Source organism: Sarcophilus harrisii, chromosome 6 (assembly GCF_902635505.1).
Source record: "Sarcophilus harrisii chromosome 6, mSarHar1.11, whole genome shotgun sequence".
Taxonomy (NCBI): Eukaryota; Metazoa; Chordata; class Mammalia; order Dasyuromorphia; family Dasyuridae; genus Sarcophilus; species Sarcophilus harrisii.
Window position 1 is genome coordinate 12749537 of NC_045431.1, and position 72089 is coordinate 12821625.

At 37.7% G+C, this 72089-nt stretch overlaps 1 protein-coding gene across 1 annotated transcript; it reads left to right on the forward strand.

The window, feature by feature from the left end:
• The first annotated feature begins 3266 nt into the window (after nt 1-3266).
• On the forward strand, nt 3267-34297 carry LOC100932649 (cytosolic beta-glucosidase). The gene is made up of 4 exons (XM_031942596.1): nt 3267-3357; nt 26227-26454; nt 32163-32968; nt 34129-34297. Exons 1-4 carry the CDS (start codon nt 3267-3269, stop codon nt 34261-34263), a joined length of 1260 nt encoding a protein of 419 aa, XP_031798456.1. The 3' UTR covers nt 34264-34297.
• The last annotated feature ends 37792 nt before the right edge of the window (nt 34298-72089 follow it).

Below are 72089 nucleotides of genomic sequence, written 5' to 3' on the forward strand. Positions count from 1 at the left end.
ATCACCTAATTATAGGATCCTACTTGCGACAAAGAGAAATAGTTAAGCAAAATCAAACAGTGGACCAACCTCATCTGATAGTACATTTGCCACATCTATGGTGGGGGCATGTCTGTAGGTGACTCAATGGGTGTATAGCGTTAGTCCTCCAGTCAGGAAATCCTGAGTTCAAATGTTAGACACCTACTAGATCCGTAAATTTGGGCAAGTCATTTAAATTCAGTTTCCTCATCTATAAAATAGATATAATAATAGCACCTACATCAGTGTGATCAAATGAGACTAGCACATAATAGATGTTCCATTTTCTTTCCTTTCCTTACTTCCTCCCTTCTTCTTTTCCTCCCTCTCTCTTTTCCTCCCTCCCTCCCTCTTTTTCTCCCTCCCTCCCTCTTTTCCTCCCTTCCTTCCTTCCTTCCTTCCTTCCTTCCTTCCTTCCTTCCTTCCTTCCTTCCTTCCTTCCTTCCTTCCTTTCTTCCTTCCTCCCTCCCTCCCTTCCCATCTAATGTTATATGATTAGCATGGAGATTATAATGTGATTATTATCACTCTTGATTTGGTCCCTCTGTTTCCATTTCTGTAGTTGGTATTTCTGTTTGTTTTGTTGTTGCTATTGTTAATAGCTGTTTCACCCTTGTACTTGAATTAAGTTTGGGAATAGAGTGACAATTGAATTATCAAATTTATCAAATCATTTAGATTTTTTCTTTTAGGAATTATGCAGCCAGCTTTCAGCTAGTCTCTCCATAGGTGCTATTTTTGGAGAAAAAATCTAAATTAAGACTTTATATTTAGCCAGTTAAATTTTATTTTGTCTGATCATTGTTATAACTATTTAGATCATTTTGATCATTTTAAAACCTGATTATGTCATTTAATGGATTAGTCATCTGTATCTCTCCTAGCTTTGAGATAGCTGAAAATTTGATAAACATGCCTCTTAGACCTTCATTTAGGTTATAGACTGAAAATATTGAAAAAAAATAGGATCAAGGTCAAACTCCTGAGGCAATAACCTTAAGGCAGAATGGGTTATACTGGAAAATATACTCAATTACCAATATGGCACCAGTATTCCAAGTGTAAGATACTTGGACTGAAGTCAGAGTATTCAAGCTGTGACTCTTGACATTTTTGACTTCTGTGAATTTGGACAAGTCAATCTGCTGGAGCCTCAATTTTCTTTTCTAAAAAACAGGGACCCAGACACTTTTACTAGCTGCTCCCACGGTGGTTGTCAGGAAAGCATTTTTAGCACACCATAAAAATGTGAATTTGAGACTACCGTACAAGTTGACAATGATTGATTAACCAGCATTCTTTGAAAATTGTTAGTATTCAACCAGCTATTTATTCACCTAACTGTGCTAACATCCAATCTTCATTTCTCAAGAATATTATGAAAAAAATTGTCAAATAATTTGTTGAAGTTCAAGTCTGCTATGCTTATGGCTGGACCAATCAGTCTAGGAACACTATCAAAAATATAAAAAAAAAATAAGAAAGGCAATGAGATTAACTTGTTAGTGAATGTATTCTGGCTCCTACTCATCACCCTTTTCTAGCATTTAGAACTGGAAGGAATCTGATGATTGTCTAGTACAGGTGTTCTCACTGTAAGGCGATAGAATGAAAGGGGCCTATAAAATAACATCTCTTTCAATAGTATTGGTTTGCTTTGTGATCCCTTTATTTTCTGCATATAAAAAGTTATTTTAAGTTGTGGTATATGAATGTGATGAATTATTGTTGTTCTATAAGAAACGACCAGTAGGATAACTTCAGGAAGGCTTGCAGGGACATTTATGAACTGATGCTGAGTGATGTGAACAGAACCAAGAGATCATTGTACATGGCAAAAGATTATATGATGATCAATTCTGAAGGATGTGACTCTTACCAACAATGAGGTGATTCAGGCCAATTCCAATAGATTTGTGATGGAGAGGGTCATCAGCACCCAGAGAGAGGACTGTGGGACTGAATGTGGATCACAACATAATGTTTTTACTTTCTTTCTGTTGTTTGCTTGCTTTTTTCCTTACTGTTTTCCTTTTTTTCCCCTTTTTGATCTGATTTTTCTTGTGCCGCATGATAAATTTGGAAATTCGTATAGAAGAATTGTACATATTTAACATATTGGATTTTTGCTGTCTAGGGGAGGAATATGGGGAGAAAGGAAGGAGAAAACCCTGGAACAAAGAGTTTTTTAAGGGTGAATGTTGAAAACTATCTTTGCATGTATTTTGAAAATTCAAAGCCATTATTAAAAATAAAAGAAATTATTCTGAGAATTAGTCCAGAGGCACAAAAATTAAAGAACAATTGATCTAGTCCAATTCCCTTCCTTTATAGATAAGAAAATTGAAAGGCAGATGGGTTAAATTTCTGGGTCGGAGATCACGGAGAATTGAAGGCAGAACCAAGTTGGAAGCCAACTTTCTTGGTTTACACACGCAGATTTAGTATTTGCGAAGTGTAATCCTCCTTTGCTTAATCCTTTCCTTCCCTGGATTCTATTCCCAAACCCCTAATGCTACAGCAAATGCATGTGAACATTCAAACTTTGGGGTAAAACAATTCTTCAGGTTTATTTTATGACTTGCAAAGTTGTATCTTAACTCAAGTCACTTTACTCATTGTAGAGGAAGCTGACAGAGCTCTTGGCACAGAGTCAGGGATAGCTACACTTAAATTTGGCCTCAGACACTTATCCAGCCTAATGACTCTGGGCAAGTCATTTAACTTTTATTTGGTGGAGTCTCTTTAAGTGTAAGGTGAGGATAATGATAGCAATTACTTTAGAATTATACGCTTCCTACCAAGTATCAGGCACTGTAGGAACGCTTATTCCCTTCCCTCTCTGTTACTATACTCTAGACAACTTTAAGGTAAAAAGTAAAAACCTTTCAAAATATTTTTAAGTTATTTAAAGGGGAAAAGGGATGTTTATGAACTTAAAAGCTGTTTCGTGCTCTGCCCCAAGGATTAACAAATTTGGATTCAACTGCTCTCCACTTGGCTGATGTGAGGACTAAGATATTACCCAAGCTGATCATATTTCTGGTGAAAAAAAAGACAAGCAATTACATAACTTCTTTCCCTGCTGACTGTGCATGGAACTCTTATTATCAGGGCTCTAGCCAAGTCTACTTTGACCTTTTAATCTCGCTTCATTTCTATTCCCTGTTTGCTTGTCTACCCTGTGGTACTCTAGTGATCCCTGCTTGGCTACCCCTTTACTTGCAGTTCTCTGGACAGCAACAATGGCTTTCTCCAGCAATTCATGCCCAGAAGAACTGACCTTCCCAAAAGGATTTGGCTGGGGAGCAGCCACAGCAGCATATCAAGTGGAAGGTAAGGGGACCTTCTGTGAGAAATCTGAATACAAAAGAGTGGGAGGAATCATGAAAGAGACAGTATTGGGATTTGTGTGACTTCCTTTTTTTTTTTTTTTTTTTTTTGGTCATAGTCTTAATTTTTTTATCTTTTGTTTTTATCACTTTTATGTCCAAATAAATCCCTTCTTCCATTCACTGAGCCATACCTCTTACAGAATGAAAAAGAAAGACCGTAAAAAAGATATATTGGCAAAACTAGCCAATATAACAACTGAGTCTAAGGCAATGTTTCATATTTATCTCCAAATGAGAGAAAACACTCCTTTTTCTCTCTCGTATCCAGGCACAGAATCCATTATTATAATAAAGTTATGCCAAATGGAGAATTTTTTTTCTATTTTTATTTTTTATCTTCTTCTCCAAGAGTCATTTTATATGGTGTTTTCTTGGTTCTCATTTCTTCACTCTGTATCAGTTCATATGAAAAATTCCCATGCTTCTCTAAAATCTTCATCTTCCTCTTTTCTTATGGTGCAATAATATTCTAAGACCTTCATTTACCTCATCTTGCTTTGTGATTCTCTAGCAGATGAGCACCTACTTTGGTTAAGATTCTCTGCTACTCCAATTAACTGGACTCTGAATATTTTGGTGCAGAGGAGGCTGAGTTCTCTCTTTGTTGGTCTTGGGGTATGTTACATGCCCAGTTGTAAGATTTCTGGTTCATGGGTCTTTTTCTTAGCAGAAGCATATTAATGTTGGATAGGAAAGCAACTTAGCTATCAAGAAGTGGGTGGGTTCAAAGTTCTACCTCTGGCACATACTGTTATTTCTTTAATACTCTTTCTTTAATATTACAATGTTCTTGTTATTTCTTTAATACTGCATTGTTCTTGTTACTTTAATACTACAATGTTCTTGTAATTTCTTTAATACTCTTTCTTTAATACTAGGTTTTTGTTACTTTAATACTACAATGTTCTTGTAATTTCTTTAATACTCTTTCTTTAATACTACAATGTTCTTGTTATTTCTTTAATACTGCATTGTTCTTGTTACTTTAATACTACAATGTTCTTATAATTTCTTTAATACTCTTTCTTTAATACTAGGTTTTTGTTACTTTAATACTACAATGTTCTTGTAATTTCTTTAATACTCTTTCTTTAATACTACAATGTTCTTGTTACTTTAATACTATAATGTTCTTGTTATTTCTTTAATACTACAATGTTCTTGTTATTTCTTTGATGCTTTTTCTTTAATAATACAATGCTCTTGTTACTTTAATGCTACAATGTTTTTGTTATTTCTTTAGTACTTTAATACTACAATGTTCTTATGTCTTCAATAATCGTAATATTACAATGTTCTTGTTACTTTAATACTACAATGTTTTTTGTTATTTATTACTCTTTCTTTAATGCTACAATGTTCTTGTTACTTTAATACTACAATTTTTTGTTATTTCTTTATTACGCTTTCTTTAATGCTACAATGTTCTTGTTACTTTAATACTACAATGTTTTTGTTATTTCTTTAATTCTAAGTTGGTACAGAAAGTCGCAGAGAAGGTGCTGAGCTGCAGTAGGAGAAGGAGCTTCTGTACCTAGGAGCTTCTTTACCAAGGAAAGCAACAGATCTGGTTCCCATCATCTTTCATTTTTAGCATAATTCCAAATTCTTTCTTGGAAAGTTTAGATCAGTTTACAACTCCAACAGCAATGGGTCTGTCATTCCATAGCCTCTCAAACATCGACTATTATTGGGTTTTGTCATCTTTGCCTCAAGTTAAAAAAAAAAAAAATCATTTTCACTTCTCAGGTGAAGGCAGTTGCCCTTAATTTCATCCTGACTTCTTCTAATAAAAAATAATAGAGAATGATAGCTGACTCCCTCCTCGCTCTACCAGGGAGAAGTATCGCCACATGATGGCAAAACCGACCGAGATTTAGAACTGGAGGGGATCTTAGAGATCACTTAGTTAAATAGGACTGTTTCTTGTCCTTGGAACACCTGACTCTAGCAAGCCATTGCTTTATAATGATGGGTCATATAACTTTTTGGAGACCCAGTCTTCTTAGTAATACTAATCACACTTCCTTCCTTACTAGATTGTTTTGGAGAAAGTGCTTTTTAAACTTTAAATTGCTATGTGGTGTGTGCTTCGGCACACTGGAGAGGTCAGAGTATCAGGAGAGATTAAAGGAAGAAAGAATCTGTTTGGGGCCGGTGAGGTGGGGAGATAAGCAAAGGCTTCCTGGAGTAGCAGGCACTTGAGCTGGGGAAGAGGAAGGGAAGGGAGGGAAGGTCCAAGAAGGGCAGAAACCTGTCAAGAGAAGCCCAGTCAACTTTCGAATTGCTTGAATTATTAGGATATGAAGAAAGGATTTCTAGCACTAATTCTGAGTTTATCTCTGAAACAGCTAATTCCAGCCACCCCCCTCAGTTTTGAGCTCTGAGATCACACAGATCCACACCAAATCCTTTCTATATAATGGCTTTCTGAATACTCGAAAACAGCTGTCATGTTCCCCTCTCCACCCATGCTAAAAGTTAATAGTAAGGGACAGCTAGGTGGTGCAGTGGATAGAGCACCAGCCCTGGAATCAGGAGGACTTCAGTTCAAATCTGACCTCAGACATTTAACACTTCTTGGCTGTGTGACCCTGGGCAAGTCACCGAAGCCCAATTGCCTCAGGAGAAAAAAAAAAAGTTAATAATAAGCCAGGAAGCTGGAAAACCTAGGTTTAAATTCAGACTGAGACTCTAGTTATATGACCTTGGCCAAGGTACTTTATCTATATTTACCTCGATTTTCTTCACTGTAAAATGGGGTTATAATAGTACCTACTTCCCAGGGCTGTGAAGATCAAATGAGATGATTTTTTTTTTTTTACAAAGTGTTTATTTGCCTCTAGATACTTATTCCTTTCTTCTTATGTATAGGAGATATGATCTGCAAAATCACGGAATCAGGTAAATTAGCATTTATTAAGTGCTTACTACTATTTGAGGAAACAATAAACAAAATAATAGACAATCCCTGCCTAAGAGGAGCTTATATTCTATTGGCAGAACACAACAAATAAAAGGATAAAAGAAAGCTGAAAGGGAAAAGAGGGCAGAATAGAATGAGATCACTGGACAATGAATAATCCCAGTTTTATTGGACCAAAGAGTGGGTACAGGAGAATAGTGTGAATAAAACTGGAAAGATGACTGAAAAATCTCTTTATTCATAGCCCCTTTGCTTCTCTTTCTAACTGCTTTACTATTTATCAATTTTAAGAAGTTTTTAATGTTCTTTATGTAAGAGTTGGCTATATAGTGGCTTGATCTTTTTGGAGGAAAACCTTGATATAAATCTGATAAGTAAATAATAAATAAAAAGTGAAGCAGGAGGAAAATTATGTGTTTTAGATGAGTCGTAAAGAGCATTGTAAAAACTGTAAAATAATATTTGTTGAGCTAAAAGGCAGGAAGGAAAATATAGATGATACCTGTATATGATGTGAGTGACTTAAATGCAATATTTATAAGAAAGTAGCAGTTCTCATTATTTTAACCCTTCTAATTTTGACTGTTCTCCATTTATGGCCAAATGGAAGGTTAGATATATAAGAATATGGCATTTAGTTGATCTCTTTGTTAGGTTATTCTGCATAGCATAATATACATAGGGCAACATACATGATGCTAAAGACTCAACACTGTAATTCTTGTATGTGAATAATTTTCCCAGTGAATTTGGTGAAAACTGGATATAATACCAAAAATTCCCAGTTGCCTAAAATTATCTTTTTTTTTAATATACTTTTGGGGGCCAATGTGTCCCTAAGTAGGCAAAATTCCATATTTTCTATAAAAATAGCAAAACAAAAGCTTTACTAAAATCTTGATAAGCCATATCTACCACAGGCCTCTAATCTACTGGTTTAATAACCCTGTCAAAAAAGAAAATAAGGGTAATCTTCCATGAATTGCTCTTGTTTCTATCAAATGATCTTGTGATTTTTTTCTTTTCCTAGATGCCCACGAATGATGTGACTTATTAGAATCTTAGCTCATTTTGTTGTATTCTTTGTACTTTTGAAGGACTCCTATCAAATTCTTTCTGTCACACAAAGACAGGCTTGATATCTAAGTCACAGAGAGTGAAAACAAAAGGGGAAAAAAGCTTTAGACTAGATTTATATATATGTATATATATAGTATCATCCTACTGCACACCATTATAGAGATGATGAGTAATAGAGAAAATGATCTCTAAGTTCTTCTTGCAGAACCCTCACGGGTTCTAGAAAAGCAAGTCATTTAGGAAAATGGTGTCGCAGGGGGCCATTGTTTCCATGGGAACGATGTTTAACCACATAGCTGAAACATGGCAGTGGCAAACAAGGGAGTCAATGCTCCTGGAAATCAAATACATTCAGAGTTATGACTGTCAATCCATCAATATTTCAATGGGACTTTTTTGGGGGTGGATTGGGTAGGAAGGAACACTTGCTATTTTCATCACTGTAGGGCACTCCAAGTAAGAGACTGCCTTTCCCAAAGCAGATCACCATCACTTTTTTGTTGTTGTTGCAACTTTTAGAACACTGAGAAATTAAGGGAATTGCTTACAATAATATAGCCAGTGCTAAGGCAGGGGAAGAACTGGATGCCGAGTCTTCTGAATCCCAATACCAGCTCTTTCTCCACCATTCATTGCTATCTCTCCAATGGGCTTTCCTCCATCACAGTGTCATTGGGTAATGAAAGAAATGGAGGGACCGCAAAGTAGAAAGCAACTTCAAAAATCCATCATCTTTTTAAAACATGAATCTTATCTACAACTTCTCTACTCAGTGATCACCCACCTTCCACCTGAAAGTCTACCAGATCACGGGCTCCCTATTCCATCAACTGCACGAACCAGCTGTCATTCATTTAGAAAGGCCAAGGTCATCCACTACCTCTCGGTCCATTGCTGATGGACTTGACCTTTGTCTGAGAGAGGCTGATGATTCTGCACAGCTCTGCCTTACTCAAAACCAATTCACTGGCAAATCAAGACATCATCCTTGTGAAGATTGGTCCTCTTAGAAAATGAAGGGCAAAAAACAGCAATGAGGTCTATGTGTTTCTTGTAGACCACACTATTTGCCTTCACTCTAGCTTGGGTCACTGGCTTGCTTCTATGGTTCTGATTCATTTTAGAGAGGATAGGAGGCAACAGAGCTATGATTTCTTCAGGTTCATCTCCTTCAGTACTTCTTTCCTAAATCACTCCTCCTTGTCCCAAGAAAGATGCTTGTGCCTGTAATCAACCTTTACTTCCTTTTGCATTCTGCTTAGGCAGCAGAAGTTATCTACTAAAGACTTTTCCTCTTTACCTGCTTCTAAGAGAGAGGTTCTTAACCTTTTTTTTTTTCTATGCGCCATGGACCATTTTAGCAGATGGATGAAGGCTATGGACCCTTTCTCCCAATCACGTGGTTTTTTCCCTCCCATCTAATTCATAATTGGGGAATACTAAATTTCAGTTAGACATTAATAAAAATAAAGGTGAAATTTTTCATATTAAAGTTCAGAGAGCTCCTCAGAATAATGTTTCTAAGTGCATAAAATCAACCATATAAGATCATATTAAAATCTAGTTTCAAAATATTTTTAAAAAAACACCTAATTTCATAGATCCCAGGTTGAAAAACCCTACTTTATCTGTCTTCAGTTAAAAAAAAATCAACACTCACTGGGTGCAAAACTCTTTATTAAGCACTGAAATTGATATATACAAGTAAGACATTATTACCCTCGCTGTCATGGGGCTAGAATATAGAAGGGAAGATAATTTATGTACAAATAACTCTAATAAAAAGTAGCCGAAGTTTCGGAGCCAATCCTAAAGGGGTCTCAGCCAGAAAAGCCAGCAGGCACACTGCCTAAGCTCGAAGTATTGGGGCAGAACTGCTCTCAAGGTTAAATAAGGACTTAATGTCCAGGTCCCCACCAATTTGCAAGCTCAGTCTGTTTACCGGATCTGGCAGGATGCAATTCACAGTATGTCCTTCTCCCCTCTTCAGTAAGTCCTAGTCCTTGAAGAGATAGATGACTTCTCTCCAATAATCCTTTGTGCAAACAGCTAACCTGCTTATGTAGAAAAGAAACAAAGTAGAGAGTCTGTAATACCCCAAGCAGTAAATGAATTAACAGGCAAGAAAAGTGAATAAGGCTTTGTGAGTGATGGAGAGACGGGAACTTGGTGCACAGCCATGCAGGAATCCAGAGGGGAGGAAGGCGACAGAAGCTCAGTGAGCTTTTTCTGGGGGGGGCTTTTTTCCTCTGGTTTTATATTTGGGGGTATCTACCCCCAAATCTCCATGTGCTTCTGGATAGTCTGGCTCAGGTCATCTGGGAAGATAGACAACTTTACGGTTTAAGAGATTATGTGTGAGGAGAGAGACAGAATCACGAAAAAGGTGTTCAAGGACTTGTCTATCCCCCCATCCCAAAACACACACACACACACACACACACACACACACACATACTCCACACACATACCCTAACACACATACCTACACACACACAACACACACACAGACACACCCCCTACATAGACCCTAACACACACACAGACACAGACACTCATATAATAATCACATATCACACATATCCCAACATACACAGGCAGAGACACATATATGGACACACACACACAGACCCTACATGGCTGTTCTTCAGTAACTGAGTTGGCTGTGGATGGTTGACCTGGCAGCTCAAAACTGTGGGGACAAAAGCCAAGAGAACCAAAAAGGCTTTTAGACCTACTCCTGCTTGAACTTCCAAGGGGAGGGGATCCCTAAGGACAAGGTCTGCTGCTCATCCCCAACCTGTGGCTCAGATAAGAAGTGGGTGCATGCCTCTAACCTGGCCAGTGCTAAGGTAAAGGGGGAAGGATGGTTGCAGAAGTGGGAGGGAAGGAAAACACTCTCTCAGTCTAATCTGCCTGTGTGCCCCTCCAAGGGATACAGACAACTCAGTGGCGGCTTGGCTGCTACTAGTGGGCTCTGTGGAACAAGGCTCACTTATTCCTGCTCCCTAGCCCTGTGGGAGGAACCAGATGTCTCTTAGCAGAAGACATGCACTTTCTGCTGCATAGAGTGGGACCTGGACTCATTCTGTGCCAAAGGTGGCCACGGATAGCTCGAGCTTTGCCCCAGACTCCATCAGTCTAATAAGGAAATAATAGAATCCTAAGGAAGGAGACGATTTCTGATTGTGGGGGAGGGGGTCAAGACTTGCCACAAGAGGTGGAACTTGAGCTAAGTGATGGAGGATGGAGATGCTAGAGAGGCTATTCCCAGTAAGAGAAAAGAGGCTGAGACATGTTTTGGGGAGGAAAAGCGGTTTGATTGTCTGGGACTTAACTATATGAAAGGTACTAATGGGAGACAAAGCAGGAAAGTGGGATCGATGTCATTTCCTCAATTATCCTGGTATTATTGGATCCAGGGTCAATTCAATCGTAAGCACATTAGTGAATGACAGGAGGTTCCTCTCCAGTGCTCCTCTTCTTTATTGCTTTGGGGCTCCTAATTGTGACATTCTACTTAGACTTTCCTGTCCTCACTGCACAGAACACCAGGCTCCCATGTTTCTCCTTGCTTCCATAAAAACATACTCTTCTTCTTTCCTAGATTCTGAGAACCTTGACTCCTCTTAGGTGATGACTAAGTGGTCTGGTCAGTGGTCGTAAGACCATGTCAAGTGATGATTGGTTGAAGGCGCTAGAGATATGTAGCTTTACATTGTTCAGTTATGTCTAACTCTTCATGACTCCATTTTCAGGGTTTTCTTGGCCAAGATACTAGAATGATTTGCTATTTTCTTCTCCAGCTCATTTTACAGATAAAGAAACTGAGGTACGCAGGGTTAAGTGACTTATCCAGGTCACACAGCTAGTATCTGAGGTCATATTTGAACTCAGGTTTGACTTGCTGATTCTAGGTCTAGAGCCATAACCACTGCACCACCTAGCTGCACTAATTTAGTCTTATACATTAAAAAAAAAATTAAATAAGGAAACTTGACTTATAAGGGAATATCATAGCTGTTTTTAAGTATTTGGAAGGCAGGAAAGAGTTATGCAACATCCCTTGCTTGGTTCAAGAAGGGACAAGTTAGGTAGATGTTGCAGAGAAGCAGATACAGAAAAGGGAAGCCTTAACAATTTAGATTGGCTGCCTTTGGAGGCCAAGAGTTCCCCTACATGAAAGACCTTCAAGGGAAGACTGGATGATCAGTCAGTGGGGATGGTGGAAAGGAGATTCTGAGTTTCCTTCAAACTCTCACACACTGTGATTCTATAAGCTAATTTGTGTTTCTGCTATGGATGCACCTTAATATGGATGAAAACATCTTTCTTTTTTTAAAAATAAAAAATTAGAAAAGATGATGGTAACATTAACAGCAATGGCAATAATGATATTAATTACAATTTTAAAGTTTGCAAAGCACTTTGCAAATATGTCATTTGGTCCTCAAAATAACACTGGGATGGAGGTGCTATTATTACCCACATTATACTGAAGAGAAGATTGAGCAAGTCCAATTTGACCCCAGGTCTAGCCTCTATTCATTAGCTGGGATAATACCTTACTGAAGACTGCATTTGAGCAATGGGCTTTAGGTAGTTGAGTCCCCTCCCTCAAATTAGACCATCTGCTTTTCCAGAGCATCATCTGGTGGTCATCTAGCTCACTAGATAAAGAGTGACTCTTTCTTGAAATCATTCCCCTTTAATTTACTAGGATGGTTAATCAAATTTTTTTTTTTTATAAAATGTGCTAAAACCCAATCTCACAAATGAAAAACAATCAGTTGTTTTAGATGACCCAAACTACTGATCTTTTTTCTTAGCGTGGATAATTGAGGTGACAATATTACAGTTTGTGGTGTTTCACCTTCCTCCAAATAAAATTAACACTAGATCAAAATATGTTTTAGGTTTAATAATCAATAGAAAAATCCTTCAGATTTTTTAATCATTTCAGGATTGTAAAACCTTTGCCTTCAAGTTAAATTAAAAATTAGAAATCAGAAGGAAAGAAGTGCTTATTTAAAATGCTAGCTATTGATTATGAATATCAAAGAGGATTCTTTAAAGCAGTTCTGGGGGGAGAGGAAGAGTATAAGGAAAAAAGTCAAGGCAATTCCCAACTCTAAAAGCAGACTGAGAGAAGGCTCACAGACTGAGGGGACAGTTCAAGAATTAGGCCATCCATGAGGTTGACATTGTTCTCCAGCTTGGAACCCAAGCAGAAATGACTGAACTAGAAAAGGAATCTTCTCGTACACAGATATAGTTATAATTAATTAAAAAGTTACCAGAAATAATCTCCGGGGATGCCAGGCTTGAATTCGCCATGCTTTTTCTATAGAAATGATGATTCAAATATCTTGGTATATTAGTGAATTTAAGGAGTATTTGAGGGGTAATCAAGGAATCAACTGCAATAGTATTTTTGGAACTCTGAACAACTTAATAGTGAACTGTTGGAGTATATTATATTTGTAAGTTAGGGAATGGCTATGAAGATTTTTAAAAAAAATCACCAACAAAAGACATCAGCCATGAATTATCATTTAAATATCTGCTTGGGGAGTTTTAAAAATGTACATTATTTACTCTAAAGACAGTAATCGTTCTTTAGAGTCATTATAGTCCATCATACAGATGCCTATTTGGGGATCTTTGAAAAAGCTAATTTTTCAACTGATGGACCATAACCACTTCATGTATCTTATAAATTATTATCCAAGACTAGATCTGGGGCTCAAGTAAGTGATATACATCAGAGTCTGTGTTAAGGGGCGTCTTTAACAGACTGAAAAAAGACTTTGTCTACACAGCATGAAGTGGAAGGGAGTGGAAATGATTTCACAACAGTTTAGTTTTATTAGGTCAAAGTAAAAAGAAAAACAACATTGTGGGTAGTTCACTGGATCTAGAATCAGGAGGATCTGAGTTCACCATATGACTTCAAATCCATACTAGCTATGTGACTCTGGGCAAGCCATTTAATCTTGTGTGCCTCAGTTTCCTCATCTGTAAGAGGATCTAAAACCACACTCGTATATTTACCAAGAAAATTCCAAACAGGGTCAAAAAGAGTTGGATGAGATTGAAACAAAAGAACAGCAGCATAAAATGAGAAGTGACCTTTGTTTAGAATGAGGGCAAATATAAAATCAAAATATTTTAAAAATGAGTTTGTAAAGTCCCTCAGGGCAGAGATGCCAGATCTCTAATGTTTTTGTATTAGTACTAGCACCCTGCAGCTGGAAAAAAAAAAAAAGCAGAGGGGAAGGAATGAAGTGAAACGAGGCTGGGTTTTCTTGACATAATGAAAAAGTGTTGGAGCATATCTAGGGATCATTGTTTGGCCCTGAGCTGTCAAATTTTTTTTTTTATCAGTGACTTGGATAAAGGCATTGGGATCATGCTCATCAAATTTAGATGCCACAAATCTGGGAGGGAGAGCTAACATGGCAGAAATCAGTCAGGGCCCAAGAGAATCTTGACCAGCTAGGTGAAATTCAATAGGGACTAATGTAAAGTCTTACCCTTGGATGGCTACAAAAAATAAATTTTCGAATACAAGATGGAAGAGGGATGCTTAGACAGCAGTTGTCATGAAAAATGTCTGTGGGTTTTAGTGGACTGCAAACTCAGTAAGTCTACTATGTGATATGGCAACCCCCCAGAATCTAATGTGATAGTCAGCTTTTTTTTAAGGAAAGGTATAGTCTCTAGAAAGAGGGAGATGGGTCTGTATTCCCCCCTTTAAAAAACATTTCTATAAAAAAGTGTTAAGTTCCATTCTGATCACTGCAGTTTGAGTGATACTGATAAGCTGAAGAGTGTCTAGAATAGAAGAGCCAGAATGAAAAAGGTCTGGAGTTCATTCATATGAAGATTAACTATAGAGACTTGAGATTTTTATTCTGGAGAAAAGACTGGAGTGGAGTGGGGTCAGCAGATAGAAGTGGGCTTATGGTGGTTTTCAAGTATTTGAATAGATGTCATGTGGGAGAAATCCTTATTGGTCCCAGAGACCAGAATCAAGACCAAGAGGTAGAAGCAAAAGCTTAACGTCAGGATAAATTTCCTAAAGATTGAAACTGTCCAAAAGTGGGATGTAGTATCACAAAGATGGGTGGTTTCCCCTGTCCTTGGTGATCTTTAACTTGTGATTAATGGTCATTTGTTGGGTATATCTTAATGGGAATTCATTTCATCTTCGTGTTCAATTGGATCATTGTTGAAGTTCCTTCCAACTCTTCAATCTTATGTTTCTATGAATCTTGTAGACTACGCCCGTAGAGTGTAAGCTTTGGTAGGTTAAATGGAGGCTTTGCTTATGATTTGGATGAACTGTATATCTAACACCTAAGGATCAACTTAACTCAGTTATCTGAGAAAACATAAAAAGTTCAGGAACTGCACTTGTGAAGAAAACCACAAGGAATGGTCTGAAGAATAAAATAATAAAAATTATTATGGGATGGAAGGGACAGGGAGGTAGAGCTTAACAGAAGAGGTGAAGCAGGCAGGAAGGAAGGTCACCTTCAGCCCAGCTGGCAGTTAAAGAAGAAGGTTAAATAGACAGATGTGTGAGCCGAGTGTGGAAAAGTTAGGAGGCAGACTTCTTTAATCCCTACTTTCTTGCTTTCTGCTTCATGTTACACATTCCCACTTCTACTCAGTCTCCCTCCCTCACTGTCCACATTTTCCGCCCATCCCACAAGATATCAGTCAACACCGTGATTTTTAAAAATGATACAGTTCAGCATAGATAATAATAATAAAATAGAGGAAGCTTTAAATTATTGGAAATTTCTTAGATATTTATGAGATGCAAAATGTATTTATATGTACATCCTGTTCAATTTCAAAGCAGCTCCATTAGGTCATCACTATTAAGTCAATATTCAATAGCTTCAACCTCATCTTAAATTAGAAGACGGGATATTGTTTTGGATGTTTTAACGACTTAATTGGATCAACTGCTCAGCCATCAATCATTTTCTTGGCCACTTGTCCAATATGACAACTAGGAAAGAACAAAACAAAACAAAAACAGAGAGCATCTCCTCCATTACCTTCATTGGTGATTCCTTGTATATAGCTATGATCTAAGTCAGGGGGATATGTAATTAACTGAGCTATGGGATTGATTAGGCTAGTTAGATCAGACTCTTTACCCAAAGGAGGAAGAAGTTGGAGTGACTGATGAATATCCATGAGTGCAACTAACTTTTTATTTCAAGGTGATTCTGAAACCTGCACGTTCACCTTACCTGATCTTTTAAAGGTAAGAAGTCTGGCCCCATCTTTGTCATCTTCAGCATAAAACCACCCAGCCCCTAGAATCCATGAGCCAACTAAATCTGGAGAGCCAAACAACTGAGAGCATTTACAACATGTGCAGATTTGTTTCTTAGATCAAGGAAAGGACCGCAGGTGTCATTGAAGCAAATAAACATGTCTTCTCATACCTTCGGTGTCTGAGTGAATATTCCAATGTGGTTTTTATAGTGGAATAATAATAATGGAGCAGACATGTAATCGTTCTTTAGGGTTTGGAGAAGACGTATGGATATGATTCCATTAAATCCTCCCAATTGGTCTGTCAGATATTAATTATCTATTGCTAGTTTGATCACAATATTACTAACAAGCAAAGTGAGGCTGCAGAACCTGTGACACGCTCATGTCAATAGCCAGTCAATATCGCAACCGGTCAATAGCGAGGGGTCAGATTTAACCCAGATCTTTCCCAGCTCCAAATGCTGCACTCTTTAGATCAATTCTGCACAACCAGAATAAAAGAGAATTGCCTAAAAGTTTGACAACTGCAGATAATTTGCATCCAAATTCATCGCCCTCCTGCTTGGATTTAGTGAGTTGGATGAGAACTGTCTTATATCACAAAATAACTTCACAAATCTCCTCGTCACTTTATTTTGACAGGATAGCTGTAAGTTATGATGCAAAACCAAATGAGGCCTTTATGTGAACATTTTTTATGATTCAACTTTAATTTCTATTTAGAATCTGGATTTGATTAGAGAGTGAATTTTTAAGTGTTTGTGAGAGAATTCAATTAAAATAGGTCATTGTCAGGGCTTGGAAAACTGTGGTAGGCCTTGGGCAAAATGAAACAAAAGTTATAAAATCCAACTGGACGCATTACAACATTTATAAACATGATGCCTTATTTAATAGACTCAGTTAAAAATATTTAGTGGAGGTCAAAGGCATTAAGACCTGAAAAAAATGTTTTTATAATTTTAGCCCCTTCTAGTTAGAACTAGGGACTGGGACCCACGAGCTAATCTCTAATGTCAACAATTCATTGCAGGGCATTGAGGAAAGTCAATTTGTTCCCGGGCCTTACAAGTGAATAAAATGGAGACTGCAATACTAATGAAAAAAAAGTCACTTAGAGTTGTTTGCATAAAAGACACTCTGTCATTTGAAAGTATTATTGAATTTTTTTTTGTCTGCCTGATGCCAAATGGCTTAGCGAACAAGCAGGCAAATTTATGTAAACCTTTTGTACGGTGTCCCAGATACTCGACGATAGGCACTATATATATTTATGAATAAATAAATAACATAAACATTATTTTAAATTTCGATGGCGCATCAATATGATTTTGGGTGTTAGCCAATGAGCCTGACCTGTGTCTTCGAAATCAAACATCTGCCTTAGTGTAAGTGTTTTATAAATATTTTGAAACACAGAGATGAGGCATAACAATTAACGTTCAAGTCTGTAAATAAAAGTAAATTACATATTGACTTAAAATTTACTAGAAATCATCAGCCCCTCCCGTAGGATTGCACCGAGATTTCCCAGGTTGATTGTTTTCCCTGCGACATTTATGCACCCTCCTCTGTTGCTTTGCAGAAGAAAACTCAGCGCCTCCGAGAAATACTCAGAATTATTAGCTGTGAACAGTGTGTCAAGGACATAATAGATCTCCCAGAGTCACCCAGTACTGATGCATTGGCACAGAACTGGGAGATGGGAGATAAGAGGCCCAGAAACGGTTTGTTTGGACTGGGTCTCAGCTTAATCTAAATGGGTTCAGTAACGGACCGTGAAACGTGACAGTGGGCCCGGAGAAACTTGCTGTGACATTTCAGATTCTCCTAACTCTTCTAATTAACCATTTCAAGTATAATGAACCTTACAGCGATACAGATTTAATAAGACTCATATATATACTCTGCCCAGAATAGCCTGCAGCACAGGGTCCGGCTCTGTTCGGGCAATGGACTAGAACCAGATGATAACCTAATTTTGACCTTTAATTTCTATAATACATGGTGATTCAGAAAGACTATTTTTTTTTTTGAGCTAGAAGCTACAGCAGAATTCGGTTATGAGACGGCTTGTCATTACAGGGGTTTGGACACAGTCATTCAGTCACTCAGCAAATATTTATTAGGTGCTTATGATGTAGAATGCGTTGTGTTGGGGGAGGGAGATAGGCGGATAAAGCCGCAGGACCTTCCCCCGGTGATCTGAAAGAAACTGCAGAAAGGGGATGTCTGACTGTGATACATATTAAAATATAAGTTCATATGTGAAGTGCAATGATTTCCAGTGAGCAAGAGATCCCTGCCAGCTGAGGAAAGTAAAGAGATCTTCATGGGGCCTTAGGGATTTGGATCATGTAAAGAGGTCTAAATAATCCACAGGTAGAGAAGGGCGGTGGAGGGCAGCGGGCATCCCAGGTCGAAGCGAAGGCATAAACTGGCAAAGCGTGGATGTGGTCTCATGGGAAAGGAGGGAGCAGAGAGCGAGTGAGGGAGTGTGTGAAATAATCCTGGAAGTCTCAGAGACAGACAGTGCAGGGCATGGGAGCAGCCAGGAGGGTAGAATGATGAAACTGTGTTTTCTAAACAAAAGTACGAGAGGTGCCAGGCTAAGAGGGATTTGGCACTGACCCCTTGAAAGACAACATGGGAGGGAGGGGGAATGGAAGATGTTGTGGAAAGGATAATAGAGACCAAAGAAAATGGGCTCTGCGGGCCTCTGGCAGAGCAAACTCAGACATTATCCAAATAGCCCAAGGAAGGGAGATAACAGGCTGCTCAGAACTTGGGAGCTGGGAGATGCAAGAAGCAACTAGCTAACTAGCAAGCCATTCCAGATGAGTGGAGAGAGGATCCCAAACAGCCTTTATTTCTCACCTACTACCTCTTCTCCCCTACTCAGGGAAGCCCCCCAAAAAAGGAGGAATCGCTGCATTTTAGTTTTAGAACAGCTCTGGAAAACTGGGGGACGGAGTATTTTTCAAGTATGTCTGGTGGAAGGCAGGCCCCTGGAGTCTCACCAAGGTCCATAAGCAGACAAATCCTCCATTCAAAAGGAAAACTGTGAGCATTCCCTCACTCCTCCCATGAACAGCTAAGCATTTCTGCTCAATTTTTGCATGGCCAGGCCATTCTTTCCCAGCAGTATGACACATTGGTATGGCCGGCACCATTTCTGCCCTGTTGTTCCTTGGCCACACTCAGGGATTTGCCCTCCTCCCATCAAGACCTCAAAGAATAACTGATTCCTAGGTGGGGGTGGCTACTTGAGTCTCTAAATTAAAGAGAGTTAGGAAAAGAAATGTCAAATCCCCAATCAAAGCATTTTCTTAAGGGCCCACTATATGCCAGGTACTGTCCTAAATACCCGGAGATAAAAAGTGACTAACCAGTGTATGATCGCTGGGAGCTCACTCTCCAGTGGGGGAAATGCAGAGTAAACAACTACCTATGAAACGCGAGGGAGAAGTTGGAGGTAATCTTAGAAGGAAGGCAACAGCCCGAGAGCAGTGCACTCGGGATGATGGCACAATGGATGGAGTTTGGAGGCAAATCTGGCCCCAAACATTTACTGGCTGGTGGGGATCCTAAGCATGTCACTTAACCCTATGTGCTTCCATTCCTTCCTTTGAGAAAACAAACTGCAGAAGGAAATGGCAAAATATTCCAATATCTTTGCCAAGAAAACACCAAATGGGTCTTGTTGAGTTAGATAACAGGAACAACAGGCCGCCAGCACTAATCCTGAGACTTCTTGCAGAAGGTAGAAAGGGACAAATAGAAACTGCTTTATTTCCTGAAAGGACTAGCAGAGTCAGGCTACCCACTGCCAATCTCAGGGATGCAAAGGCTAAAGGAGAAAACATCCCCGATTGTCAGAGTCCGGGAAGCCATCGCAATGAGATTGTGCCCAATGGAATTCTAGGAAATTTATGTGATTGATAAGAAGGCAAAAAATCTTAGTGAGATTGAACAATGGGTCATGTTTAATAAGGATAAATTTAATAGGAATAAACACCTGCATTAAAAAAAAATCACTGTACAAATAAAGGATGGGAGGGAGGCATATCTGGAGAATATTTAATATAGAAATATTGGAGAGGGGGGTTTAGTGGACTGTAAGTTCAATATGAATAAACACTATGATATGATGATCTTACTCAAACTCAGACACTCAATGGGATTTATGATCCCATTGATGAAGGAAATATTCCCTGCAATTGTTTGGATCAAAACCTACTTGTACCAATGGGATTTTTATCCATGTTGTTCCATATTATTCTGCGTCACAGAATTGATCAATCAGTAGTTAATAAGCATTTATTAAGTACTTACTATATTCCAGACACTGTGCTAAGGGCTAAGGTTACACAAAAAAGGCAAAAGATAGTCCCTGTCCATAAGGAGCTCACAATGTAATAAGCTCAATAAGTTTATAATCTAATAATTGCAATCAACATACAAATATATACAAAGCCAAAGAGGATTTACCAGAATTCTAGGGTCCTTCTAGGGATGCCCATGGAGTAGTAGAGTGATCTGCCTGTAGTTTCTCAGTCTTACCACATGACCACATCATCTTTTATGATCCTTTATTTCTCTATTGAAATTCTTTTCTCTAGTTCTTATTCTGAGATCTTTATTTATGGTGTGTTGTATCTTGTTCACAACCGCCAAATATGTATTTTTCATTGATCTTTGAGTAATTCTCATTTTAAATGTTTCCGAAACCACGATATGTCATGATTTACTGTTGTACAACATTGATCGAATACTGGCATTCAAAAGTTGGTCTATTTTTTTTTCTTGTAAAATTTTGGGATCAACTTTGTAATTTCTGAAAGTCAATCCAACTCATTTATCCATTTGTCTAATTTGGGGCTTTCCTTACCTGTTTGTACTGCTTGTCCAAGAAAAATATCCTAATGGATGAGTGCTACTGAGTATCCATCTAACTTTATGATGGAGTTTGGACAAAAGGCTTTCTTCATCCACTTGTTTTTTCCTGTGTAGATGGCTAGATCAAATTCTTTTGAATTTAAACAAATCTCATCCAGGACTCTATGTGGTGTTCCAGAGCTTGCTGTATCTGGCATGAGGCCATATGCAAACAGGTGAATCTTATCACTCATAGGTTCATGGGATCCTCAGGAGGAGTAGATGTGAGAGCTTGCCAAGCCCCTTGCTTTCATGGCTGCTCATCCATCTTTGGTGTTCATCTGACTCACCTGTCACTTGTAGCTCCAAAAAGTTGTAACACGAGCAGCAGCCGGACCCTGGTAAAACTACTCTGGCAGATTGTTAAACAAGGTCGAGGATAACTGACAGACCCCAAATCCATCAGTCACTAAAGGGTATGTCGACCTCACGAATAAAGCTTTCCCCCGACACAATGGGTGGATGAGACCAATTTGTTCAGACGTCAAAAAAGATCAAGGCCATCTCTGAATCCCCAGCAAGTACCAGTCATCCTGGCTTTTGTCCTGCTACTGGACTTCAAGGACTTTGGAGGAGAGAGCGAGATTGCTGACTTGGTGCAATTCTGCTTCGCTTAAATCCAATTCACAAGCAAGACAAGACGTCACTCCAAGAAGCAACTGATCCTCTTTGAAAATAAAGGGCAAACAACACATAAGCCATAGGTTTGGACTCTGTGCTAAATCTACTCCACAACAGAGGGTCATATATATGGCTGTCATTCATCTTCCTGATATATTCTTGTATATATATATATATATATATATATATATATATATATACATATAATTGCATATATATGTATGTATGTATATATATGTATGTAGTGTATATATTGTATATATGTAGTATATATATACATATATATATATAAAATCACTAAGTAATCAAGAAAAATTATCTTTTAAGAAATCTTGATATGTTTTGATGCATGGTAGGAGACATTTTGTTGAAATAGAACCTTTAACTCATCAATTTTTTTGTTTGATTTTGCTGAGGTAATTGGGGTTAAGTGCCTTGTCCAAGATCACCCAACTAGGAAGTGTTAAGTGTCTGAGACCAGATTTGAACTCAGGTCCTCCTGACTTCAGGGCTGGTACTCTATCCACTGCACCACCTAACTGACCTATCAATTTTGTTTTTAAATAGCTAACAAGAAACACATAAGATTTTGTATTCTATACAACTTTTCAATTGTGTGATGGTCAAGATAAGGCATTCTCTGGATTGCTTTTTAAAATTTTTAAAGAAGAGCTTTTTATTTTCAAAATACATGAAAAAATAGTTTTCAACATCCACCCTTGCGAAAGCTTGTCTTCAAAATTTTTCTCCCTATCTTCCCTCCATCCTCTTTCTTGGACAGCAAGTAATCCAATATATGTTAAACATGTATGTGCAATTCTTCTATCCATATTTTCACATTCATCATGCTGCACAAGAAAAATCAGACCAAAAAGGGAAAATATGATAAAGGAAAAATAGCAAGCAAACAGCAGCAAAAAAATGGAAATACTATGAGGGATCCAAAATAAACCCTCATAGTGCTCTCTTTGGATGTAGATGGCTCTCTCATTCACAAATCTATTGGAATTGAAGCATTTTATTGTTGAAAAGATCCAAGTCTATCAGAGTTGATCATCCTATAATCTTCTTGTTGCTGTGAACACAATGTTCTCTTGGTTCTACTCACTTCACTTAGCATCAGTTCTGGATTCCTTGCCTGTTCTCTCCTAATACGATGAATAAATATACTTTTGGTGATACTTATCAATTAGGCACAGAGGTTCATAGGTGTTGATGATCTCTTAGGAGCCTTTCTTTGAAGGATTCCACCCTTCTCCCACTCTTATACCTTTGTTGTTTTCCCTTCCTTTAGATGCCTTGGGAACCAATCCCCAAACGCCCTCATAATTGTATTGCCTCCAGCTCAGATCCTGTTTTTCCAATAGGTCTAGTCCTTACTTGTTCCTACCTTTGCAATGAGGTTGCTAAGCATCAAAGGAGATACTGATTTTATTTGGAGGGTGCTGTTGAAGTCTTTCTAGAATTTGATCATATTCATTCTCTGCACCAGATATTGGTGCGTAAATTGGAATTATGTTCATACAGTGATTTTTGAACTTAGTTATCATAAGTTCCACAATGCCAGGTGACCAAATATCCTAGGAAATGATTTTGTTGTGGGGATTACATGTGGCCTTATTCTAAAACTAACTCTTTTCTCTCCTTTATTGACCTCTTTTAGGAGGCTCTTAATTTGGGTTGACTGGGGTATGATGCTCTGGCAAGACCACGCCTTGAGTATTGTGTTACTTTCTAAGATTCACATTGTGGGAGGAATGTCAACAAACTGGAAGAAGTCCAGAGGAGCCTAATCAGGGAAGTGAGAAGACAGGAAACTACTACGTTAAGAATTAATTCAAGGAACTCTGTATACTTAGAGAAGAAGAGATGACTTCAGGAGGACATGAAAGGTATCTTAATGTATCTGAAAGAATGCTCTCTGGAACAAGTATTCCTCTTGATCCATTTGGCTCCTGAAGACAGAACTAAGAGCAAGGGGTTCAAGGTACATGAAGCCAGATAAATGGTTTATAGATAAACTTCAGAAAAATTAGAGCTGTCCAAAAAGGAAGTAGGCTGCTTCTGGTCATAATAACACACATTACTGGAGGTCCTCTGGCATAGATTAGATGCTCACTTTTTAGGTATATTATAGAGAATGTTTCTGTTCGGGTACATGCCCCAGATAACTTCTGAGCTCCCTTTCAGCCCTGGAAGCCTGTGATTTTAATGTGTCTTACTCAGCTATAAAGCATTATAAAATGATTCTCCTTTAGGAATTATGTAGAAAATGTGAGTATTTCTAATAAAATATTGGGATTTAGTTGATAAGTAGATTTGGCATGTTCTGTTCACTCTTTGAAACTAATTCAAGAAATAATTTGAAAAAATGTTGCACTGGTTTTTCCTTGCATCCTCCATTAAAGTCCTAGTCCAACTTGCTCAGCCAGACATTGAGATGGCAGCCAATTAATAAACATTTTTAAAGTACCTACTAAGCACTAAGAACTTTGCTAAGCAGTGAGGATATAAAGGCAGGGGAACAGTCTATGACCTCAAGTTGTTCATGAGCCATTAGGGGAGACAATTATAAAGAGAATAATAGGGAATAATGAAGAGAATCTTTACTTGAAATATTTGGTAAATTTCCTTGGAGAAAGTGGGATATTAGATGGAATTTGAAGAAAGCTAAGAAAAGATGAGCAAGGAAATCATTCTGGGCATGAGGAACAGCTGGGAGGAAATACCCAAAGCTGAGAGATGGAGTGTTTTGTTCTTGGAATAGCCAAGAGAACAGTTTCTCTCTCTCTCTCTCTCTCTCTCTCTCTCTCTCTCTCTCTCTCTCTCTTCACTTATAGGTTAGTAATAAGGTGATTTTAAATTATTTTATTTTATTTTATTTTGCCATAGAAACTCATAAAGCTAGCTAGTGATATGTGGCGTGGTTATCATTTTTGTTTGTAGAGTGAGCCAGTCAGTCAATAAGCATTTATTAAGTGCTTACTAAGTATCAGGCACAGTGCTGTTGATAAGTATAGTGATGAAAAATCTTGGATCTTTAGAAGTATTGATGCAATTTAAAGTGTACTCAAGAATCCATGATTAATGTTAGAAATTATTTTAAGAAGAAGAGTTAGTAATTGCGCTAATGCTTGCCAAATATATGGATTGTTCTGCTCCATTCAGCAGCCTGAAAAATTCCTGTGGCGTCAAGCAATTAGAGGGGAATTTTCGAGTTTGGGATATCTTGAAGATTTTTGTAATCACTAGTAATCTGTAAAACTACTAGCAAAGCAGTTAAAATATCAGATTTTCAATAAATATTTATTAATTCCATAATCTTATCAGATTTTTTTTTCAAGTAAGGAAATAAATCTGCCTCTGGTTTATACATACTGCCTAAAGATGGGGATAAAGGTGGGTGCATTCTGTGAGTCATAATTTTCAAAATCTTTTATAATAATCTTAGTGATAATATTATTAAAAAGTCGCCCCTATTTAATAGGTTTGAGAACTGAAGCCAGAAGAAATGAGTTGCTAAAAAAAAAAGATGGGAATATCAAAATGATTTTTTCCTAAGTCTAAAAATGAGATGACATCTTCAGTGAATTTGACTTTAATTCCTCCATTGTTGGTTGTTCTACTTCTAGTTAGTCAAGAGAGTCTAGACCAGAAAGGGTCTTGAATTCTTCAAAATTTGGGAGAAAATGGAAACTCATATCCAGATTCAATCCTCTAAGTCTGGTCTACTGGGACAGGACTGGGTCTTTATTGTCACGTGTAGGGAAGTACAGTAGCAATATCATAATCTAACATAGAAAATACAAAATACAATGTGGAAAAACTAGACCACCAGCAGAGGGGGACCTCCAGAATGCTCGAGGAGGTTCACTAACCATAGAGAGAAGATGAGGGCCTTTGTTGGACATCCTTTGTATTTCTAGGGAGAAGTGGCTCATTTCTAGCACTTTTGATGAAGAACTGAAGCTCCAGGGAGATTTTGTGTCAGGCATCTTTTCAAGCTATTTTTGGGAGTCATAGAACATGTTTAGATTTGAAAACAATTTTAGAGAAATTCCTGATCTTGACAGTGTGTGTAATGGATAAAATGGCATATTTTGAGTCCTGCCTTAGTACTTACTAATTGTAAGTGTTTCCTTACCTGTACAATGGGGATAATAATAACTGTCTTACAGTTATTATAGGAATCATAGAGTGAGATGTGGGAGAGACATCGAAATTCATGAGGTAAATACCCATACTTTACAGATGAAGAAACTGAGGTTTGGGGAAGTTTAACTGTTTTCCCAAAGTAACACAGATAGTAATAATATAAAATGTGAATTATTACCATCTGGCCCCAGTCACTTGTGATGAGAAATGGAGAAAGTGAGAGACTTAAGAGAGAAAGTGAAGGTTTAAAAAGGAATGGATGGTTATTAAATGAGTCAAGATTGGAACTCATTTTCACTGACTGACTTTTGTACCATCCTCTGGTGGGACGTCTGTATGTTATATGGTCAAATAATGGATCACTGGAAGCACGGTGAGCAAAGAGTTCTATGATAATTCATTGTTCACCATCAGAATTATTTTCATAATGAGTGTGTGACTGCATAATGACAATTAACATTATATGACACTGTAAGGCCTTCATTTGATCTTCATTTGAATTAGGTGCTGCTGATTTGCCCATGACCATCAAGCTCACAATTGAATCCTGGTCTTTCCCAGCTCCAAGCCAATGGATACTCCTGTTTTCATTATGATTCTTCCCTTTCTTCTCTTTATACTTAAACCATACCCCTACTTTATACTTACCACACACGTATAAGTATAAAACAAGGTACTAATATCCCCTAGAACCTGCTGTGTGGTCTTTGAGGATAAATATTTACATTCAGGGCATGCTGCTCGATGTCCCAAGTGTAACCAAATTCTGTTTCCTTTTTTAATCAGGAGGCTGGGATGCAGATGGAAAAGGCCCTAATGTCTGGGACACATTCACCCATCAGGGAGGAGATCGAGTTTTCAGGAACCAGACTGCTGATGTAGCTTGTGGCAGCTATACTCTGTGGGAGGAAGATCTGAAATGTATCAAACAGCTTGGATTGACTCATTATCGCTTTTCTCTTTCCTGGTCACGTCTGTTACCTGATGGGACGACAGGTTTCATCAACCAGAAAGGCAATTGTTTCTTAAAAATAGAAGGTTGCAGCTTTAATTCAAGGTTATTGCTGCAGTCTGGCATAATTAATCCAGTGTGCTCTTCTGCAGTGCAGCTCAGAAACTGCAAGTTTGGGGTGGGAGGGGGGGAGCTGATTATGGGAGATTTTTTTTTTAATGGGCTTGCATTAGTTGCCTAGTTAATATTCTAGGCTCTTTGAATATTTTGTTCTTAGAGGTTGGAATAAGGATTTTGTTTACTTAAGGTGCTATTTGGTTATTAGCCCTTGGTGCATTTCAAAAGGATGACATATGAAATGGTTTCGAGCTGCTTAGAATGGTGTGGAGCTACAAAAAGGCGTGGATAACTTAAGCCGGTATAAATTTAAGTGGGAATTAAAGTTGGGGAGTAATTGCTTGATTTATAGCAATAAGTGGTTTATCTGTTAAGAGTCCTGGGTTATTTACGGGACCTATCCACCGCGATTACTTTGCAGTTCACTCTGTCCATCTGTAGAGGCTCCTGTTTAAATAACTTCTTCTTATGGAGTAAATCAAGTCACCTCAGACCTGGGCATCTCGATGCTATGCTAATGATGATTGTTGACATAATCGAGAGATTTTGAAGTTGGACGTTTATTTTTATATAAGATGGTTATAGCCCCAGCTTTCTGAAATTAAAATAGTCTGACCTCTCCCAAATCCCACGCTAACTCTTAGAGAGAACAGACTGGATCCCAAATGAGAAAAGAGATGAGGAAGTTTCAATCTGCTTTCCAAAGGTCCTTAGTCACTGAACTGAAATTAGGCAAATTCTTTACCGAATAATCCAGCTTTGTCTCATCGTTAGCCCTAATTGCTTTGCTTGCCTCCACCCACCTCAAGTTCCTACCCTTCTTTTAAAACTTAAATTTTGATAAATTTTTCAGAAAAAAATCTTTTTTCTGGTTTGTGAAAAGATCCTCCATCCAGAAATAAAAGGGTCAGAGAGATTATTTAATCCACCTTTCCACCTCCATCCCTATTGGGGAAACTGAAGGCCAGGAGATGAGATGACTGGTCCAGGATTCATTTACCTATCAAGGGTCAGGATCAAAATTCGAGTGGTCCTTAGCTCTAGAGACAGCATTCTTTCATTGCACCATGTTGTCTTTGGAGTTCTCCCAAACATTGTCCTCTTGGACATCACAGAACTCTGTATTCACTTTTGCATCGATTTAACATACTTCTATATACCCTGTCCCCTTCTCCTCTACCTCCTCTACTTTTGCCCCATTTTAGATTGTAGAGTCCATGAGGGCAGGAACTAAGCTATCCTTTTTAGCTTATCCACATGTGCCCCAGTACTTGACCTGAACATAGCCCTTAATAAATGTTTATTGAATTTTGAAAGCAATTAATTAAGTGATAGGCTAGCTGAAGCTGTGGATAGCTTACCTATCCTCAAGAATTTCTAAGTGAAGAATTTTCAATATAATTAAAAATTATCTCTTATGCATGTGTGAATATATATATATATATATATATATATATAATAAGTATACACATTTATATAGTGTTTCATTTGTTTAAAGTTATTTGATTTTCATAACAACCTTGTGAGGTAAAATAATATCATCATTTTTTTTCTTTCTAAATGAGGAAACTGAGGCAGACAGAGGGTTAAATTACTTATCCAAAGTCACATTGGTAACTTTCAATCTCATGTATACAAGGAGGCAAATGACATCCTTATATCTCTCCTGTTTCCTCTGCTATTAGTAAAAGCTCTCTCAGGGCATGGATCATGGCTCAACTCTTTTTGTATCACTTTTTGTGCCCATCATTAGGTATGTCCTTGCAGTTTGTTGTAATTCAGTCTTTTTAATTGTGTCCAGCTCTTTATGACCCTATTTGGGGTTTTCTTGGTAAAGATACTGGAACTGTTTTAGCACATTTTACAGATGAGGAAACTGAGGCACATAGGTCCCACAGCTAATTTTGAGAGGGATTTGAACTCAGGAAGATGAGTCTTCCTGATCAATCTATATGTAGTTAGGGCATCTTAAATTGTTGAATGAATGAGTGAAATGTGGATTTCAACAACAAATTCAACTTAAACATATTTTCCATCGCCACCTACTATGTGGAAAGTGCTAGGAATACAAAAATGAAATAAAATACAGTATCTGTCCTCAAGAAGCTTACTGTTTAATAGGAAGGAAGGACATCTATGAGTTGTAGAGAGAACTAGGAAATAGCCCCCTGGAAGAACAGGAGAGGCAGAGATTATATTTTAGCTGAAACATTTGAAAGGACAATAGTGCACTTTAAGGCCTTAACTTTTTGGAGTTTGGCCCTATTTCTTTAAAGGCCGCCTCATTAGTATTAAAACCTGTGTATTGAATCAGACCATTTTGGACCTGGCTTCAGAGCAGCTACTTTTCAGTACACAGGAGCTCACTTCTCTGGGGCAGTGATCTGTTGAAGGAATTGGAATGGTACAGCTCAGAAAAGGCCATCATCTTTTTTTCTAAATATTTTTTTTCAAAGGACATGGGAAGAATCAGAAAATGCAGCAGCATTTGTCTTTCCAAGGATTCCCCCAGAGATGATCGACTACCAGTTTGGAAATCTGTAAAATTCTGTCTTTCAAGACTTGAAGGAGATTTCAAGAAGTCAAATTGTTCCCATTTCTCTTGCAAATGTCTAGTTTTCTAAGCTTAGAAGAAGAGCTGGACTTTGTTTTTCCTTACTGGTCTCACATGTATCTGTGTATTCTGAGATTTAGGGTTACCTATTAAATATCTTTTTTTAAAGTCTAATATGTTAAAGTTTCCAGTAATTCCCTAGAAAAAATGTAATCGTGTTAAAATGGAGAAAAAAGAAGTTCATAAAATCAAAATCTTAAACTCGTAGATCTTAAAGCTGGAAAGGACCTTGGAGATCACCTACTCTAGCTTCCCACTCAATGTGGGAATCCCTGCTACAAGCAGAATTGAGAGGTGGCCAATCAACATTTGTTATCCTGGCTTTTGGTGATAAAGATGATTAAAGTAATAGGATATGGGTCCTTTGAACAAAGGCTCAATAGGCTAGAAAATAAAAGGAAAGGGAATAAGCTTATACATCACCTTATATGTGCCAGATATTATGCTAAATGCTTTTTACAATTTCATTTTATAATTTAAAAAACTGAGGGAAATAGAGATTAATGGGAGATTAATTAAGCTACTGCCTCAGGTCAGATTTGAACTCAGGTGTTTGGGATTTGAAACCCAATGTTCTAGCACTATCCCATGAGTTGGTTTTAAAAGCTTAATGATCATTAATGACTGTCAACTTATAATAAGGATTCTTTGGGGGAGGTGGGTTAGAGGTCCGGATCTATGGTTTTATTTTCAGGGTAAGCAAGTCCCAGTGTTGAAATTCCCTCCACAGATAGATCAGTAATTGTTTCATAGTTTTTAGTTTAGAGAATTGCCTGGATCTCAAGAGATTCGTTGATTTGTCCATAGTCATGGCTAGCATTTGTTAAAGAAAAATTCGAATCTGAGTCTACTGGTCTCCATGATATCTGAGGCGATACCTATGGCTAACATCTCCTGACCTTTTCCTCCTCCCAACCCCTTAAAGAAAATTGCATTTTGGTTATTCTTCATGCTCAAAAAGGATAAAAGGAGATATGGGCCTGAATTAAAGCCAGAGAGATTTTATTGACCAATGGGCTACAGAAGGAGATTAGAGAATCTCTATCCTGGGAAATCTTTAAGAAAAGAATAATGGACCATTCTCTGTCCTGAGTGATTGAATATTGAATTGTCTGAAGAGGGGTCAAGGACCATATCCTCCATTGATGGGGCCTTTTTTTTCACCATTCTAGACACGTGAACAAAAAGAATGTTTATTTTACAAAATGCATTTATTCAAAAAGTATATTGGTAACCAAACTGTACTAGCCCCAAGATATAAAGAGAGAGCCTTTTGGCAATTTCGATTTCCCAAAAATAGAAGGCCCAGGAGTCATCTACATATTTATCAATATTACCTATAGCATCCTTGAAAAGAAATTCAGAAGGCTTCTCTCTCAGCCTGCAGTCATATAAAAGAATTTCTACAGTACTGAATTGAAAAAGTTACGGAATAATTCATAAGCCCCAACTCCCTCCTGTCGGGGACCCATACAGCAATTCCTCTTCTGATCCGGGATGAGGAAGCTTTACTCTCCAGAAGTAAAATGCTCGACACTGTGAAGTAAATTATTGACTACCAGATATCTTGTTGCTTGCAACAACTTAGAAGTAAGAATTTGACTTCCATTGAATATTTTATTTACCTGCAATTCATCAAAGGATAAGGCTAGAATTTACAGTCAACACATTGTTAAGTATATTCCAGCCTCTTTTCAGCAGAGACTTGGTGATGGGAAGTGGGCAGAGGGAGCTATTTAAAGCAAAGATTGCCATTCCTGCCCTCATGTAGCTTAAAGTCTAATAGGTGGAGAGAAGATGCACACAGATCATTGGTATAAATTAACATATATTATAAGAGACAGGAGAAAGCAAAGTCTTATATAAGCTCTGAGGAGAAGAATAGCATGATTGAGCAGGGGACTTTAGGGGAAATAGCATCTGAGGTGGGCAGGTAAAGATGGGGAGGGAAATAGCAGGTGAAGACGGGTTAGAAGGGTGTTCCCTTCAACCTTTTAATGTACCTTTTTCGAGCAGAAATCAGGGACCATCTCATTCATTTCCATTCTATAGAGAGGGAGATTCGGACTCAGATACACTAAATGATTTGCAAAATGGCATTAATTTCACAAGACAATAAAGTAACAATGGGAATTTAAGTTCCCATTTTCAACTTCTAAATCCAATGCTTTTTTGTCCATATCTTGGCACCTCTCTATCCTTCATATCTTCATATCTTCTCACAAGTAGTGAGCAGATAAAAATGCTCCAGACTAGTTCAAATCGATTCGACAGACATTTGTTAGACAAAAAAAGAAAGAAAAGAAAAGAAAAGAAAAGAAAGAAAGAAAGAAAGAAAGAAAGAAAGAAAGAAAGAAAGAAAGAAAGAAAGAAAAATGAAAGTCCTTGCCCTCAAAAAGTTTCTATTCTATTGGTGGGTGGGAGATATCCCATGCTAAAAGTTCAGGTTTAAGTATAATCATAGTCCAGTGCCTCAGATTTAGGGCTTATGTGAAACAGGTCCCAACTTAATGGTTATTCCCCAAATAAGGGACAATCAGGTGGTGGGGAAGATAGAGTGCTAACCCTGAGTTAGGACTTGAATTCAAGTGCAGACTCAGACATTCACTGGCTATGCTACCCTGGGCAAATCACTTGACCCCACATGCTTCAGTTGCTTCATTTGTAAAATGGGCTTCGAGTAGGACAATTTTCTTTGCCAAGAATACCTCAAATGGTGTCATGAAGAGCGGAACATGACTGAAAATGACTGCAACCAATCCCCCAAATATCCCTTTCTCTTTAACTTATTCTACCCCCTACTTTCAGGCTGTAGCTTTTGGCTAGATTTCTACAAATGTTAGGAAGCTATAAAATACTCAGGATAATAATGTCCAGAGCAGGTATAGAACTACCTTGATTCTATCCCCCAGAGAATACCTTGAATTGCGATTATCTTAGAATTTAACTCAGCCATGTTTTAAATTATGTGTTCCTTATTCATTTCTAATCTTTCAAAAACAATCATTTTTTTTCTCTATCAATTTTTTTTTCTTTTAGGAATTGATTACTACAACAAGATGATAAATGACCTTTTAGCAAATGGCATCACACCCGTGGTAACTTTGTATCACTTTGATTTCCCCCAACCTTTAGAAGATCAAGGGGGCTGGAAAACTGGGGCGATCATTGAAGTTTTTGACGCCTATGCCCGATTTTGTTTTGGCACTTTCGGAGATCGGGTCAAACTGTGGATCACTATAAATGAGCCCAATATCCTTGCTCTGTTTGCTTATGAAACAGGCATGTTTCCTCCAGGTGTCCCTAACCCTGAAATCGGAGCTTATCAGGCAGTTCATAATATGATCAAAGCTCACGCCAAAGCCTGGCACAGTTATGATTCTTTGTTCAGAAAAAAGCAGAATGGTCAGGTGTCCGTAGCATTGTTCTCCCCCTGGGTTGCACCAGCCAATCCCACATCTGTAGCTGACCAGGAAGCTGCAAAAAGGGCCATGGCCTTGGCCCTAGATTCATTTGCAAAACCTATATTTATCGATGGTGATTATCCCGCTGAACTGAAGTCCCGGGTTGCCGCCATGAGTAAAAAGCAAGGTTATGCATCGTCAAGACTCCCCGAGTTCACAGATGAAGAAAAGAAAATGATCAAAGGGACTGCTGATTTTTTTGCTGTACAATATTACACGGCTAGCTTAGCAAAGCACCGGGAGAATTCAGGGGGAGGACCGAGTCTTCTCAAGGATATAGAGGTTGAGGTATTTCCTGATCCATCCTGGCAGGCTTCCTATCCGGGATCTTGGATCTATGTGGTGCCGTGGGGCATTCGGGAACTCTTGAAAAACATTAAGGTAAATATGTGTGCATTCGTATTCATTTGCATCCATGTACATACTCATACACACTTGTGCAATGGAGGTGTTGGGTAGAGAAGAATAGGTTTTCTGACTACTGTTGGCCAATAAAAGCTAAATGGAGATCATTTGGGACTAGGATCTTGAAACCAAAGATCAAAAGTTTGGATCTAATGGAGAGTGAGGGATGATCGCAAGGGGGAGAGAGAGAGAGAGAGAGAGAGAGAGAGAGAGAGAGAGAGAGAGAGAGAGAGAGAGAGAGAGATCTGATCCACCCTTCGCCAATTCAATCCAGCAAGAAGTCATTAAGAATCTACTATGGTAAAGGCACTGAATCAAATGGATTTAACATAAACACAGAAAACCAGGTTATGGGGCTGGAAGGAAGCTCTTGTACAGTCTTTTCTTCCTCTAGGGGAGCTTTTTTGGTGGTTGAAGGGTAGAGAAGATAAACGAAAGGTTTCTTTAAGCTGGTACACATATTCCTACCATTATTTTCTAAGGGGATCATAAGAAAATACTGAGATGGGGTAGATTCCATAAGCTCCTTGAGGGCAGGAATGGATTTACTTTGGGCATCCTGGGTGACTAATGCGTAGCAGATGTGTAGGAAAAGCTTCGAGAACAGAGTCAACCTGGGCAAATGTTGTGGGCCAAATGGAAGTTGTCATAATTCAGAGAGTTTTGGGAAATGACTTCATGGATGCTGTGACCGTGAGCTTTGAAAGCTATTATAAGGATAGCAAGAAGCAGACACTTTCCTTGATACCGGATGGCACGTAACATAGCCGACCGAACATTTCAACTTGTCAGTCATCAGGCCCCCCTGCTGCGGGGTTACAGGGGCTGCAGCTGCCGGCAGCACCGAGGGGTTAAGGAGTAGTTACAATAAGCAGATGCTGATGCAGGGAAGATATTTCAGTCTTCTCATTAAAGTAAGAGTCATTTCACTGTCTTCATGGATATTTGCACAATTTTGCTTTTCCATTGTTAGTCATAAAAGGTCAGCTCGTGGAAAATTAAGTTAATAGGGTCAGTGCGATTTGATGAAAACTAGTTTGGGGGTTGTAGATAAGAGAAGATAGAGGGTAATGCACCTGATTTTATGAGCTTTTTTTACATCTGTTCAGAATAAAACTTCTGCTCTCTTGTTCTAGGATACGTATAATAACCCTGTAATTTACATCACCGAGAATGGATTTCCCCAGGGTGACCCTGCTCCACTTGATGACACTCAACGCTGGGAGTATTTCAGACAGACAATACAGGAACTGTACAAAGGTACCATTTGAAATGATGAAAGATCAATTGTGCAAACTTAATATAATTTTCCTATGTGCCTATTTGCATTCAGCAAAGACCAATGATTTTTGAAGCTGAAATTCATGTAAATCAGGATAAAGCAATGTGATTAGAAAGAAGTATTTAGGAAGTAGGAAGGTGAGTCATTTGAGTCTATCGTCAATCTCCCAGAATAGAATCAAAGAGAAAACGAACACCTGTTGGACTGGCTGATCCCAAAGGAGAGAAGAGCATGGCATGTTATTCCCCAGAGATTATCATTTACCAACTCTCATATTTGTTTGCATATTTTAATAATCCGCATGCCAAGACACAGCCTGACAGATAGACAATGAAAAGGTCTTTTTAATTAAATATCGGAGCGGTAAGCTTCAGAGTGACACAATCGCCAATGAATATTTTTATTTAAAGAGATGGCCGATTAACTCAGGGAGGAACACTTCTCGCTGTGTCAGAACTAGGTATTGTGTTTTAAAATATTAATGTCTTCTGATGAAGAATTCTCTTCATTGGTAACCAGAGGTAAAAAGTGGGACTTTCCCCATTGCTCTCTTTCATTTATCCCTTCCCAGTTACCCTTCACGTTTTTGTGAGCACTCTGATCACTGATCATCACGAATTTCAGTTTGTGGAAGGACTGAAATAAATTGCCAAGAACATTTATTTTCTAGCATTTAACATAGTGTCTGGTACATAGTAGGTGCTCAATACATACTTACTAATTAACACTGCCAGGGCTGGGCTAATTGGATTCCTTTACCTCTAGTCTTCCGCCTCTTTTGATGTTAATGAGGAACAAATATTTTATCACTATATAAAGTTATTTAATCGGTAATATAAAGCCTTTCAAGTTTTCTGTGCAAATAAAGGGGTTTGTTGAAGCACAAGCCAGTTGTATTTTAGCACGAGATAGTAATTCTGAAGGTTAACATTAAAAGTGAGTGATGTTATAGGTGATGTGGAGACGAGGAAAGGCTAGAGAGGTACGGGAAGCAGGGAATGGGTGCCATTAAAAAACCATTAATTTCTCTAAAAGGAAGTGGATTCTAGTAGAGAGAATCCTAAACTTAGACTTAGGGAGAATGGGATTCAAATCTATCTCTGATAGTTCTGTGTAACTCTAGACAAGTCATTCTCTGTATCCCAGACAACTCCCTAGGATTTAGCTTTTTAAGTCATAAACCGGCTATTTTCTATACTTTTGGAAGGAATTTCCCTAGCAGTCTGAGGATGGTAGAGGAGGACTTTTGTCTTGTGGTTCCTAGGTTCTTTATTAACTGCTTTGTCCTAGTTTTGGCCTAACCTCGGACTCAGTTGAGCAGTCACCTGGATGTGAGGGACCATCTTGCTCTGCGACCTTGGCTAAGATGCACACGTCCTGGTCCTGAGTTTCTCATCTGGAAAACGGGGGCTGCGCAGACTTGCTTCCTTCCCAAAGCTCCCTTAAGGCACGGCTGATGATAATGATTGGCACGAATTCCATAAGTAAAAAGCACCAGGTGAACGATTAAAAATAATAACCAGCCAAATAAGACATTAGCGGGAGCGCTGTAGGTGAGAGCCTAGCCAAAACCCAGGGAGTCAGATGGATGATGGTTCTGTGATTTCCGTGAACAAATTGTTCCCCCCATCATCACATAGAAAGATGGGCTCGTAATGGCACTAGAGTTGAATCAATGACGTTCTCCTGGAGGTCTTGTCTCCCTCATTAGAGAAAATTCCACGGCACTTAGCAGAGCAGTAAAAAAGTAATCTGATGTCTCCATTTCTTTTGGGGGAAAGGGGCAGAGAAGGAATAAAAAAATCCATTTTTTTTTTTTTTTTACAGAAAAGACAAAGAAATCAGTTTGAGATCAGGTTATGTTCTCTGTTACATAAGTATATTGGAATAGTCTCTGAATGTCTAGACACAAAAAATTCACAAGTTGGAGGATGGATAGATCACCTTCAAGTAATTGTCCTCGGCACCTGTTCCTTCTTTACAAATGCAACCTTGTCCTTTTTCCAAACTGCTTTCCCCGAGTTAGAGTGAACGTGATGTTTTCCCAATTATGTGCAGATCTTGGTGTATTGTTTTACCCTCATTTGGGGGGGAAACGTCTTTGGAACAACGCAGGTCTCATTAAATGTATGGCTTCCCCACGAAGCTCACCATGGATGTCATAATGTTGGCTCTCTGGCTATTTCCAATGGGAGTTCTGTTGAGAAGGGAGTAGCAATGTCCCACTCCATTATTATTGTTGAAAGGGTTGCCAGAGTGGATAAAAAGTCAAAATGTTGGCAGGAGAAGCAATAAACTGGCAAGTGGGTGCCTGGGATAGCTTTGTCATGTGAGTATCTGGCCTGTTTTTGACAATAGCTGGCATTGCTAAGTCTTTAAGTTCCTTTAAAAAAAGATCCTAATACTCTTATCTTCTTTTTAAACCCTACTCTGATCCTTGATTCTCTTGGGGGATTTATATGGATCTATGCCCCATTATAAGGTGAAGGGGTTGTTGAGATTGGGCCAGGATTTTTTGTGTGTGTGTCATTAGAAAGTAGTGACTCTTTTTCTGGGGGTGGAAATTTCTTGGAAGATGATCTGGACCCAAGGGGAGATTAAAAAGATTGGGGAGAACCAAGTGGCTCCTCCAGAGAGATCTCTGTATGAACTTGGATATCATATTTAGAGAATGAGGGGAGATGTCCTTGCTGTTAGTTCAAATTATGTCCTTGCTGTATCAAAGAGATTAAGGGGGAGGAGATAGAAGGAAAAGGGAGAGAAGCATGCCAGAAAAAATCATTTGGAATTTCTCTTTCCTATGCTGCTCTCTTCTGCTCCCTCCAATAGTTTAGTTCAGTCTTTGCAGAAACTGACTCACACAATTGGATAGATATATTAAAAATGGAGGGGATACCTCAGTACATTAAGATGATATGGGATGATGTTGTAGCATAAAGAGGATTTGAAATTAGTTAGCACTTGGTGGAAATAATTAGGTCTGAAAGTGACTATAGGAAGACAGCATCCTTAGGCTAAATGGGCTCATAAGTTTCGACAGTTACTTGGATATAGATTGGGGTAGAGGGGCATCTCATCAATAAAAAGCACCTCTAATTCTAATGAAGGTTTCCTCCCAGAAATACCTTTTAACACAAAGCAGAAATCAGGTCTAGATGCTTAATTTTTTTTTTTTGAGGCAATTGGGGTTAAGTGACTTGACCAGGATCACTCAGCCAGGAAATGTTAAGTGACTGAGATCAGATTTGAACTCAGATCCTCTAGATGTCAGGATTGGTACTTTATCCCCTGCACCTACTAGCCAATTACTTTGAATTCTTGATGCTAGAATATGATCACTATACGAAATCACCTTTCTGGGTTGAAAAGCAGGGATAATAAGGGATAATAATAGAGACTGACCTAGCAGGGCTATTGTCTTATTTATGTGCATATCCCTCAGCCCTTAGCACAGGGTTTCATGCTTAGTAAGTGTACAATCCATGTCCATTGAATCGAATCAAATTGTAAGTGTGTAGTGGCCACCTGGGATGGGAGGTCAGAATGCTAGACTTGGAGTTCCTAAGAAATCAACTCAAATCTTGCCTGAAGCTTATTAGCCAGGTGACTCTGGGCAAATCCCTTCATTTATTGGAGCCTTCTTTTCTCATGGAAAATGGGAAGAGTGATACTTGTAATACTCATCCCAGTGGAAGGTACAAGGGACAAAAGAGACAGTATATTCAAGATACTTTGCAAACCTTCGAACACTATGCAATGACCACTTATTATCATCAGAGTAGCCTGGTGCAGCATTTAGGTAACTGTCCTAAAAATCATGAAAACCTGATTTGAAGTCTTGATTCTTTTACAAGATGGCTGTGGGACACTGGACAAGTCATTTAAACTCGAGATAACTCCCAAAGACAGAGTCACTTGGAAAGTATTGACCTGCATTGGTAAATGGAGTTTCCTTATCTGGGAGCTCCTATGCCAATGAAAATCACAAATTCAGATCCTGTCTTTATATCACCATCATCATCATCAATCATTATCATGTTTCAATCCCAAGAAATGTCGGTAGGTGAATCATATCTATAAGAAATGAAAATAAAGAGCTGACAAGACCATTTTCCTTTCCCCAAGAATATTTTCCACACTAACAAAAAAGCCTGATTTTAGCAACTTTGTGTGCCAGCCCAGCTTCCCAGTCCAGTGCCATGCCTGAGCTAGCACAGCAGTCTATGATTGCAGGGAAGGTTTGTTAATGACCAGCTTTGGACTTTTAATGACAAAACCCCACAGCAAGATGTCATCGCTGTTATTGAAGACTTCACTGAGAGTGTTGAAGCTGATACCTTATAACAAGAAGGTTGTAAATCTTAGAGGCTCCATTCTCTACCCTGACAAGATGCTGAGAAAAAAAAAATATTCTGCTTCTTTTGGCTGGACTCCTCCCGCTTCCATGCTGCCCCCCCCTCCATTTCCCATGCAAGAAGGGAAATGCACCGCTGCTGGTTAGCTCCCTAGTCTGATTCCAGGGCAAAAACAACCTAGGGTGTTTAACTGGGTAAATTGTGTTAAACAATTTCAACCTCCAAATGAACATTAAAAATAAAACAAAACGACATCAAGAATGAACCTCCAATCTAAAGAAAGGTCTTGGATGTTAACATTCAGAGACTTGTAGCAGAAATCCAGAACTGAAAGGAAAATGTCAATTATAGATGCCCTCTGTGGCCCCAATCATGTATTATTTTAAAGGGGATTTTGAAAATGGGTCTTGTATATATCTCTATCTCTACCTCTATCTCTACATCTACATTTACATCTATATGTACATCTATATCTATATGTACATCTATATCTACATCTATCTACATCTATATCTATATCTACATCTATATCTATCTATATCATCTATTTGCCATTTTAGAGTCTATATATATATAGATAGATATAGATATAAATATAGATATAGATATGACTCTAAAATAGCAAATATATATATAGATATGACTCTAAAATAGCAAATATATATATAGATATGACTCTAAAATAGCAAATAAATATATATATATATATATATATATATATATATTTGCTATTTTAGAGTCGGTCTCTTCCACTCCACCATCTCCTATTCCCCAATGCAGACGTATCCTGAGAACCATTAAAGAGCAAGTCAGTCCTCTTGATCTGAGCTTTTGTGAGCATCCTGAGGCAGGATGATAAGCTTGCATTGCCTAGTCCCCTTTGCTAAGAAGCAATTTGAAACAGGGAAAAGGACTGCCAGTTTGGGAGTTCGAGCTCTTTCTTCTCCAATATACACACTATGAGTGATTTTGGAGGAGTATCTTCAGGTTTTTGTTTCAGTTTTCCAATGTTTAAAAGCAGAAGTTTGGTTTAGGTGCCTTCTAGCTCTCAATCTAAAATCTGAGAATGTTATAGATGGAGGAAACATTTGAGGAAATTTGTTTCAACCTTGTTTTGTAGATAAGAAAATCTAGGCAGTTGTGAAGCTCAAAATAACATTTTAAAATACCTAAAATAAGATATGTAGGATTATAAAGGAAAACAATTATAACAAAATACAAACTATTAAATCAAACTAAACAATCAAAATCGAGCTATCAAAATCAAACTATTAAAAACAAACCCAGAAAAAATAAGTTCACTGGTCCCAGATTAAGGACTCCTGGTAGAGGAACTGAATGAGTATCCATAAATCACAGCACTTCTTGTTTGTGATAAAGCCAGGAGTAGTAGTCTCTTTTTTCCATTGTGCTTCGGTTCCTGTAAAGATGGGCACACGTATCCCTGTGGAAACAGAAAATAGTTAATTTTCATGGTCTTTAGCTGTTCCCTGCATCTTTTAGCAAGCAGACTCCTGGCTTCATCGATGGACTTTAGCCAATTCTCTTTTCTGTGGGTGTCCATTAGTCAGGGACTTTGGAAGTTTAAACAGTCATTGCTAGGAATGGGGAAGAAAGAAGATCTATCTTAACACGGGGATGAGGGTGAGGCGGTGGATACAAAAGCATCTGGGGGGAAAGAAGTGCAATTAGACCTAGGGGTGGCATAGTCTAAGTGATCCTGAACACCGCACTTGTTCTTGACATATCAAGTAATCAGGAAATGTCTGATTGTAATGATGTTCCCAGGCCAGGAGATCCCCAAAGTATCAATTTTCCTTTTCTGAGAGCAAATAATAAAAGTTCCACAACTAAACACTGTTACTCCTTTTGATATTAAACCTGATATAAGAGCGAGACCAAGTAAGAACTGAAAGAAGTCTAAAAGGATTTTTTTTTAATCTCAAGATGCAACTATTCGTTGACCAAAGATGTCAAGGACAAGATTTACTAGCATATTTTGTTATAATTGTTTACCATTTCCCAGGCTATGATGTAAACTTTGAGGGATCAGGATTAATTAATGGGGGAAATTAATTAATCAACTAATTAATTAATGGCTTGGCTGAATTGTTTTCTGAAACCATCTATAATTATGATCTCTACCTTTGTGTATATATTGTCACACATTTATATACCTAGCATGAATCTGTCCAGAGGCATTCTGGCACAGCAGTCCAGGAGAGAGAGTGTTGATCTGGCTTCAGATTTTTGCTTCGACTCTAACCGTATAACCCTGAGAAAGGCACTTAACCTTTATAAGTTTCAGTTTCTTCATCTGTAAAATGAGAGAATTGGATTAGATGGCTTCCCTGAGAGACTCTTCCGGTTCTAAATTAATAATCTTATGATAAGCTCTTGGGGGTGAGGGTAGGGGTGGGATCCTTCCCATATCTGTAACCAGAAATGTGGACTTGAGTACAGAATTTTGCTATACTCGTTAAAAAGATGATGATTCCATTTCTAAATCATTTTTAAGGTCAAGAAATAGTTAAGTGTTTCCTTCTTTGCTGGAATACATTGAAAATAAATAGCACTCTTCATCTAAGAAGTGAGTTATCACTTGGAGTTTGTTGGGTCAAAAGGGTCACCTCAGACACAAGTTAAACAAAGTCACTATAGATCGCATAAAATCTCTGACAGGAAATTTAATGCATCGAATCAGCTCCAAGTATTAGTGTAAAATGCCCAGCCGAACAACTCTTGGCCAGTTACCATCACGAGTAGTAAAATCACATTTCAAAACACGGTCAGATGAAGCACTGCCTAATCTATCAAGTTTTAAGGCATTTCAATATGACCATCAAATACCTTCTCCATAAAGTGTGTTCCTTAATTCTGTTAGACTGAGTAATAACTTTAACTTTTCCTTAAATGTGACTTTATCATTAACCTTTTGTTTGAGTTGTATCAGACTGAAGGGCTCACAGTCCGTGGCAGTTCCAAAATTAGACTCTTGTCAAAAATCCATCCTGAATCGTTCTTCAAGTTTGTGACTTGGTTGTTCTGCTGGGCATTTTTGGGATCTCAGGGCATATTCTTAGCAGGCCTCCTTTTTTGTTTCCTCCCATTTTCACCTCCTAGTGCCCACTTCTTGTACACATGAGGGAGATATCAGTCTGGGAAGGAAGCTAAAATCAGTCCCCACTAAAATAAAAACTGATTTGTTCAGGTTTGTCCCCCAAAAATGGTCTGAGCAGAGAAAGGAATGATTTCATGACTTTGAGAAGTGAAACTCTAGCAAGGTACCCCATAGGAGAGGCCGGGCCAATGAAATCCTTTCAGGACCTAAGTTTAGTTTGTTCCTTAACATGAAAGTGTGGGATTTGCTATTTATGGAGTTTAACTGAATTCAATAAACACTTATTAAGCATCTACACTGTAATAAGAATTGGGTTAGACCCTGGAGACTAGAAAAGTAAAACAAAAGCCCCTCTTCTTAGGGAGCTTATATTCTACTGGGAAAAAATGACCAAAACCAGATAAATAAATACCAAATGTCTACAAAGTAAAGACAACAATAACTCTGGGAGAATGTGGAAAAAGCGTATAGTGATTCCCTAATCATCCATTCCTTTGGAAGATCAGTGAAGTCTGGGGACCCCTTCTCAGAATAACATTTTTAAATGCCTAAAATGCATGAGATGTACATCTACATGTAACAAATACAAATGTATTTATAAATGTAACAAATACATGTAACAAATTCAGTATCAAAGAATTGAAAACAAAGTAGACGCTTGCTGATTGAGAAATGGCTAGAAAATTGGTATTTAAATATAATGAATCAAATATAGTTACAAAATGATGAATATAGAGAAGTATTGGAAAACATTTGAACTGATGGAAAGTGAAATAAAAAGAACTGGGAAAAACATATATATATATATATGTGTGTATATATATATATATATATATATAACAATGAAGTTAGTGACAAGAATAATAACAACAAAACAGTAGAAAGTGAATATTGTAAAATTATAATAACCAAGTTTGGCCTTCTACAAGTACGTTACATACCTCTCCCACTTCTTTGCAAAGATAGTGGAATATGAGTACGGGGACATTGAATATAATGATAGATCATTTTTAAAAATTTTTAAAAATGTTTTTATTCCAAAAAGTATTCCGAAATTGAATGTAAACTGTTTAATGTTCATTTAAAAAAATGAGTTCCAAATTTCTTTCTCCCTCCTTTCTCTCCTCTATTTCTTGATAAGGCCAGCAAAATATTCATTATACATATGAAATCATGCAAAATATATTGCCATATTAGCCATGTTGCAAAGAAACACCCACACCCCCACACACAAGAAAAATAAAGTTTAAAAAGAAAACTTGCTTCAGTTTGCACTAGATCTTTTTTTTAATATTTTAGTTTGGATTGTTTTTTTCCACATTTTAAATTCTTTGTTATAGGAGATGGCTTTCAGGGAGATAGAGGAATATGTTGGGAAACAAAAGATAGCAACATAAAATTTTAAAAATCCATGCATTTGCTATATGTTTGTTTCTGAATAAGATCATTTCGAAGCCTAAAAAAAGGAAGTATCTGTACTTCTATCTTTATTGCTTTCAGAAATTAGCTTATTATGCCACATGCAAGGATTTAAATGCTCTAAGAACATATATTTAAAAGTAACTCAGTACCATGGATAAATTATTGAACTCGAAGTTTGGGAGGCTAAAGTTCAAATGTCTGTGAATCTGAAAAAGTCTTTTCAACTCTGGGCCATGGGAAACTTTTCACAAAGAAGTTGCAAACTCATGTGGGAACCTGGAGTTCCCATCCTTGAAGAGATCCCAGATCCTCTTTGCATTTTCATAAGAATATGTGGCTCTCATTGGAGCATTTTGGGGCAGGAAGCTCTCTGGTGGACAGCAGTCTATCAACAACAGTTTTGTAATATGTGCCACTTCCTAATATATGAAGTATACAGTCATTTTGATTACCTACTTAGTCTGTCTACCTGGTGACTGCACCTGGGGGCTTTGGATCCTTGTCATCCATGAATTCTCAGTCTATGTCAGATGCCTTCCATGTCATTAACCTGATCACGGAATCACAGAGCAGACCAAGAGGTCATGTGGTCAAGCTCCTGTTGTTAGGCAGGCATTTCCATGCTAAACCATTTCCATCAGATGGATGTCTATTTGTTTCTTAAAGATTTCTAGGGAATGAAGCTCCCTGGCCTTTCTCAGGAATCAATTATAGTTCTGACAATAACTGAGTCCCCTCTTAACCTTCTTTTGTTCTGACCGAAATAAAGAGACTTACCCATCTACATATATATATATATATATATATATATATATATATATATACACATGTCTATATAGTGGCTGTTCTTTGTACATTGCTATTTTAAAAATTGCACGTGGTGCCTGAAAATAAATGTACCTTAACTGAAATATCTACATACAATAGAAGTGGTTGTTTCTTTTAATATTCAATTGCACTGTAGAGCTCTTGGTATTTGCTATATTAAGGGGTGTTTTCAACAAAATAATTAGAGAGAAGTGGCCAAAATGATTTGTTTGTGCAAAACTGAATTGGATGGCATATCCTAATAAACATTCGGGGCTGGGTCTGGAAAGCAGTCCATCAATATATAGATATGTTATAATAACTAAAAAAAGTGCTGTAATCCTAGCTATTGCAAATTAACTGTTATTTTATTTCTGCCAAATATGTTTCGCACTTGATAATACCAGGTTTGGCTTAAGTGACTATTTTAAATCTTCTGGGAACCATGATTTTGAACTTTGGTACATTCAAATGGTCAATTACCGTGTTTCATAGAAGTTGCTTCTGTAACAAAACCCTCACATTTCCATAAGTACAGCATGAGATCACAGAGCAGAACAAATGAATTTATGTTAATACAAAGAGTTTTTGACTTAAAAACATTCATACTGTCAATCTCTGGCTGTCTGCCCCCTTGATACATTATTAAACAAGAGAAACCCTACCATTAGCTGAAAAAATGTGTGTATTGACCAAAGAATGAAAGGTTGTATTGGTAATAACCTTTCCCACCTCTCTTTTTACCAATCCCAGGTCTTGAATATCATTTATGAATGCAAAATCTTGGAGCTTGAAAGATATCTAGAACTTCCAAAGTCAGTAAAGCCATTGCCATGGTACAAAGAAGGGGAGAGAAGTCCAGAGTCTCTGAAGACTTTGCTCAGCATCATACCTGAAATTAATCCAATGTCTGAGACTAGAACCCAAGTTTCCTAGTGTACAGTGCAGTATTATTTCCATTCCACCCAACTCTTTTTTCATAGACAATTTCTCCCCAAGGTACAATGTTGAAGTTCCATTGTGCCCTCCACCCATGTGTTTTTCTCAGGATTTTTTAAATTTTTTCTTTCTTTCTTTCTTTTCTTTCTTTCTTTCTTTCTTTCTTTCTTTCTTTCTTTCTTTCTTTCTTTCTTTCTTTCTTTCTTTCCTTCCTTCCTTCCTCCCTCCTTTCCTCCCTCCCTTTCTTCTTTCCTTCTTTCTTTCTTTCTTTCTTTCTTTCTTTCTTTCTTTTTCTTTCTTTCTTTCTTTCTTTCTTTCTTTCTTTCTTTCTTTCTTTCTTTCTTTCTTTCTTTCTTTCCTTCCTTCCTTCCTTCCTTCCTTCCTTCCTTCCTTCCTTCCTTCCTTTCTTCCTTCCTTCTTTCTTTCTCTCTTTCTTTCTTTCTTTCTTTCTTTCTTTTCTTTCTTTCTTTCTTTCTTCTTTTCTTTCTTTCTTTCTTTCTTTCTTTCTTTCTTTCTTTCTTTTTCTTTCTTCTTCCTTCCTTCCTTCCTTCCTTCCTTCCTTCCTTCCTTCCTTTCTTTCTTTCTTTCTTTTTCTTTCTTTCTTTCTTTCTTTCTTCCTTCCTTCCTTCCTTCCTTCCTTTCTTTCTTTCTTTCTTTCTTTCTTTCTTTTCTTTCTTTCTTTCTTTCTTTCTTTCTTTCTTTCTTTCTTTCTTTCTTTCTTTCTTTCTTTCTTTCCTTCCTTCCTTCCTCCCTCCTTTCCTCCCTCCCTTTCTTCTTTCCTTCTTTCTTTCTTTCTTTCTTTCTTTCTTTCTTTCTTTTTCTTTCTTTCTTTCTTTCTTTCTTTCTTTCTTTCTTTCTTTCTTTCTTTCTTTCTTTCTTTCTTTCCTTCCTTCCTTCCTTCCTTCCTTCCTTCCTTCCTTCCTTCCTTCCTTTCTTCTTTCTTTCTTTCTTTCTTTCTTTCTTTCTTTCTTTCTATATATAAGATTAAAATAACACAAAAATATTCTCCTCTGAATAATTAGGTAGGCAATGTATGAATTGCTAAGATATCTGAATTTATAGTCTATTTTTAAAAGAACTGTTATTTTATTACTTCTAGGTTCTCATGTAATACCCAAAGTTAATCTACAGATAATGGTAATTGGAGTAATTATCAGGGACAGAAAGGAAAGTCCTTCCCTGGAGGAAGAACAATAGAATCTGAATAAAAATTTGGTCAAGAATGAATCCAAAGCCTAGGCCAGATTGGTGAATAGCTGGATCAATATTGAGATCTCTTTGAAGAACAGAAATAGGTTGTAAGTTACATATACTTATAACTATATGCATATGATATGTATTCATTTACAGTTTTAGCCTTTCTTTGTATTCCCACTACTTGGCACAGCGCCTAGAACATTGGTGCCTGACATTCTTATTGACTTGACGTGCATATATAATCATGTATATAATTTATTGCATACAAATATGTATGTGAAAATTAACATTCACTGGAACAAGGAAAAATCAGTATATTTATTAAGAGAATAAGCTTGTGAACTTTTTGGCAAGTTTAAACACTTTTAAATATGACTTTTTGCATTAATCATTTGGTTTACACAATTTTAGGCTGAGTTCACAAGATTTTTGACCCATTCTTTAATGCTTTGATCACTGTGGATGTTAAGTGACAGCAACTAATTTTTCCAAGTCTAGTTGTGATTCTAACCCATAGGTTTTCAATGGATATTAAATCAGGTGAGTTCCCAAGGCAGTGAAATATGATTCTCTCCCTCTCTTGGATAAGAGCTCTCTTTTCAGCTTTTAATCATACATGTAGCAAGGCTGTCATGCAGAATGCTTCCTCTTTCGAGGATTTTATAGTATTTTGTAACAATGCTGTTGCTCAGTATTTTTTGTTGTTGTTATTGTTCAGTCATGTCCAACTTTTTGTGACTCTATTTGGTATTTTCTTGGTAGAGATACTGGAGTGCTTTACCATTTTCTTTTCCGGCACATTTTACAGATAAGGAAACTAAGGCAAACAGGGTTAAGTGACCTGCCCAGGGTTATATAGTTAGGAAGTGTCTGAGGCCAGATTTGAAGTCACAAAGATGTCCTGATTCCAGACCGGCATTTTGCCCACTGAACCACTCAACTGTTCCATTTCTCAGTATATCAACATGTTTAGTAGAGTTCATCATTCCCTTTAATGGGGACAGGATTTCCAACTCTACTAGAATTAAAAAAAGATCTCCCAAATATTTTGGATAGATCCATCTAAACTTCCTCTGACAACAATATAGCTTTTAATGAAATGGGCTGGTAAAAAATGACTTTTTCTTGTCTTTGCCATTCTAAACTTTGTGTTGTTTTGACCACAATTAATGGGTTTCTTTCCTTGTTAGAAACAGCAGCTAACTTTTTCACTGGATTTTAGTGTTCTCAAGAAATATGACACTAGAGAAATAACTGTGTGCCTTTGGATGAGGAACCTACCCACTATCTCAGTTTCTTCTTCTGGAAATAGGGCCTATAATAGGACCTACTTTCTAGGCTTAATAGAATTGGATCAAATGAGAATTTTGTCACATGATGCTTGGGGACATAGTAGGCATTTTATAAATGCTAGCTACCATTATTGCTAGAACTAGTCTTGCTTTCTTATGATGCTATAGAGGAATCAGGAACAGCTTGAGCTGTCACATCCCTCTGCATGTCTGCTTTTCCCTTTGGATTAACTCAGCTATTTTGCAGTAGGGTTTGTCCATTCTTAGTTTAATTTTTCTCTTTGGATCATACTGCCTTTGGTGTTTTGTTAAGGCTCATCTTGTTTCATTGTGGACTTAAATGATACTTGAAATGTTTAAAACTAAGGGCTAGTCCAACATTTTTAATAATCTAATAACAAAGTATGTTCTTTAGGACTTATACATCTCACACATTTCCTTCCATTTTAAAAACTATGAAATTGGGAAAAAATACACATACACACACAACAAAAGAGTCAATAAAACTCACAGGCAGGGTCCAAAAATTCAGATCACAGCTGACAGAAAATTAAAGGTGAAAAATATAGTGCGATATTATATCATCTGTACAGGTCAGGTGTTTCAATCAGTCTCCCGTCACGAGAAGCACACGACCATTGCTGTAAGAAAATGAAATCACAATAAAAATCATTGCTTATCTCAATTAATTTGTATATAACTGTAATGTTACCTTTGAAGTCATGTATTTTTGTATATGCAAAGTGTCCAAAAAATCTTAGTGCAGTGCTAGCCTATTAAAATTTAGAACTGCACTAAGACTTTGTGGAATGTTCTGTACCTGTATCACACACACACACACACACACACACACACACACACCCAGATAGGAACTGGCTGATCACATATATTTATATTCATATATATCATTCATATTTACAAACACATATGCACATATATAGATTTCTATATTATATGTGCTAATTTTAGATAGATGATGTGATGGAAAGACAGAAACAGAGAAAAACAGAAAATGAGAAACAGAGAAGAAAAAGATGGAGAGAGGTAGAGAGAAACAGAGAAAATGGGAGAGAAAGAGAAAGACAGATTCAGAGATATAGAGTGACAGAAAGACATGGACAGAGAGACAAAGAAAGAAACCGACAGCTAGATGGTCAGATACACAGACAGATGATCTTCCTCCCTCTCTGTCTCTCTCTCTTTGTGTGTGTCTCTCTTTATAACTCTGTCTCTGTCTCTCTCTCTGTCTTACACACACACACAGACACACACACACACAGAGGTTCCATGACTTTATTGGAATAAGGAATTCCCATATGACTTCCCTGCAACTTTGTCTTCTGAGGGAAATGTCTACAACACTGTAATTAAATGACTTCTTGAAGATCCCATAGTTAGTGTATACTGAATAAAGGGAGAGAGAATAAATCTAATACAGGAAATGGCTCCAACAGATGAAGGACTCACAGAAAGGCTCCATGTAGAAGGTGGTTCTCGAGCTCTTTCTGAAGAGGGTTCACTTTAAAGCCAATTTTCAAAGTGGGGACAGGGAGAAGTTGCAGATATCCACCCATGAAGGTCTTTTCCAGTGTGATAAATACATCTCCAATTAGGAACTTGCCCTAGTTTGGCAGGGTCTCTCCTTCCTGCGTTCTTTAATGGCTTAGCAGTAGTTTTAGATGATTACAAGTAGCTACTCTTACACCTTCCTTTAAGCCAGGTTGCCCAGTGGTCAGGATGCTGGAATTAGACGTTGGGAGATTTGAGGTCAGCGGTGTGCCTCTGAGGAAGTCATTTGACTTCTGTTTCCCTATTTTTATAAAGGGGATGGTAATGATGACATCTGTTGTAATGATTGCTTGAGTTAGTATATATATATATATATATATGTATATATTTTATATATACATACATATATTGCTTTACAAACCTCAAAATATAATATAAATGCTAACTATTGTTGTAATCAATACACTATTACTAGACCTCATTTGTCTAGTAATAATGGAAAAAGATCCCTCAAACTATACTATTTTTTTTTTGCTTTTTTCTTATCACATTTTTGGATCTATTACCCTGAATCCTTCCATTCTGGAACTAAGTTGTCTTTAATAACAAAAATAAAAGTAACAAAAACATAACAAAAAAAAAAACAGGTGTCTCAATCAGCCTTATGTCATCAGAAGCACATGGTTATAGCTGTAAGAAAATGAAATCACCATGAAATCATTGTTTATCTCAATTAATTTGCATATTGTTGGAAAATTTAAGTTGGAAAAATTCAGCAGGTTAAATATGAACAATCCAGTGGCTGCATCTGGGAATAATACTGTATTCTGTGTCCTGATCCCTTCAACATTCTACTATGTGTTTTCCAAAGCCAATAATCTCTTCCCCACATTTTAAGAGAAACATTAAGAAAATAGAGTATGTCTAGAGAGTGAAAAGGTGTGATTGAAAGAACTCAGCATATTTAAACAGAAGGAGAGAAAATCAGGTTGGAACGCTCACTTTTCATATATTTGAAGGGTTCTCACATGTGACTATGGACAGTGGGACTAGGCCCAGTGCTCTCTTCAAGTTGTAAAATGTTACCCATCCTTGAAAATGTTTAAGCTAAGATTAGACAATTGTCCATCCAATGGATGTTTATGAAGGTGCTTCCATTATCAAGAATCTACTGCCAGCAAAATGATTTCCTCCCATGACGAATCCCCATTTTGCCTCCTTCCTTTAAGTTATGCTTTTCTCCCTGTGTTTCAAAGATGGAGCTCTGACTTAGCCATTTTCCCTTTTTTTTTTTTTTTTTCCGCTCCTCACCCACAGCTGCCTTGAATTTTAGCATACATTCAGGAGTTTAGCATGCATAAGATCTGCCTTCATTTAGTTATATACTCTGCAGAGATAAATATTTTTGCAATAGAATTGAACCTCTGTAATTCCCATGGAAGACTAAAACAACCATTGTAAATTATAGTCTGGGGAGAATTATAAGCGAGTGCATGAACTGTTTTTTAAAACTCTAGGCTTGCACACACTTTCTGCAAGGATTTGATGAGAAACCTCCCCTTGCTATACACTGGTGTGGGGTGGACAAAATCTTGGTGAAACGTTTTGTGAGCATATCAGTGAGAATCCCGTCCCGGAGTCCATCAACTATGAATCCATTGGCTAGGGTTCATTCCTGTCTGAATTTTTGATTATGGCACAAGCATAGACTCTATCTTTCAAAACAGAAAAAAGCGAATCCAATTCTCCTCAGTATCTGTCAATCCCAGCCACCATGGAAATAGGGCTAGGGATAGAGAATGGACCTGGAAACTCACTCACTGAAGGGACTCCTGAGAAAGGAAACTACGTGTAACAATGTGGGTGGGAACCTTCTTTCTAATTTATATTCCTTACAAAATTAACCAGATCATGAAAGCACAAAGTGACTTTCTCAGTTCCACAAACAGGCTCTGTCAGAGACAAGATTTCGACCTTCTTTTTGGCTTTGCCCCTGTCTCTCTATCAATATCCATGATTTCTTCTAATGACTATTGTGGTCATGAACAAAAATGGTGTCCCAGTGGATTTGAAGTGTCTTTGTGTTCTTCTGAGTGGCTCCATTTATAAGCAGGGAAGTGATTTAAACTCCAATAATAACAGAACCCTTAATAATCAATGTTGTATAATATTTCAATAAAATAGAGAGAGAAGTAGTAAGATTTAATATGGTGCTGGATTTGGACACAGAACTTGGTTCAGATTCTGCCTTTGACACTAGCTAAATGACTATGAGAAAAGTCTTCATACCTTTCTGACATTCACTTTTTACCTCTGTAAGATGGGAATGCTGATGCCTTAAACAATGCATCTCAATGGTTTGTTACTAGGTTCAAATGAAATAATGTTCGTGAAATTCTTCACAAACTTTACAGTGCTACATACATATGTTATGATAAGCTATTGAAAGTCTTTTTATTTAAAAAAAGATACTTTTTATAGTTGAAGAAGCGGTTGTATCTTCCTCTTGAAGAACCCTCCATGGATGTATTACATTCTTGGAGACAATTACTGAGAATTCTAAAGAACCAAATTATCCTTGCTGAACCTATAATGAATGGACTTAATCCAAAGCTGTGTCTAAAACTTTGCTTAAATGTTGTCCATTGTTCTGCGTAAGGGGTACTATCAATTTCATTAAGATAGTTTTGCTGTGGAAGGAATCATTTCACTATGATGATTATGCTATGGTCATTATTTATGCAGGCTAAAAGATAATTTTAGTATTACATGTAAGTTATTTTAAACAAAATAATGAGATATGGTAAGGAAAGTAGATTATAAATGATCAGATCTCAGTTCTAGTCCCAGGTAGGTAACTAGTTGTATGAGCTTGGGCAAGTGTTCCTTTCTCTTGGACTCATTTTCCATATTTATATAATGAAGTGGTTGACCTTGTTATCTCCAAGATCCCTGTTGGAGCTAACATTTTCTGATTCTAATGCTTATCTTTAGAACAGAACGAAAAGAGTGAACTAAAAAGAATGACACTGAAAATTGACTTCTTCTGAAAGGAAATTTTATATTTCTATATCTATATGTATACATATCTATATCTACATATTTATCTTTTTATACATATATCTATATCTATATTTATCTATTTATAAACAAGGACTTTTTATTCTTTGGTGGCATTTTTACTATTTTTCTTGATTTTGGTTTTTTACTTTGTGTAGACAAAGAAAGGGAGAAGGAAATGGCAAATGATTTCAGGGTCTTTGCCAAAGTCCATGGGGCCACAAACAGTCAGACGTGACTGAACAGCAATAGAGAAAGAAAGATGGCTCTGAAATTAGAAAACAAAGAGCAAAACTGGCCACTACTTAGTTCTATGGTTTATACAGGAGAGGTAGAACTAGTTTTTGAGAAGTAGGCAACCTGTGTTATAGGGATGCTGAACTAAGCTAAAAGGTAAGGAGGAATCTCTGGGAAGGCTTTGGTCAGACTTGATGGTGCCCAATAAGTCTCTGTTGTTGGAAAAGCCAAGACTGGTGGATCACTTGAGTTGGAGAGTTTAGAACTGCATTAGGAAAAGTTAATCAGGTATCCTGACCAAGTTCAGCACCACCATGGAGGACTCTTAGGAGTGGAGGGCTATCAAGTGTCCTATGAGGGGCAAACTGGCCTAAGTTGGGAAAATGCTGTTGGAATTAGGCCTTTGAGTGGCCTTTGTACTTCTAGTCTGGTGACCAATCTCAAAAAGGGGAGAAAGAAGGTTTTTGACTAAAATTTTAAGATTTAAAGGGAATTACATCAAAAAGGAATATAAAGGAAAAGCTTAGCATTTGTGATCAAGGTGATTCATTGTACCTTAAATATTTTGTTCTTTCAAAAATGTTTTGGAATGGCTTCAATGAAATTGAATTTTTGTTTAATTTTGTTTAAGTTCCACCATTTAAATAAGCAATTATAATTTAGATAAACAAATCTCAAAGGATATGCCTAACCACAAAACAAAACAAAACAAACCAAAAACAAAATACTGACATGGGATAAATTTTAAAAACCTCATCTAGAGAGAAGGGCAAACCTGCAGGATGACAAGCTAGTAGGTAAATCTTCCTGAGACAAAGTTTTGGATTTTTATGATCTAAAGTAGTTCTCTAGAGAAGTCCAGAAAGGGTCATATGTAATAAGACTTCTTTTGGACAAATAACCATTTTGGGGAGGGAAGATGTAATTTGTTTCCATCATGTTTATGTTTAAGCTGAGCTAACATGCCCTTGAGCATTGGAAAATATGTTATATTTTTAGGGTGTGATATTGTGACATTAGCTCAAGTTACATTTTAGAAAGAAAAAGGGGTAGGCTAGATCTGAAGCCTTTGTTAAGTGTTTCCTTGGTGGAGTGCAGAAGTAGGTGATTAAGTTCCTGTTCTGGAGGACCTTACAATTATAATTAGGAGAGAAGACTAAATTGTATGAAAGTCAGTGTATAAAATTCTAAGAAGGAAGACCATCGCCTGGTCCTGCCGTGATCAGGAGAAGTTCCTGGGATTTTCTTAGTATTAAGGGCAGTTGCCCATTGGGATGGAATTGTTAAAGAAGTCTCTATTTAAGCATCTCCCAGGAAGGTTATTGACTGAAAGTGTTAAAAAAAAGGGGGGGGGAGAAGGAAGTGGATGACTCTCTTGAGAAACCAGTCACACCACTTCTGTTGCCAAATCCATTTCTTCTCTACCAGATGCTCCCTTGTAACTGAATCTGGCACTGCTCCCACCCTCAGCCTCACAAAGGGGCTGTATCTTCCATAATAAAGAATAAAACAAGAAGCAGAAAATAAGCAAGCGCAGAAACAAATCTCCCAGCCCATATGCATCAACTTCTTTGTCATTATTGTTGTTCAATTGTTTTCAGTCACTTCTGACCCTTTATGATCCCATTTGGGGTTTTCTTGGGAAAGATACTGGGATTGTTTGCCATTTCCTTTTCTAACTCATTTTACAGATGAAGAGACTGAAGTAAATAGGATAAAGTGTCTTTCCTGGGGTCCCATAGCTATCTGAAGTCAGGTTTGGACTCAGGAAGATGAGTCTTCATCTTGTGCTCTACCCACTGCACCCCCTGGCTCTCCTATCAACTTCTTTACCAAAACTACCCCACGGTGTTCATTTCTTTAAGAAGGAAGGAGAACCAGACTGGGAATAAAGAAATGCGAGCTCTTTTCCTGACTGCAACTAGTCTGCTGTGTCACTTTTTGTGGATCATCCTACCACTCTGGGTCTCAGTTTTCTGAAATATAAGTATATGGGGCTTGGGTTAGAGACCCTCTAACATCCCTTTGAAAAATTATTCTGTAGCCCTTAGGTGTGGCCAATTCAGGATTGCAAATCTTCAAGGACTTCAAAGGAGAGAGCTAGCTGAATTTTTGGTAAAACCTATCTTGAAATTTGGAGCATATGACGGAGAGCTCACTACTACAATGGGACAGCCCACTCAAATTGCATTTTTCAACTTTTAAACATTCTGTAGCTTTATTATATATTTAAAAGAAATATCAAGTTGAATACAACAGCTCTGTAGTATCATTTACAATCATCATTTTTTTGTGTTCAACAATGTTATATAAATGCTTATTTTAATTCTCAAATTTAGACTAAAATAAATAAAAATTTTTAAAAAAGAAAGAAACTTGTAATCATAATCTTAGGAATATTGTTTTTCAAAATTCAAATCACAGGACTATATTTTTCCAATAAAGAGTTTCAAATCCTTCAAATCTGAAAAAAAAATAGAATTGATTTCAAATCTTAATTCTGATCAGAGACAAATGATTTCTATCTTTGGACCTGGGTCAACTCTTTAAGACTGCCTATTAAATTATAGATGTTAGGTTGAAGGATTATAGATTATATCTAAATTATAGATTTAGACTTAGAGGAGATCTTTGAGGTCAGTTGATCTTTATTTTTTTATGTACTCTTCATTCTAATAGACCAAAGACAATCAGCACTTATTCTGCAACTTGCTTGAGCGTGGAGAGCTTAGTTCACTTTCTGAGTAGGATGACCCTGAACAAGTGACCTAACTTCTCAGTGTCCCTACCTCCCCCATTCTCCCTCCTGAAGTTGCAGAATGAGTGCTGATCATCATTGGTGGAAGGAGTTCTTTTTTTAGTTCAATGAACTTACAGGTTTCCCCTCCCCGGCTTTCCTCTCACCTCCCATTTGATTATGCTTTGCTGGCACCAGACTCATTGATTTTTTGGAAAATCTAGATGATGATGATAATGGTAGTAATAATAACAAGACAATTCACATTTATGTGGTGCATTAAGGTTTACAAAGCACCTGGCATGCATTATTCTATATGATGGGGTTGTTGCAGATTCACTATAACTTAAGTTTTTCTCTTGTTTGCCAACCATATTAAATGTTTTAGGATCATTTAACAAGAAGGTCGTTTGTATTCGGTTTAAGCGAGCCAAACAGCATGTCCTCATAACTCCACTGATTGTACCCAGGATACTGTTGTGTACATTCTGGATGCTCAATAAATATTTGGCAGTGATGATGGGGATGATGATGATGATGAAACAGAAATCTATTGTTTGTTACGTCCTAATTATATTCTATTTGTCTATATGATTACTAGAATGGAGGCAGAATTTTTACTTTAATCTCACCATCCATATTCAAAGATAGATGATAAGAAGGGCTAATTAGCATTATCTTTTTGTGGCTAGGTACAGCAGACTTTCTTTTAAAATGAAAATGTTTATATGTAATTTTGATACTTAGATACAATGAGATGGTACAAACTAGAATTTATGGTAATGATGACTCTGAAAATTAAGGTTCTTTTTAATGTTTAAAGGCCAGATTAATCTAGGAAATAAAAGTAACGGTAATGATGATTATGCTTTTAGCCATTTATAAGGCTTCTTGGTTATACCATGTATCACACAGGGGATCGGAAGGGGATATTTTAGAAATCTGCCATGGTTGTTGGTTATATATCAGCCAGGGCATCCTGTTATACATAAAATAATTCAGCTTTTTCCAAAATTGTGATGTAGCTAGTTTTTGCTTTTCTTCCATCTAAGCTGGTGACAATCCCTCAATGATTTGGGAATTTTTAACAAGTATTAATTAAACCCATAGTAGCAGCTAGGCAGCACCTAACTTACAGACCTTCAGAAGGTCTGTGTTCAACTCTTGCCTCAGATACTTATTAGCTATGTGACCCTGAGCAGATCACATTATCTCTATCTGTAAAAATGGGGGTTATTACAGCACCCTACCAGGTAATATCTATAATGTCGTTATTTGTAACCTTTCCCTTTCCCTCCTCCATACTATGTGCTAGGAATAGCACTAAACTCGGATTATAAAGAAAGACAAGAATAGTTCCTGTTTAGATGGAGCTCACCATCTAAAAGGGAGAGACACATTTAAGCAACTATAAACAAACAAGAGAAATTGCTGAAAGCAATAAAGGAAAGGAACTAGCATTGAGAGGAGCCTGGAAGAAGCTTCTTGCAGAAGATGAGATTTTAGCTGATTCCTGAAAAAACTCAGAGATATCAGGAGGTAAAGCCAAGGTGGGAGGGCATTACAAGTATGGGCTTCAGCTAGTGAAAATGTATAGAATTATACACCCCCCTCACTTGAATCCCATTCACTTGTTTCTCATGGCATCCCCTACCTGATGTCTTGGTCTTCTTTGATACACATCTGTATAAAGATGTTAATTGAATCCATAGATGCCAATGAGTTGACTAAGCAAAGTTGCCCAGAAAGTAAGAAGGACCAGGAAAGGGCATTAGTGGACACCCATGGGTGAAGATCCAGCAAAGAAGACTGAGAGGGACTGGGTTGTACAGTTAGGAGGGGAAATAGGGAAGAGACTTGTTATGGAAATCTGGGGAGAAGAGATTGTCAAGGACAAAGTGGTGATTGACAACGTCCAAGGCTGAAGAGAGGTCAAGGAGACAATTTGCACAACTTGCCGTGGCTGCAAAATGTATCATGCTAGAGAAGATAGTGTCCTTTTGAGCTTAGTGAGGCTGGCCCTCAGATGATAAGCAAACTCAGTCAATGCATCCATACTTGAAGTCTTTCCAATTTGAGAAGCTACTAGAGCTTGCATCCAACTGACACAGCCTTCGGGGATCCAGAATCCTCTCTGCCCCTCAATGAAGCATTGGAGGAGGTCTTCAATGGCCTCATAAGATAGATTCCAAATACAGTCTTCAATTTTATGAGTGAAGAGAAATAGTTATTCTGGTGTATTATTAAACACTGAATGTTCCTCAAGGGCTGCTTGGGGGCTTATCTAAAAAAAGGACAAAATATCCTAGAATCTGAAGAATTGTAAGTGATCCAGATAATCCAATTCTTATTCAACATAAATTCTCTAAGCAACATGCTGCCTTTAAAGATCTCAAGTTGAGGAAGATTATACAACCTTCTGAGGAAGCTCATTGCCATCTCTAATTGTTAGGAAGTTTATCACACTGTATTTTACCTCCTTATACCTTCCACCCATTGTTCTTATTCCCCCTCTTTATTAACAAACTAGAATAAGTCACATTGCTCTTCAACAGAAAAATCCTGAAAAGAACTGGACATAGTCCAGTTCATATGTCCCACTCTCTCCTTAGAGGCATCTCTTTTCCAGGCTACCTGTCCCCAGTCTCTCAAGGTCAAGCAAGCATGTATGACAGGACCGTGAGGTCTTTTGTCGCACTAGTTTTCCTCCTATGGATATTCTTGTTCTTTTTCTTCTTGGTTTTCTTCTCTTTCTCCCTCCCTCTCTCTGTGTGTCTCTGTATTTCTCTCTGTTTCTATCTCTTCCTTTCTGAATTTCTGTCTCTCTCTGTCTCTCCCTGTGTCTCTACCTCTCTCTCTCTGTCTCTGTCTGTTTCTCTGTCTCTCTGTCTCTAACTCTCTGTATCCTATATCTAAGATAAGTAAAAAGTGATAGTAAGAGAATACCAACCTGTCCAGAAACCAGCAGATTTGAGTTCTGAGAGGGCAGGTGAACTTCTGAATAGAAAAATGTATCTCATCTTGTCCAAGTGAAGTCAAGGTTTTGGATCCAAGTGCAAGGTTTTACATTTTCCCCTGGAAAATGTTATGGACAAATGTCAAGACCTTTTTGGATGTTGAGCCTATCATCTGACATTTAAACTAGACCTCTTAGATTTTTTTTTAATCTGCAAATTTGATAAACATGTCATCTAGGCTTTTAGCCAAATATTGAATAAAATGCTAACCAGTAGATGTCAAATATAGTTGGGGGTCTTCCAGTCTTTCCAGGAAGGAAATATCCTTCCAAGCTGATATCGAACCATTAAGGGTCTCCCTTGGATTTCTGGACATTCAAATGATTCAGGAACTACTACTGTATAACTATTTCATCTTTATTTTTTTCCATAATACTGTGAGGACTTGTCAAAAATCTTGATCAATCTAAGTAAAATGTGTATACCATTCTCTTGATCTATCAGTCTAGTCACACTGACAATTAGACAAAAATGAAGTTGCTCTGGTCCAACCTGTTCTTGAAACCATTTTGGCTCTTTCAGATCAACATTTCCTTTTCTTTATGTCTTGTAACCATTTCTTTTTCTATATTCATGGATTCTACCAGAAATAAATTTGTTAAGCTCACTATCCTATAATTTGAAGACATCCCTCATTAAAAAAAAAAATCAGATATTTGTCTTTCTTTGGTCCTGTGATAGACCTTTGATCCTCTACCATTCTTCAGATGTCAATGACAGCAGTTCAGAAATTTTCACATCATAGTTATTTCATTGTCTTAAAATATAGTTCACCAGGATCTGGTGATTTGAAGCTCATGAAATACAATGAAGTATTCTCTTAACTAGCTCCTAACTTATCTTATCAATCAGCTTCCTATTAGGAATTTGGATTTTAATGAAGGAAGAGAGGGTTTAGCTGCTTTTAATGGGTTCAGATCTCTAAGTCTAAAGTGCAAAAATAACTTATAGCTCTCATTGTGGAATTGCTTTAGGTAATTTTTGAGAAATTGCAGTGAACAGATGGGTGCAGAAATTGTGGAGATGGTCAAATGCTCTAATCTTCATCAAAGGGAAAAGGTGAGCCCTTAACAATTATAAGCCTGTGAGCTGAATGTCAATTACAAATGAAATATTATAAATAATTATTCAACAGAAGCTTGTTCCATGATCACTAGGAACTAATGTGGATTTCCTAAGAATGAGGCTTGCCAAGTGAAAAATTTCATTTCTTGCTATGATTGCTAGACTGTAAGAGAAGATAAATGATATGGGCAAAGTATTTCCTGATTTCATCTAGCCATTTGATGAAATAGTTGATGATGCCCTTGTGGAAAAAATAAAGAAGAACTTGATCATTATAGAGTCAGGTAGATTTATGCATGCTACACTGAATGCTGATAAGTAGTGCCAACCTAAAAGAAGGTCTCTTGAGGTACAAAGGGCTAGCTGTGGTTTCATTCTTTAAAAAAAGAAATGAATTGGATGAAGACAGAAACCATGTTTATTTAATTTGTGAATGACACAAGCTATTAGGGTTGTGAGTGCTTCTCAATACAGATAATCAAGCAAAGAATGAGATGATCACTTTGAAAGGATGCAAAGGGATCTCTGCATAGACTAGGAGGTTGAGTTAGATGGATTCTACCTTCCCTTCCAACTTTAAGCTGTGTGTACCAAATTTTTTAATGTGAAAAAGTAAAAACAAGTATTTTATTTCTCAATTCTCACTCTCTTTTGAGGAAGTAAACATGCATTAGATAAAGGAAACAAAGCTAGAGCAATTCTAACTCCACATACAGGCAGATTTAATATTTTGCCTTTTTTTTTTCTTTCCTTTTTGTGATTAGAAAGAGGCAGACCATAGGAAAATAAACTCCTGGGAGGGACTTAGACTAAAAAAAAAGAAGAAAGAAAGAAATGTATTTTTCAGCATCTGCCCTGAAACCAGTCTCCACTTAGCCCAGATTTCTAGACCTCAACATATATGGCACCGTATGATAAGAACTGATGGAATGAGGTGCTGAGACATGACAATATATAAAGTCATTCAAGAATTCACATATTTATTAGACTGTATTTACAAATGCAGAAATATTGATTAGCCCATATAAAAAATTAGGTACCATACTGCAGATTTTTTTTATCATAAAACTGCTTTAAAAATAAAATTAACACATTACATTTAATCTTTTCTTGTTTATGTTATTATCAAACTTCCTTCTGTGCATTAAAAAATGTTTCAGTGATCCTTCTTTGTTGTTTTTTTTTTTTATTTCCTTCCTTTTTTAACTACACTATAAAGAGTGTTCCTCTTTTTTACCCTCTCCAATAAAATATAAAAACAATTCTTGTAATTAATAAGCATGACTAAGCAAAACAAATCTGGGTATTTTGAGTCAATCGATTTAATAAAGATTTTTTTAGCAATTGAAGTTGAAACCAAGGATTTCTTAGTTAACCCTCAGAAAATCAGTAAAGAAGAACCTTGATCTCCCCTGTTTGTTTCATCCTAGAAGATGATGAGAAACTCAGTTCTTGATTGTCTCAACTTTTCACTTTCCATTGGTTAAGTGAATGTCTATATGGCATAACTAGCCATATGTTTATTCTGGCTTGTGTTAGGAAAAGGAAATAAATGGAAATAAAACTCAAATTCCTAATGTCCTCTTCTATTTCAACCTTTCCTTCTGGTTCTATTTGTCCTTTTTTTCCCAACCTCCTATTTTATGACACGACTGATTTGTGTTTTACTTACTGTGTCCATGGCTAACCTTGGCTTCCCAATGAAGCTATCACAGTCTGCAGTGACCTCTGTCCTGCTCCTTAAAAGCAATCTGGGATGAGGAGCAGAATAAGACTATAATGCCTAAGTACTCAGAACCAGCCCCACAGAGCTTGGTCACTGGAGGTTCATTTCTGGGGGCGATCATAGGAAGCCGATCTCATGCTTGCTGTGAGCCCCTTGGTATTATCTGTAATTCATGATGATCTGGATTCAGATTAAATAAGGAATAGTTTTGAGCTCATCAAGAATAGGATTTTGCTCATGGTATACTGAAGTCTCCTTTTTTTAACATAATATTATAATTCTAAAGGATTTCTGTTGTAAGAAAATAGAATTTCTGGGATCAAAAGCATAGTTTAGTTTAAAAATTAGCTTTTAGGTTTTAGCTTTAAAATGTAAAAATAGTTTATCCACCTATTTGTGGGACAGAAAGCACAGAATAAGATCAATTTTTTTTAAATAATCTTTTTTTTTCATTCAGAGATGACTTTGGAAACTGAAGGTGGGGAGAGAGTGGTTGAAAGAGAATGTCAAAGGCAGTGATAGAAAAGAAATTAAAAAGTGAGGAGACGAAGGGAAGACAAAAGACAGAAAATGAATGAGGAGAGGGGAAGGGATAGAAACATAGGAAACATAAGGAGGAGCATTTTATTTGTGTATCTACATGTATGATATGTGAATAGAAACATTTTACATACATACATGTACATGGACAGATAAAGAGAGTAAGAGAGATGCAGAGAAAAAAATGGAGAGGGAGAGACAGAGACAGAGAGAAAGAAAGAGAAACAGACAGTTGGACAGACAGAGACATACAGATATACAGAGACACATGTAGAGAGAGAGAGACAGACAGCCACAATGATAGAGACACACATATAGACACACACAGAGGCGGAGAGACAGAAACAGACAAACAGACAGACACAAGATAGAGACAGAGACAGACACACACACACAGACACACATACAGGAACACACACAGAGACAAAAAGACACAGACAGACACAGAAAGGCAGAGACAGAGAGACAGAAACAGACATATATACAAAGACACACACATATACAGACAGACAGAGACAGAGAGGAAGGGAGGAAGGGAGAAAGGAATGAAGGAAGGAGGGAAGGAAGGAAGGAAAGGAGGAAGGAAACTTTTATGGGCAGCAGCTGCTTTGGATAGAGATAATTAGTCTTTGGTTTATTTTTGCTGAGCTTGAATTCTGAAGAATAGTGGCTTGGTATTTATTAACACTCTCCGAGCTAAGCTGTCTCTTTTACAAACTTCAAAAGTTTTTTTTTTTCCTCTAGAGAGCTGAATTCTCAAGAGAAAATGGAATTGTCTGGTTGACTAATCAGCTGGTATAGAATCTTTAGGATGGAATCCTCTAGTGGTTTGGTGCTTCTCCTCCCTTACCCCCAGAATGGGGGAACCAACTTGCCACAGAGTATCTCCGATGGCTTTGGAGTGTCCCCTTTAACTTTGCTCCCTCCTCAGGAGCTCCCTCCTCTTCCTCCCTGCTACTATCCTCTGTTTCTAAGCATCCCAGAACTCTCCTGCTGCCTCAGGGCTTCTCTCTCTAAACCTGGGGAGAAAAAAAAAAACAAAATAAAAACTTGAATTTTAGTCTGCTTTTTATTAACTGCTTCTATGAGTCTGGGCAAATCATTTAGCCCTTTTGGGTCCTAGTTTCCAAATTTCCAAAATGAGGGAATTATAAAAAAAGGATCTTTGCATGCTCTTCCACTTCTGACATTCAGATCCTCTGAATACAGTCATATCTTAATCATTATGGCCGTGAATTAACTTTATTATTGTTAAAATGTGTTCTGGCCCGGTACATTGTCTTCCAAAGCCTGCTTTTGCCTCCTCAAGATTTGATGGAGGGTCCTCCAGGCTAAAGTGCAGACTCCTCACTCTGACATGGAAATCTCCTCCTAATCCAGGCCTCCTCAATCTCTCCAGACGGTTTTCCCATTGCACATTAGGCATCCCAGTCACGCCGCCACGTCTTTCCTCCCCCCCCCCCCATAACTCTGCCCAGGCCGCTCGTCGGGCTTAGAATGAACCCCATCCTCACATATGCTATTGAGAATCCTTAGCTTCCTTCCCAGCTTATCTCAGGGTCTACACAGTCCACAAAGGCTTCCTTGATCTTTCTGGTTGTTAGCCATTGTGCATTCTCTCAACCTGGGCTCTTGATCCCATCTCCTTTGAGAACTCGCCTCTTTAATCACCTCTCTATTTCTAATCTTCAACATCTCTCTATCTGTCTTTTTCTCTGTCTTTATTTCCTTTTTGTCTACACACAAACCCGTGTCTCCCTCACCCTTAAGCTACACATGGCTCGCCCTGCCCCACAACGCCTCAGTCTCCCTCTCCCCAGCCCCTCACCATGATTTTTATAGACTGGGCCTGATCTTGAGTTCAAAGATTTGATTTTCAAAGATCACTATGATGCATTCTGATGCATTATATTTCTATGGAGTCAGCTACTGAATGATGTACTGGACCTGGAAGCAAGAAGATCTGGGTTCAAATCTGGTATCAGATAATTACTAGCCGTGTGACCCTGATCAAGTCACTTAACCCATAGCTAGTTACCTTAGTTTCTTCAGTTGTAAAATGGATAGCAGTTACTTCCCAAAGTTGTTGGAAGAATAAAGAAAGATTATGTTTTTTTTTAATTTCCCAGGATCTATCTATCCTTCCTTCCTTCCTTCCTTCCTTCCTTCTTTTTTTCCTTCCTTCCTTCCTTCCTTCCTTCCTTCCTTCCTTCCTTCCTTCCTTCCTTCCTTCCTTCCTTCCTTTCTTCCTTTCTATCTGTCTATCTGTCTATTTATCCTTTCTATCTATCTGCCTATCCTTTCATCCTATGTATCTATCCTTTCTATGTATCTATGTATCTATCTTTCCTTTCTTTCTAGGTATCTATGTATCTATCTATCCATCCAGCTATCAATATGTCCACAGATATATAGATATGCGAATATACATATATATTTCCTTTCTTATATTTTATTTTTTCCATTTCCTGTTTAAAACAATTAAAACCATTTAAAATTAATTTCCAATTCTATGACTTCCTTTCTCCTTTCCCCCTTCTTGAGACTGTACCCATTGAGATGATATTTATAACGTGCTTAGCAAAGTGCCTGCATGTTTCCTTTTTTCTTTCCTATTCAGAGTTTACATTAGGAAATTTCAAAATGCAACCACAGATATGAATTAATAGAATCTTTCAGATTTATATATTCAGTCCTAGTCTCTATTATGTGCCCAAGAGAGTGCTGGGGGCATCTCAAAGGCAGCATAAGCACAATGGAGTTCATTATTCCCTCCCCCTCCTCCTCTCCCATTGATCCACTTCTCCCTAAAGCTCCCCTATTTCTGTTGAAGGCACTACCCTACTTCCACTCACAAACTTGGGATAATGCTTGCTTCATTCCTTTCTCTCAGCACTTTCTCTGACTCCCCCATATCCCATCACCTGTTGAGTAGTGTTCACTTTCTCTCTTAGACTAGTCCCTTCTCTCTACTCATCAGCTGCTCCCCTCCTTCAATCCTTCATCACCTCCAACGTGAATTATTACAAGAGTCTGCTAAGTGATATCCCTCTCTCCATTTTCCCTGGTGTTCTATCCTGCCAAGTTAATCTTCATTAAAGCCCAGGTTTGACCATGTTACTGCCTTCCTCAAGAAGTTCAGTGACTGCCTATTGCTTTTAGCCTAATAATGGCTAACATTCAAATAGTACTTTATGAAATATTTTACTTACATTTGATTATTTCAACCCTATGAAGCAGGTAAACTTTCCCCAGTTTATAGGAAACTAAGGATGCAAGGAGCTCAGTGACTTGCCAGGATATGCAGTAAGTATTTGAGGCTAGATTAACACTCAGGATCCATGATTTGAAGTCTGACCTTTTGCCCACTTGACCACCTCACTGCTTCTGAGCACAAACAATTCCTTCTGCCAGTTAAAGTCATTGACACTCCGATCAGAACCAGTTGGTCTCACGTTCCCCTTCAGCCAGTGTTCCAGCCGTTTCCTGTACAAAAACGTGGAATCCTACCTCCGTGCCTTTGTCTAAGCTATCCCTCCTCCCTGGAATGCTCTCGTACCTCACCCCTGCCTCTGAGTCCTCAGTTTTCTTCCTGTGCTCCCTCCCATAGGAAATCTTTCCTCATTATCCTAGCTGTTAGTGTGATTTGCATGTACTTATATATCTACATAGCATGTTCCCCAAAGAGAACTGGATCCCCAAGGAGGAGCACCATCTTGTAATGGATGGAGAACAGAGCGGTGACCTTGAAGGCAGAGAGATGCGTTTGTGCCCTGCCTCTGACTCATGCTGGCTGTGTGTGATGCTGGCCAAGTCAATTAGCCAGCCACTGCCCAGGGCAGCTCTCCAAGATTACAGATTTCAGAGAAAGTCCTGACCTGCATTGGGAAAGTGTCCCCAAGAAATCGCAGGTTCATTCCCTATCCCCAGTAGAAAGGTAAGCTCCTTAGAGTGGGACTTTTCCTTTTGTTTCTTTGTATTCCTGATACCCAGTACAGGGATTTGCATCTAAGTGCTCATTTGATTGGACTACACATTATTATATTACAGATTACTTTATATTTATTTTCTCTTAATAGAACAACATCAGAGACCCTTCCTATTTTTCTCTATGTATCCCCAGTGCAATCTTTTGTATACAGTAGGTGCTCAATAGGTTTTTGCTGGCTTGAATGAAGGAATGCATGTGGTACAAGTACCCATTACTCTAGTAAAGTTTTGATGGAAAAAAGAAGACTAGGTGTAGGGTTGGGTAGTTCCTGTATCTTGTGGTTATTCCTTTGGCAGAGGGACAGGGGGAGAATAATATATTTCATGAACTGATTTATTCTTTGAGACATTCCGAAAATTGATCCCTGAGTGTTTAGGGGTACCACTGGCAAAATTTCTCTGTGTTAATTGCAGAAGGTCTATCCATTCTCCTTGTTTTTCTTTAAGCCCATTTCTAACTCCTTGAATCAGGTCTATATACATCCTAAATCCTAGGATTATAAGGAGCCTCAGAGTCCAAGAAGTCTACCTCACAACTGAACAATAATATATTATCATCTGGCTTTGGTTGGAAGACTTCTACTAAGTTGGAAGGCACTACCAACCTTGCCCCACTCCCAGCTCTCCTGTTCTACTTTTGGATACATCCTTTTGAATACTTGAAGGTATCGATCTTATCATAGAGATTAGTGTCAGAAATTGATATACAGCCATTTCCCTTTTGCTGATGGCTAGACTAGATTACTGGGGAAAGGCTGTAGAGTAAATCCGCTCTGTTTTGCCTATTTGTTGTTCTAGTTTTGTCTAGAAATGCTCTTGGGATGGTCTAACTAATCTCAGTCTTGTGCCAAACTCTGTAAGCAGTTTTCTCCCTAATTCATTTTTTTGCTCTTTTGTCTCTTTTGAATCTTCCATTTTCCTCCAACCAAATGTTTGCAAATGATCTTGTATCTTAAACTAGCTTTTTTTTTTTTTTTTTGGGGAGGGTGTTTCATCTCTCTAGGTTCAGAAATTCTGTTTTCTAGTAGTGATGATTTTCTGCTCCTTTTTGATCCCCTCATGATGTTTATTATAATGACTCATTTATATCAGTTACTTTTTTCTAAGAAATGATAATAGATAGTCTTTTCTTTCATTTTCCTTCTCTCCTTTTTTGAGCATACCTCCTATATATATTTATATATACATATGTATGTGTTTATATGTATATGTATACACACACACACAAACATTCAGGCCAGGTAACAGTTGTTAGATTCTTGGGTAAATGGCAGCTGAAAGATAAAAAACTATTTTTAGGAGGTCACAGGGACTATACAGTCATCCATAATTGGTAGTAAACCCCTAAGCTATATAATAAGGGATGTCAGGACATTTACCTGTAGCAGATGATTTTTCGGTGTTATGCTAAGGATGGCAATATCTCACCTTGGAGTGTATTTTGATTCAATTCAGCCTAATTTGACAGACACACAGTTATGGAGTGAATTAACTTGCAACTGATAGTGTATATGAATAGAGAAAGGGGTTGATAGAGGAAGATCATAGTGATATGACAAAATGAAAGCTAAGAGAGTGGGAATGAGTACATATGAGTAAATAAGAGTAAGTGAATAGTAAAGGGATATGGTTATCAGGGAACTAATAGTTATGGGAATTTGTCCCTTTAAAAGTATGGAATATGACCAGATCAGGGAAAGCTCAGGAGGCAGACATTCTCCTGCAGATAGTTTTCCAGAGATTTGGGTTGGCCCAGTTTTCTTAACTGACATTTTCCAAGCCTCCTTTCCAAGCATCTCTCAGGAAAGATAGTACGGGTGGATAAAAGGACCTAGAATTTGTTGGGTAATTGATAGCATGTGTGAGTGTGTTTAAAACAAACCAGTATAATGACATCCAGAATCTTCATGTCTACACCATTTTTCCTAAATTTGATATTGATTTTGGCATTCACTCTACCCTGTCAATGATATGATTGCACACAGATTCCTACTCTTATGTGATCCCATTTTAGATCCTCTTCACATAGGGATGATTTCATTTTGGGGTGATGAAATTCAGTTCTCACATTCAATAATTCTCAATATTCTTCCCTTTTTTGCTTATGATCATCATAAATGTTGTGAGGCAAGTTGACTGATGAAATGATTTCTTGCTGCCATTGAGCCCATGACGAAATTGATACTATCGTTCCTTTGTCTGAGAAAAATCTGTGAATTATCCTTCCCTTTAGATGAAACATCTCTATGTTGTGTAGATGTATGTTTTATTTGACTTTGGATTTCACTGATATAGAAACTCCCCAAAGGAACCAATGTAGATTGGTACATGTTCTTCAATTTATAGTCATAGAGAATTGGCTGGAGGCACCGAGACGTTAAAAGCCTTGCCTAGAGACACATAACCTTGAATAGTTCTATCTACTTTGCCTCTGTCTGATTTTATAAGTGAGAATATCCCCAATATCAACATCATTAAGTTCTTCCAATGGTATTGCAACTCTTTGGCAGAGCTTATTAAGAGTAGCAACAGCATTTGATGGAACACCTGGTGTAGAGTCAAAAAGAACTATGTTCAAATCCAGCTTCAGCTACTTACTAGCTGTGTGACCTTGAACAAACCACTTCACCCGTTTGCCTCAGTTTGCCTCAACTGTAAAATGGGGACCACAATTTAACAATTATCTTCTCAGGTTGTTGTGAGGATCAAATGAGATAAAACATAAAGTGCTTAGCACAGTACTGCATGTAGCAAGCATATACATGTTAGCTATTGTTACTGCTTTATTATTGTTATATTTATAGAGAGTTTAAAACTATGTAGTTCATCACAATATGGGGTGTTAGTGGAATGTTAATTCTTACCAATTTTATGGCTCACAGAGCCAAAAAAAATCTATCACCTAGTGACTGACCTAATTGTGGGAACTTTTCTGTAATTATAAGCCTGGTTGAGGGATAGCGAGATCTTTTTCTTGGACTGTAATCACAAAAGTCCTTCTCAGTGGCTCATTGTGGCTTAGAAATAACCAGGGGCTCATTCGTGAAAAATGCTATGTGGTAACTCTCACGGATTCTACAGCTTTGGAATGACTTTGAGCTTAGGTCCAGTGGCCTTTTAGAGACTAATAACATCTATGTATTTATATTTTTATAGGTGATATCAACAATAGATTAAAGCTCCTTATAGACAGGATATATACGTATCTCTCTCTCTCTCTCTATCTGTCTGTCTATCTATCTATCTGTCTATCTCTGTCTTCTTATCTGCCTGTCTGTCTGTCTTATCTATCTGTCTGTGTCTATCTGTCTTATCTATCCATCTATCTGTCTGTGTCTGTCTTATCTCTCTGTTTGTCTATGTATCTATCTGTCTGTCTTTCTATCCATCTCTCCATCTCTCTATCCATCTATTTATCTATCCATCCATCCATCTATCTATCTGTCCATCTATCTGTCTTGTCTGTCTGTCTTATCTATCTAACCATCTGTTTGTCTGTCTCTGTCTTATCTATCTATCTACCTATCTATCCATCTCTATCTCTCCACACATATGCATATACATACTTATACACACATATATTTTTACACACATGCACACATGGATTGGATTGGCAATCCAAATATAATAATAAGACAATATAAAAATAAAACACACAGCTAGCACAATTCTTTGCACACAGTGGTGCTTAATAAATACATCTTGCCTTGGATTTCTCTAGTGCTTTCCTCTTAACTTTCTGGTGAAATGGCTTGTACAGACATTATTAGTACTGCTTTGTAGAGGAAGAAACTCGGGATCACGGAGTTGAAAGTACAAGGGCAAAATCTCGAATCCAGGTATGGTACAAGACCGAGCGAGTTGCTCTTTCCTCTATAATTGACTGTTGGCAGTAACTTTCGGAACCATATTGCTGTTGTATCAATGCAACAGCCTGTGGACATTTTGTGATCTCAGATCTAAGAAAAACAGTGATATTCCCTTCGTTATCACTTTGAGGGAAGCACAAAAGGACCTTACCGTGAGGAGCAAGGCTTAATTAGCACTTTGGTGATTCATGTAGCAGAGTGTGAAAATCTCCACTCCAACACAGAGAAAGATCAAAACAACAACAGCTTTCAGAAATTTTGTTTTTGTTTTTAGTCTTACTCCCCGAGAATACAAAATCCTGCTTCATTGTTTCCAATCTGCAGCAATCTAGCATCAAAACGACCTTTGAACTTAATGTAAGAGGAAGAAAAAAAATGGAGCTGCTTACAAAGCCTGGGACATGTTTATTCTGATCTTGAATTTATCCAGACAGACCTTTCTCTATGGAACCGATGTGTTTTTATAGGTTCACAGCCCCAGAACTTAGAAATCATCTGCACCAAAGCCCTCATCTTACTGGGGAGGTCAGAGAAGTGACCGTTCTAAGGTGACAGAGTCTGGAATACTGCTGTGCTCTAAGAAATGATGAGCCAGTTGATTTTAGAAAATCATGGAAAAAACTTGAATGAAAGAATGAAAATGAAAGTGAACAGAACCAAGAGAATTTTTAATATAATAAACTGCAGAATTATTTGCAGAATAAATGTGAACAACCAAGTTATTGTGGGTGCTGTAAATGCTCAAATCAACTAGGAAGGACCTATGAAAGATGGTATCCATCTTAAAGAAGGAACTGATAAAGAGAAGATTGTGTAGTATGGTTTTACATATTTATAAATCTGTATCAAATAGGGGTCTCCTCCAGAATGGGATGGGGAGGTGGGGAGGAAGGCACATTTTTTAAGCATCTAAATTCTATTTTTTATTAAAACTTTTAATTTTAATTTTAATTATGCATGCATATGAATAATTGTCCAACACTGACCCTTGTAAAACTTTGTATTCCAAAATTTTTCCCTTTCCTCCCTCCATTCCCTCCCCTACATGGCAACTAAATCCAATATATGTTTAACATGTGTATTTCTTCTATACATATTTCCACATTTATCTTGCTGAACAAGAGAAATCAGATCAAAAAGGAAAAAAAATGAGAAAGAAAACAAAACACAAACCAACAACAACAGAAACAGTGAAAATGCCATGTTGTGATCCATACTCAGTCCCCACAGTCCTCTCTCTGGGTACAGATGCCTCTTTTCATCACAAGACCATTGGGAAATGGCCTGAATCACCTCAATGTTGAAACGTCCATCAGAATTGATCATCATACAATCTTCTTGTTGCCATGTAAGAGGAAGAGAGTTTGTAACTTGAACTATAACACAATGTAAATTTAATGAAAAAATCCAAGGCGGCAGGTCTACTGCACTCTGAAAAATATTTATAATAAGGATATATATGTATATAACACACACATATATACAATAGGGATATATACAGATATGTAATAGGGACACACACGTACACAGATGTACATGTGTGTTTCTTCATCTGTAAATTGGACATAATATTCACAGCCTGTCACCAGCGGCGCCTTAGCCACCCAATCATGACTTGTCTACCCCAGCCCATGACCGGGCCAGAACAGGTGGACCCCCGCTGTGGATACAATGGAGTCTTGAACTAGAAGGTCATTAGTAGGACACCTTGTGCTATGAGAGTACTTTCTAGGGTCACAAAGTACTTTCACATACAGGACACTAAGGAGGTAGGTTGTGGAAATTATGTCCAATTTACAGTTGAAGAAACTGAGGACCCAAAAGGCCAAATACTTGCCCAAGGTGCCACAGCAAAAGGGTTAGAGACAGGCTGGGAACCCTGGCAGCCCCACAGCTGCAGAAGCCCAATTTGTTCATTTTTTTTTTAAATGATGAAATCTAGGGCCAGGGAAGTTAACCAGCATGTGGGTCACATGTCATAATGTTGAAATTTGAACTCGCATTCTCTGATTTCAAACCCACTTGGAAGGAGCCAGCTTTTATCTCTTCAGAGTAGAACACGATCTCAGTGTACACATCTTTGACTTTATTAAGTGAGCAGCAAGCATCATGAAGCCCCTACTGTGTGCCAAGCACAGTCCTAAGCCCTGGATATACAAAGGCCAAAAAATTGTCCCTGCTCTGAAAGAGGGGCAGAAAACGTGAAGGAGAAAACATGTAAATGATTATTAATAATCAAGACAACTACAGGATATATTGAAAATCATGAGAGGAAAAACACTAGGATTAAGGGGAATAGGAAAAGCTATGTGTAGAAGGTAACATTTTAGCTGAGACTTGAAAAAGGTCAGGAGACTGAGAAGAACCTTCCAGGCCCAGAATGCCGGAGAGCCTGAAAGACGTTGGGATTTGGAGAGAAGCTCTGGTGCAAGGAACAAGGCCGGGAGCGCCTGCGCCTTGAGGTTAAGGAAAGTAGTGAGGTGTTGGAAGGGGCCAGGTTAGGGACTTTAAGACAAATGAGATTTTTATATTTGATTCTCAAGGGAACCACTGGAATATATTCAATGGGAAGAGATGGAATCCATGAGAGCAAGAACAAGAGAGAGACAGACAGACAGAGATGGAGAGACAGAGACACAGAGAGAGAGGCAGAGAGAGACACGCACACACAGAGAAACAGACAGAAATAGAAAGAAAAAGAGACAGAGACAGAGATAAAAAGAAAAAGAGAGAGACACACAGAAAGAGGGAGACAGAGAGACAAAGATAAACAGAAAAAGAGACACAGACAGATAGAAAGAAAAAGAGACAGAGAGAGGGGAGAGAAAGAGAGAGATAAACAGAGAGAGAAACAGACAGACACATTCATAGAGAAAATGAGAGAGACAGGGAGAGACAGACAGAGACAGAGAGACAGAAAGAGAGAGACCTA

What these genes read in the sequence shown, in the direction of transcription:
- LOC100932649 (XM_031942596.1), top strand. Translation starts at nt 3,267, where the DNA reads ATGGCTTTCTCCAGCAATTCATGCCCAGAAGAACTGACCTTCCCAAAA. An exon ending in AGCAGCATATCAAGTGGAAG is followed by an intron (nt 3,358 to 26,226) that starts GTAAGGGGACCT and finishes TTTTTTAATCAG; the next exon opens with GAGGCTGGGATGCAGATGGA. An exon ending in AACTCTTGAAAAACATTAAG is followed by an intron (nt 32,969 to 34,128) that starts GTAAATATGTGT and finishes CTCTTGTTCTAG; the next exon opens with GATACGTATAATAACCCTGT.